This window comes from Motacilla alba, chromosome 1, assembly GCF_015832195.1.
Source record: "Motacilla alba alba isolate MOTALB_02 chromosome 1, Motacilla_alba_V1.0_pri, whole genome shotgun sequence".
Classification (NCBI taxonomy): domain Eukaryota; kingdom Metazoa; phylum Chordata; class Aves; order Passeriformes; family Motacillidae; genus Motacilla; species Motacilla alba.
The window spans coordinates 90849983-90922071 of NC_052016.1; the positions used below are offsets into that span (position 1 = coordinate 90849983).

The 72089-nt window shown below is 42.7% G+C and overlaps 1 protein-coding gene across 1 annotated transcript; it reads right to left on the reverse strand.

Annotated features, from left to right (window-relative positions):
- Nucleotides 1-22793: 22793 nt before the first annotated feature.
- Nucleotides 22794-35035, reverse strand: SHOX (short stature homeobox). The gene is made up of 6 exons (XM_038154377.1): nucleotides 34793-35035; nucleotides 33326-33692; nucleotides 29891-30099; nucleotides 25359-25416; nucleotides 25180-25268; nucleotides 22794-23740 (listed from the first exon to the last, which is right to left on the reverse strand). Exons 2-6 carry the CDS (start codon nucleotides 33597-33599, stop codon nucleotides 23495-23497), a joined length of 876 nt encoding a protein of 291 aa, XP_038010305.1. The 5' UTR covers nucleotides 33600-33692; nucleotides 34793-35035; the 3' UTR covers nucleotides 22794-23494.
- Nucleotides 35036-72089: the final 37054 nt, after the last annotated feature.

The window sequence follows — 72089 nt, forward strand, 5'->3', positions numbered from 1 at the left end:
AAAAAAAAAGGGGAAAATTACTTAGGTTACCGCTTATCTTGCCTTTTCTTTCTGAAAGATTTTGAATATGTTGTACACCTCAGTGATATGCAGGTAAAAATGAAAGATCCATATGAACATCCATATCTGCAAATTTATAAAATGTCTGAGGCTGCTTCAAGAGCTGGCACAGTGAGTAGCCCTGCAAATTTTTGTCTTTTTGTCTCCCAACCACATAAATGAATTTGTTTCTATATAATTACTGAGAAAGATGCATCTTCAGCCCATGAGCTCCTGCCAGGAGGAGGGTTGTACCAGATTTTGTTAAGGCACTTAACAAACCAAAGCTGAATTTAAAGTTAGCTGACAATAACACCTCTGTGAAAAGACTCAGTGATTCATACCATCATAATCACTTTCTCCAGGTTCTCATGACAGCTGATCATGACTAAAATCTTTACAACCAATCAGAAACATACTCCAGGACAGTGGAGAAATTTATACAAAAATTTTCATCTCATGCATTCACAACTCAAATGCTTTATTAGTAGCCGCTACTACAGTTTTGTTCTACCCACTGTAAATTCAGAAGGATTTACACATAAGGGCTGGCCTCTCATCTGTTTATGGAATATTCACATCTTTCAGGGAAATTAACTACCAGACTTAGCCAAATTTTCTTTCTCCAAATTCCATGTTCTCATAATCCCTGCAGAGCTACAGATTCCAAGAGAAGTGCTGCTATTATGGACCAATGTGAGGCCATCCTTCACTCAGATTTAGGACTCTGGAAGCACTTTTCTTAATCCAAAACAAGAAGTCAGATTAAATTTTTCCTTCCAACCCTGAGCAAATCCATCACTTTAAACCCTCACAGCTTAAGAGTATTAAAGTTTTGAATTTGTCAGTGTTCTCCTGAGTGAGTGAGACAGCTGATTATTTCAGGTTGGAACTGCATACACTTTTGTGTCCTTAACAAAATCAAAAGAGAGTGGTTTTACTGACATCATTCAAGGTACATTGTGGTTATGCTGGCTGGTGATATAGCCATATATTTAGTACCATTTCAAGTCATAAAAACTTGCCCACAATTTTTTTTTTTTACTTAACTTGAAAAGTTTACTGGCTGGTCACACGCACACAACTGCAAAATGACTAAATGAATCTTCCAAATGTCATTGTTAGTTCCAAACCATATTTGTCATTAAACTGAGATGGCACATGATCACTTTTACTGCCAATGGACCATTTTAGAAACTGAGTGAAAACAGGATTACTACAGAGATTTTTCTCATCTACTATAAGCAGTTTAAATGCCAGGATAATTTGTATTCCTTCTTAATTATAAAAAAAAAAAAAATCTGAAAAGTCTTCATCAAAAGGCTAGAGACACCTAAAAGGAAGTTTAGAGCTTTGTCAATTGCTTTTACTATGAAATATTTTTCAGAGTTTGCCTTTAGAAGAAGTTTTTAAAAAGTAGACATTGTGTTACATGGTATGGAAACCCCTATATATACTCTGTTGGGGAAAGGGAAGCACAGGCCTACCAGTCCTACTATTACCATCTAACTCCTAGCTTCATAAGAGAATAACACTTAAGGAAGTATTCAAAAAAACCCAAAACACTGTACGATCTGATCCTTTCTTCTCCATAATGCAATATCCTTAACCAGAGAGTTTTGGGGTCCAATTTTCCCAAAATGCATAGAAGTTGCAAATTATTCCTGACTGTCGAAGCTGGTAATTGTAATATATAGACAGCACTGACTAACTAAAAGTCCTGTGACCAACCTCATATACAGAGAGAACTGCCTGTGCAGCATAGGCCTTGGCTCATTCAACAATCCCCTCTGAGAGGAACCTGGATTCATGGGGCTGGTTTTGATCAACACCAAACTTCTTCTCCACCCTTGCTGGGTTTCTTACAGAAAAAAAAATACCATATCTCCCTATAGGTTTTACTCATGAAAGGATTTAAAGGATTAAGAGTTCCAAAGAAATTTCTAATTAAATACAATAGATGTAGAGGTCTAAGACACTGAAGCTTCATTTGCCCATCCATCAACATTTCATAACCTTAAGCACATTATCTTGACCAGCAATGTGAAATGTGAATGAACTAGAACACTGACAAGGTTGAGCCCCAAGAGACAGAGAAAAACAAGAGGTGATGGGAAAAGAGCTTGCTGAAAAGAGATCTAAAAGAAGAAATAGAATTACGCTTTCTAATGTTGGCAAATAAGATAAATGGACATCAGCATTGCAAGTTTTATTATCTTTGAGGTTTGAAAAGCAGAATTTTTACCAGGAGGGAAGAACTGTCTTTATTGTTCTCAGATAATCATATGTTAAAATACAAAATACATGACATAATAAGGGAAATTAAATGACCTTCCAGTGCTGAAACTATGCCTGAAAAATTACTTATATCTCTGTTCTACCCTTAAGGTAATTTTTCTGAACATCATGATCATAAGTGGTAGCTCCAGGAAGGGAAATAAAGTTAGTTCTAATGAGGCTGGAGCAATGGGCCATGCCATGTATGCCAGAGAGAGAGAATGGTATGGCAAACCTGAGGAAAACAGGTGGATTTTTGCTTTCACTGACTAAATTGTCTCTTCTTAAGTCATGTCATATTCCTACTCCAGTCAGTAAATAGCTAAAATCCAGCCCTAAGGCAGGGTGCAAGGCAATGGGTTTTGTTAATAAATATGTGGATGATCTGCAGCTGGCAATCTGACCTGGAAAAGAAGACTTCAGTCAAAATAGTCAAAATCTCTCCTTCCATCCATAAGTGCTTCAGAAATTTCCAGCTGAGCCTTGGTTTATTAAAAGTATACCCAGCTCAACCGTCTTGCTCGACAATTCATACAGTTTGCTCACCTAATCCTTTAGAAGTGAACCGGGAATGGTCTTCAGGCAACAAGATAGTTAAAAGCAATAGGCTTTTTTTTTTAATCATGGCAGTCTGCCCTCACTCACCTACTTTTCTGGATGCCTCTGAAGCATGTAAGGTTTTCCCTGAGTCATACATGAGTTTAGCAGAGTCCTAGCCAGCCCAACATTCTGGGAAGCATCAGCCCAGGACCCTTGTGTAGTAAAGCCAATATTACAAGCAGTAACAATTCCAGTGCTCCTACAGAGTGGATCCCATTATGGAGGGAGACAGGATGCAGCCTGCGGTCTCTTCTGCCACTAGGAAAAGCTACTTAGCTCATCTGACCAATGGAGTAAAGCAATATTGGTTTAGGACATATGGAAAAAAGTAAAGGCAGGAAAAGTATGATTTAATAAAAAGTGATTTCTAGAGTGCCTGCTACAGATGCACTCAGCTGTACTGCATAAAATGTAAGGAAAGGTTCCAGATTTTTGTGCTTTATTGCATTTTAGGTGTTTTCTCAGCCAGCTGGATTTCTCAGTTCAGGTTTCTGTTGCTTTAGAGACTCAAAATTGTGCTTCAATTTTTTTCTTTCTTATATGAATTCCTACAAATGAAAAAAAAATTTGTAACAGTGTTCTTTCTACAGTCACTATTTTATTATATTCATCTGGAGTATGACAGACTCTTCATTACTAGCCTCATCAGCTTGAGGAGGTGAGATTTTCCCCATCAGAGGTTTACGTCTACTAATACAAAAGATTTAAGGCTTGTGTTCTACAGAAACAAGTCTGGCATTTATGTCATTTCCAGGAATCAAATCATATTTCAGCCACATATATGTTGATCTTTTGACCTTGAGGCTTTATTTACAAAAATCAATGGTTTGTTTATGACTTTCAGGCATATGCTTTCCCTCAGAGGAGGCTGATGTGGTGATCAGCCAATGTTTTGTCAGTGTCCTGAAAAAACACTGGCTACCTACTATCCCACCCATCCACCAGTGCAACACAGCAGGTGCCTGTAGCTGTGTCACCAACCATTCCCAAGGTGGGCATACTGTGTTATCTGCGGTAAACAGATATTTTGATAACCCTAGCAATTGCCTTATAGCTCTTATACATTTCCATATTGCCTGGGAGCATGCTTAGTGGCCTGAAGCAGACTGAGCATTTCATGTGCTCTCTCAGGATGCTATTTTGTCTCTGTCTCAGTTTCCCCACCTGTAATATGTATTATATTTTCTACTGAAGGATATGCTTGTCATTAATTTTAAATGTGTGTGACACACTTTGAAGTTGAAAGGTTTGAAATAGCAGGTTTTTTCTCAAGTTTAGCTTAAGCAAAATTGAGAGTGTGGAGAAGGTGTGTTTTAGCTCCAAGCAGCAGATAAGAATCAATACAGCAGTTGTGAAAAGAGGCAAGGTTGTATAATGAAAAATCAGGTCCCTGAACACTGATTCAAGTAACAGCTGAAATTATATTTTCATGATATTTGGAACCACTTTGGTGCATTGAATGCAAATATTCATACTTTAAGTAAGAGTTGGTTTGTTTTTTTAAAAAAAACACTAATATAAACATCCGAGGAACAAATTATAATCCATATTCACAAGATAAGCTTTTTGCACTGTTTATTAAAGTTTCTACAGCTTTGATAAACACCACTTACAAAATCAGAAGTAATACCACTGAATGTTTTTGACTAATCCTATATCATAAGTCATAGTCAACATTATCAAATTCCAGGAATTAGTCATGGCACACTGACTCTGGAGTGGAGATTTTGATGAAGATTCAGATGCCTAAACTTAGTGGTTAATGTCATGGATGGCTACAAAAGATAGAGGTGTCAATCTGGTCACTGGAGAGACCTGTGGCAAAATAGCTGCCACTTCTGATGCTCTGGTGTATCCTGTAAGGTGCCAGATATCCTGCCAGAAGTTCTTTCGTGTGTCTTACATCAAAACTCCCTTGCAGGTCTCAGGTACCCTATAACATCTCCCTTTGTAAGTGAGTCAATCCCCAGGTATCTGTTCTAGACTCTGTTGAGTGAATGAACTCATGTGAGCATTGGGCTGACACAGAAATATAAAATATACACTGTCAACATCTACGTGGAGGCCAGGCTGTATCCCACTGCAAGCTGTAGCCAATCTCTGGGGTTCAACTATGTTATTGTTTACATAAACCAGCTTTCCCAAACTATGATTATTTGGCCTTTGTTAAAAAATTAATAGAGTATTCATATTAGCACAGTTCCTGGGAACAACAAACCATTCAATTTATTTTTAAAATCAAATCTTTTAACCAATTCCTCTCAAGAATACTTTTGATATTGCTAGAGGAACTGTGGGAGGCTGGGAGAGTACAGGGGACCCAGTAGGCAGTACTGGGAACTGCTCCTCAGTATCTTCCTCTGGAAAAAATGGCTCTCCTCCAGAGGAAAAGGAGGTTCAGTTCTTCCTTCCCATTTCAATGAGAAAGGGTCCTTCCTGTAATCACAGCAGAGGGAAAAAAAGAGCTTCCAGTCATTCTTCCGGCTGTATAGCAAGAAAAGGAACCTCATTCCTTTGAAACTTCCAACAGGGAGGCAGATCATAGCGTAGGTGGAGTTAAAAACCAGAATGAAAGGTTTTTGTTGTATGACACTGTCTCTTAACTGCTGTCACAGACATTGTTAGTACAAGGCGGAGAGAGTTATTTTGTATCCTTTTGGAAAATCTTTATAAATTTCTCTTGTAGTAAAGATCTGGTTTAGGCAAGGGGAGGTCAGCTTTTAGAGTTCTGAGTGACAGGCACCTAACAAGTTCTTTAAGAGGTGTTGCTCTTCTAGTACTGTGTCACTGGCTCCAGGACAGCAGGATAAAGTTTCAGAAACAAAGCACAAGAAACCTGCCCCTCGAGCCCTAGGTATTCACCCAGTCCCACCCAGCAGTGAATTATGACACCCATCTCCTACTATTCTGCATCAAGACACCTTATTTTGGACAAAAAATGTGCTTGTTAGATGTCTAGTGATACCTGAAAGTAACCGTAACTGAGATGAACAGATCTTCTCCACCAGTAGAAAAGAAGGAAGTGTGAGAAAATGAGTGGAAACTAGAAAGAATGAGAAAAATCAGTGGAAAGTATTAATTTCTACTCAAACTTGTGCTCACTTGTGTCATATTATTCAAGCCAACAGGAAAACCTGGAGAAAAACTGTCGGAAAGAAAGATCATAGACATGCGCTGTGCAAGGAGAGGTGATGACTTTTGCCCCCCAGGTAACTTTTTCTAGATACACAAACACCCCAAACCAAATCACTGAACTACTTTCCCACCCACAATGAAATCCTGGGTCTTATGTCCAGTCTAACCCGCTTTTCCTCTAAATGTCAAAAATGCCATATTTTGTAGATGGGTCACAGAGAATGGAAAAAAACATGAAAATACTTGTGCAGCCAGACAGTTCCTGACCGTGTACCTGTCTGAAGAGACTCTAGAATGAGACCCAACCAAGGAAGTGCTATAAGAAAAAAAACCATTTGTTACATTTCCCTGATATGTCATAATGTGATTAATTAAAATAACAAAGTAAGATCACCCTTTATTTCTACCTCATCTGTTTTGGGGGAGGCATTGTTAGGGCAAGCATTAGACCTAGGATGACTCTCAGCCTATCACACATTTTAGTAGGATGTCAGAAATCTCCAAGAACAACAGCATTGCACAGGAGCTGCTGATAGCTCCTCAAATGCATAGATTATTCTATTTTTGATGATATGCGTGTGTCAATCTCAGAGCAAAATTGAGCCCTTAGGGCAAAATTCTTCTCTCAGATCCACACATCAATGGGAGTTCCCCTCATCCAGGAAGAACAGACTATTGGAGGTGTGAGCTGCTGTGTAGGTCAGGATAGGGAATTTTGTCTGTAGTGTTTATTTCTGAAATAGTAAATTTCAAATATAAATGTAATTTTCTGTAATAGAAAAACATTTGAAAACATTTAAAAACATTTGAAAACATTGAATAGAAGAACAAAATCTAGATCTGCCCTACCAGCACCACAGAAAAACATACCACATCCACAAACAAACAAATATTTAGCTCAAGGGTTTGGAGTAAAAGAGAAGGTAGAAATATGTCTTTAAAAAATCTGAATATATCAAATTCTTCCTCTAAATGGTGAATTTCTTCAGAATGAAAACACTCTTTGTTATAACAGACTCACTGGGGACAAGGTGTTTGAAGATTTCTGTAATCCTTCACAAGGTGAGAAATCACATACCTAGTGCCTTCAGGCCTTACAGGCTATCTGGGCACGTATGTAAAGGAGAAAAGCCTCATTCCACCACGCTCACCATGAAGCATGCCCAGCATATAAAATGGAATTCCTTTGTCCAGAGGGGTTGATGAAGAAGAAGGATCACTAATCTAGAGTAGCCACTCAAGAGCTCTAGTGCCACACTCCCAGGTCTCTACAAGCCAACACCGCATGTAAATTTTAGGTTAAACATACTAAAATATACAGGTACAAGGAAAGCAGCCTGTCAAGGACTTAGGTTTGGAATTGCTGCCAAAGTGTGTATCTGAGCCAGGTCTATGTTCACTTTACACATGCCTATCCTTGCATGTTTCTTTAATGATAAAATTAATCCCTTCACAGTGAAATGGTACAGAACCTATACCGCCGTTTAATTCCTAATTCTCTATGATTTCAAATTTGAACTCTAACAGCTATTAAAATAGTGTTTAAAAGAGTGAATTGGGGCATATATCCTGCAGTGACTCCCTGAACTGGTGTGAATTTCACCTGAAAATTCCAGGCTGCTGGTGCCAGGTTTTGATGCTGGTGGTCTGATTTAGTCTTTCTCGCTTCTGCTATTTCATCTCTTTCAACATCCTCCTGCTTGAAAACTTCACTACTCATTAGTCACTATTGAGACCATTAGCATGCAGCCTTGGCTCTCCACAACTACTATAAACAAAGATATAAAGTGCTTTCTCATGTTTCTTGCTGCGGTTTTGGAAGCAGTGTATATTGCAACAGGGTGAAGGGACCTGCAGCTTCAGACAGATACAGTACAAGCAAAACAGCAGCCAGGGACAACACCTAAGGCTTTGGAAAGATGTCATTATTTTCAATTATTAACAAGAAACAATCTATGTTAGAAACTCCACTAATGTGCCTGTAGGAACCACATATCCCTAACACAAATGTTTATGAATTAGGTAAGCTTTTAAGTACTAGTTAAATAAATACTCAGCTGTAACTCATTCTGCCTGTGGACATGTAGCTAGAAATCTTTGTTTTCCTGCTAGAGACACCATGGATATAAAATGGTAACAAGGACAGCTATAAAAAGTTTGTATTCTATTTCCACTTGAGAAATGTCAAACTTTATTTTTGTTAGTGTCTCTCTGGAAAATATTTCTCTGGCAGTTTTTTCACCATAACCTGAGAAGAATATTTAATTGCAGGAATAATCGCTGTTGAGTATCAAAATTAACTTAATACTCATTAGTTTGACTGTGGCAGTACTTTTTAACTTGACTTGTAAAATTTGTGCAATGAATTATTGAAAAGCCATTATTGAAATAACCTCTTATTTTCTAACATGGCTGCTTGTATTTCCCCATTGAAACACAGCATGCATCTGTTGCCATGGATACCATTATTTTCTGAAATAAACATTACTTTTTTCCTCATTCCTACATCCACATAAAAAAAAAAGCTAAACTATGACACCTTTTCCAGTCATATGTATTGTGGACACAATAGTGTATTTAAACAATAATCTTACTAGGGATAAAAACCTATCTTACCTCAACATGCAGACATTTAAGTGACATGAAAGACAATAATTCTCAAAGTTTATTAAACCCAACATGGCATGCACATTTATAGTCTTTAAAGGAGTGACCTTTTTGGGACTCTGTCATTGTGCAAAATATGAGACAGAGGAGTTTCACTAAAAAGATTTGGGGGGACAGGGAAAGATTTATATGTAATGCAAGTTTCCCACTGTGTGCTTCTTTTACCACTGGTGTTCTAATCCTGTGGTCTCTGAACACTTGGAAAGGAACCTTCTATTCCATGTCTGGGTTGAATGTGGTGTAATTTAATTTGATTAACTGGGCAGCCCTTTATAAAGTTGTTCTCCTGCAGCACAGTGAGTTTGGGTAATTTTCAAAAGTCTCGTGTACGATTTCCAAAAATAGCACTCAGTTCAAGGACTTTAGAAAACTGTCCACAGGGACAAATCTTGTCATGTCTGTGCTACAGTAGCCTCATGCACTAGTTCTGAAGGAAACACACTGTCGCAAAGAAAATATCTCCTACTTCTAGCAGTAGGGAGGAAACTAAATTTCTAGAGATTGCTCCTCTGTAAACTATTATACATGCAAAGTAGGTGAAAAGAGGACAAAATAAAATAACACCACAGAAAATAAAACACAAATATTCATACAAGTGAGTAGAAAAAGCATCATACAGGTTTCATCCTGGTCCACTCCTGACCATGATCAGGCAGGTATGCAAAGATAACAAATGCCTATAACTGAGACAAAAAAAACCAGCCTGGAATGTAGAGGACGGAAGTCAGCAGTTTTCTTGCATCTTCAGTAGAACCACTCTGAAGTATGCAAGCAGCACTCAGCCTTCATAGTGTTGTAAAAGACATGTGGATATTGTAAACATTTATTCTGCTTTTTAAGAACCCTTCCTCAAAGTGCAAGCAACAAAGAGGAAAAGCAGGCCAAATCAATCCTCAAATACCAAAGCAGAGATGTGCCTTGCAGCATACCTCAAAGGACAAGGGAACTATCTTGAACCACTTTAGGAAGTAGGTCCCAAAGGGATCACCTTGACAGCAGCCATCTTTCTACGCTGGAAAGTTTTTAGGGTAATCAATCTTTACTGACCAATGGAAACATCAAGAGAGACTTAGACTTTTATGTAGGTGAGTTTGGAGACACGTAAGGCTTTAAATACCGAAACCAACTCATCAACAGAAAACAAGCAAACAGTTATTGCTGAGAACAGGATGGCTACCAGCAAGAGACTCTAACATCTGGGTCAGCCTAAAATGTAAATCTATTTGCAATACATTACAGTGTTGTATAATAGTTTACAGATCCTAGGTAGCAATACTCTCCCTTCACATAGGAATAAAGACACCTAGATCAAGGAGTTATATCTTGCTAGGCCCTATAAACTCCAGAGATTACAGCCCAAGTGAAAGGCTGAGACTAGACTAGCTTGTGACCTAGATGTGCTGTGGTGCATGATAGCAGTTACGGCTGTTACTTTTCCAAAATTCAGTGTTGCTCTGGCAGTGAGGGATTTCCAGCACAATTTTTGAGGAAACTGTGAAAACTAATGCAATCTGGCTTTATCTTATTTATAAAAAGACCACTACAGATTACAGTTACCAAACAAAATTGGATATAGAGCAAGTATTCCTATAAAAGGAATAAAGCAACACCAAGTAACTCACTCTGTCACCCAGAGAGACATTGATAGGCTGGAAAGGTTGGCCCATGCAAACCTGATGAACAAGGAAAAGGACAAGGTGTTGCACCTGGGCTGGAGCTATCCCAAACACAACAGATGGCTGGAGAATGGATTGAGGGTATCCCTGAGGAGATGGACTTGGGAGATGTTCATTGGTGAGAAACTCAACACGACAGATAATGCAAGCTTGAAGCCCAGACAGCCAAACACAGCCTGGGCTGCTTCAAAGGCCAGCAAGTCAAGGGGGGAAATTGTCCCAGTCTGCTCTGGTGAGACCTCACTGGGAGTGCTGCATCCAGGTCTGGGGCCCCCAACGAATAAAGGATGTGGGCCTGTTGGAGCAAATGCAGAGAAGAGCTTCAAGAATAATCAGGGACCTGGAACATCTCTGCTAACATGACAGGCTGAGAGACTTGGAGTTGTTCAGTCTGGAGAAGAGAAGGTTCCAGAGAGACCTTATAGACCTTCCCAGTACCTAAAAAGGGCCAACAAGAGAGCTGGAGAGGGACATTTTACAAGGGCATGTAGTGGAAGGACAAGATGTAACAGGTCTACACTGAAGTCATTTAGATAGTAGAAGAAAATTCTCCTCTGTGAGGTTGATGAGGCACTTCAGCAGATTGCCCAGAGAAGATATGGATGCCCCATGCCTGGAAGTGTTCAAAGCCAGGTTGGATGAGGCTTGTAACAACCTTGTCCAGTAGAAAATGTTGCTGCTTATGTCAGGGAGGTTGGAACTAGATATCTTGAAGGTCCCTTCCAACCCAAACCATTATATGATTCTGTGACTTGGTGAACTAGGAATGCAGATAAATTAGAGCTATTAAAAGAATTGTCAAGAAGAAACTTGTCAAGAAGAGTTAAAGGCATAGACTCCAAGGTAAAGTGAATGAGGCCCAGAAAAAGACATTTACAGTATCAGGCCTAAGAACCTGCTTTTTCTCAGTTCTTCAGATGAATATAATTTTGACAAAGAATTAATATTTGCACACTTAAAGGAGATAAGTGATTTGAACTCAACAGCATCTTCTCCCTTATTTTCCATTATTCTTGTTCAACAAATTTCTCAAGATCTCACATTATCTTCTAGAGTATAATTTATTCAGGGAAATATTAATGGTAAAAAAATCTCTTCCCTCTTCTTCTCTGTGAATAAAATGCTGAATCCTTCTCAAACAAAATATATTAGACAACATTAAAGGCCCAGACATGACTTGTTTATAGTAGCAATAAGGATGAAGGGACAAAAAACGGCAAGGCATTGATACATGAATCATGTGCCTCTCCGATAAACAGAAGGGCTCCCATGAGTGCAACATCCTGGTTCAAGCCCTGGCTCCCACAGCTTCTCCAAGCTGGACTTGCAAAGGCATGGACATCTATCTAAAGCAGCAAACATGCCTGCCCATCACTAGCCGATGAAAGCTATGCACCCCTGTAGAAGTGAAAGTTTCAAATGGTAAAGGAAAAATACCAGGGTCCCAGGAATAAACATTCCCCAAAAATCAGACTCTATCCTAATTCTACCATACTGAGAAATACTTTATGAACACTACGACCTTCCTTTTACAGCAAAGACAGCAACTAAAGAAGGAGCAATAGCAACCTCTCTATGAATAATGGCTGGCATCTTCTGTAAACTTTTTGTCATGAACAATAGTCCTAAGGCTCAGATGTACAGAAAAGTCTATTCTTCCACAAATACCCATACACATTAAAAGTCCTTGGCAAACGTGGTCTAAAATAAATTAAATTAGCCCTTCAAGAAAGCCCTTATTTGTCAACTACTGGCAAAACATTCATTCATTTCACCCTCTAATGCCAGGTTAGAGCTTGCACATCTAATGAAACCACTTTAGATTGGTGCAGCTTCTGTATCTCCCAGATGTTCCCCTTGCTTTGAGCTAGTTTAGCTTCTTCTTGCAGCCTAGAGTTTTCTACCTCCTGAACATTTATATATTCAGCACTAGATCACAAGTGATTATGGAGAACATTTCACAACATATGGGTCACACTGGGATACATCTGGATGTGCTAAAAACAAAAGGGGACTGGGACTAATTTTCCCAAGCAAAAACACAAATTTGTCTAAGGTGAATGCAGTTTTTTGGCCCCAATTATTATCTGTGAGCCTTTTGTATCCGTTAACATTGCACACAGACTCAGGTTACATTAGAGTTTATGTGAGGTGGGAACCTGCCTCTTAACTGATGTCTAATCAGAAGAGGCTGTAGAGCTGTTACCCTCAACCTTCCCTCACAGCAGTGGGCTCAAATCCCCATAAAATGGAATCTTCTGTACATTTGGTGTCAGTGAGTCCAAGACCCGTCATACATCCCGTTTGTCCAAGTCCTGTGTAAGCCTCAGACACCGTAACCATCTTTCTCCTCTTATGAGCATAGGTTCTTTTGTGACTCAAGTGACCTCTGGACTTCAGAAGAGAGTCCATTGTCCCAGTATTAATGGTTCTAAAGTGTATGCTGTCCAGCTTTTTAGTTTTGATTTGAAAAGGGATAACTATTGACATTGTATGTGTAAACATTGAAGGAAAATGTTCTTAAAGCTGAAAAAAAAATTAGCATTCATTAATTCATTAAACAGCCAAAAGTCAGGAAGTGCCACTACTGGCTTTTACAGCGCAATCAGATTCTACTCTCATGTGTGTACACATTATGATACATTCTGTAATTATATAATTCTTTTTTTTCCACAGGACCCCAGCTTTATTCAGTGCACAGTGTTCAGTGAATACAGCAGTTGCCCAATATTTCTCTTTATCCTCATGCTTTATTTACTGCACATCCTCTGAACATTGCATTGAATATAGAGTTACTCGTTGCCTCATGGGTTTTGTGCTGATGCTCCCAAAACTAGTATATCAGTGTACTATAAGGATTAATGAATTTATGGTCACAATCCTCTCATGTATACACTAAGAGAGTGTCATTAAACCTATTTTATCGGCTGAAGCAGAAAGACACAATGATCTGCCTGATGTAAGACAGTAAGTCAGGGGTTTATTGCATGAATCTACACTGCCATGTAATGCTGGCCTCTCCCCTGAAGTCCCAACCCTACATCGCTTGTGTTAGTTAGAGTCACAACAATCAACACTGAGCACTTCTGTAAATCATACTTCTGGTCCTGTGACCTTAACATCCAGAAAGCCACACATTCAGTGATATCCCAGAAATGTCTGGCTGCCTTCAGTGTATCAGCTTGGAAGTCTGCAGCAGGCTGGATCCACCTCTCCTGCATGATCACTAATCGTGCAGATGATAAAGTTAATTTACACCTACTGCCATTTTCCTTCATTGTCTACATACAAGCACCTTTCTGACATCTCAGGCAAGTGAAGAATACTCCTGGAAGATGTCTTCCCTCTCTGCACCTCCCAGTTCATTCCTTGAGCACAGTTTACCTCATGCAGAAGCTGAAGCAGGGGTCCTGTGACAAGAACACACATGGTAGGTGGAACCGTAAGAGATTGCTTCATTAAAGAGTCTAAGGCTATGTATGCGGCAATTAAAATTCTGTCAAGTTTTGAGGGATTTGGTTTTAAATTTTTCTTGTATGAGTGCATCTAAATCCTTCATCTGAAGAGGTCTTTTTGTAACCAGAAAGAGAGGAAAATTGGAAACTTCATGAAGTCTAGGAATTCTATTGTACAAAGCTGATATATTTAGGAAATATTCAAATACCATATTGAGTCCCACCTACGGAAAATAAAATAATTCTTTTCCCAAAAGAAATTGTAGAAAAGCAATTTGCAATTTAGTGCACTATAATATCAGACATCCCAGTAAGGAAACCAGCTAGATTGAAAACCATCGCGGAAAGGTCATTTGCCTGCTGTGCCTCAAAGTGGCATCAGCTACAGTCTTGGGCTACCCTTATGCACCAGTAATCCATGTCTACCCTGTTCTGCAAAGTATTTCCCCAGGATCAAGAGCTCTAATTTTTCAGCAACTCCATCTGTTCTGATAAAGTCAGGAAAACACAGACTGTAGAGTTCTGTGCTAATATATTAGTCACTGAGACATTGTAAAAGGAAACCTTCCCCTCTGAAGAAAACAAAGCAGTGGATCCGCTGTCCTTTGTGCAGAGGAGGACACACAAAGGAAGCGTGTGGAAGAGACTTGTCATGCAATTGGACATGTCTGCCGAAAGAGAGATGTCTACAGAGACGGTGCCTACACCTGAGCTAGTCTTCTAAGGCACACCTTAATATACTCACCAGAGGTCTATTTGCTTAAAGTATCTGCTTGCTTCCACTGACAAGTTCTGATGTGGCTGGCTGAATTGGAAATATCTGAAGATAAGCAAAATGAAACAGATGCCTAATTTCTGTAATTCAATCAGGCTAGGAAGGGAGCAAGCAAGCCTCCCAGCCACAGAGATCTGTCAGGTGCCAGGCACACACACAAGTAGAACACGAGGCACATGGAGAAATTAAATTGTGTGGAAACAGAGGACCTGTAGCCCTCAGGCTTTAGCAGAGTTTGAGATGTAGCCAAGAGTCCTGTGTTAAGGTTTTGGAACTAAGTGCTTAAATTCCTCTGAAGTCTAACTTTAGAGTGAGGCATTAAGTCCCTTTTTTGGGTACAATTTTCTGACCTGGTATTTTTATAGCCTCTTGGTAGCAATTATAAACCAGCAATTAAATGTAAGAGTAGGATCATTACCCTTAATCATACTGGTAATGAAGTCTGAGTATTTGATTCAGGGAAATGAAATTACATACATTTCCTTTTGTTCTGTTATCCAATCTCTAGTAATTTACATGTGGTCCTTGAATGTAGCTCTGTCTTTCTGTGGTTGCTCCTGCAGACTTGAGTATACGGATTTCTCTCTAACTTTAACTGGACTTTTGGATATGCAGGCAATATTGGACTGAACCACACATACTGGTAAAACTTCCAGAGTTCAAGGGTATTCATGCCAGCAGATACTCAACCCTGTTTCCTATGCAGCTCCTCGTAATTTTCTTTTCAGATGTTTCAGTTCAAAAAATAAGAGTCTGAGAAAAGCTACTCAAGAAAGAAAGGAAATTTTACTGACAATCTGTGAGGAATTCGTTACTGTGTTTATTTTTATCCAATTAAATTTAGAGTGATCTAGAGACTGTAGCCAAAAATGCCAGTGGCTATAGGGTCAACGTATAATTTTTTTTTTAATTAAAAATAAATTTTCCTGCAAAGAAGAAGAAAAATATACCCAAAGACAAGAGAGAGGAAACTTCCCTGAGAATTGTCAATGATTTCAGAAAGCAATACAACAAGTAGCCACTGGAAAAAAACATGCTAATTAATGAAAAAGCAGAGGAAAAAAATTCTCTTCTTAACACCCAAATTGTCAAAAGAACTTTTTGCTCTTTTCAATATGCAAACTGAATACGAATAGACAAAACATAAAAGAATTAAAGCATATTTGTTCATAAATGGCTAGTGGACAGTCTTCTGGTGAAGCTAATCTTTCAACACACACTGTTACGCTTTGTATTTTTTTCTGATAACTCTTACAATATGTACTACTGACAACCATATATCTTTGCCCATGTATCTTTGAGCTACAAAAAGGAAGGATTAATTTTCTTATAATAGCCTGTCTCTTAAGTAGTTATTGACAGGAAAAACAGGATGTCAGTTTGTGGTGCTGGCTTAGAGAAAAACAGTAATCACAATGTGGGAATATTTCACCAACTGCTTTCCAGTTATGTTCCATGTCAGAACTCCAATAAATGCAAATACTTTCAGAAAATGCAAGGCTGGAAAAGGTATGTACAGGTTCTGACTTCAGCATACACAGCCAGCTGCAGACAAGAAAGAATAAAGAGATTCTGGGAGAACTTGTGGGAAGGGCTGGGATATGAAACCACCCTTTATCACAAGGCTGATGAAGTTTAAATGCCATTTATGTGTCAGATAAACTGACTTTCAAATAAGACAACTGACTTTCTAACTAGTCACTCTTGTGACTAGTTTAGAAGTTTAGAACCTAATTCACAGACCTAACAAAAACTTCAAACCAACACAGTTTGTTTTGCTGCTGCTGATGAAACAAATGGCACAGGAGAGCAAGAGGATTCCCTAAATATACTTTTCAAGATCAGAATGCTGGATTAAAACTATAAAGAATAAAACTATAGGAGAAAATTACATCTAATATACCAACAAGCAGGGACATGGAAAACACTCCCTAATCACCCAAAAAATAAAAGCCTGATGTAGTGCCTTTCCTATTGATTTGAACAGACAACAGATCAGAGCCATCACATATAATCCCTAGGCAAACGTGGGATTGTTCCACTATGAAGGCTCCTTTATTCCTCCTGACATCAGGGAAAAATTATTATCCCTTTAAAAAAATAGGATAGCAAACAAAACAAAACCAAAAAAATACATATTATTATTAGATGGGTACAAAAGTAACTTCTAATTAACCATCACTAAGCTACAACTTGCTGTGTACAATTTGCATAAAAGCCAATGATAGACATGTAAGTGAAATAAAATGACTACAGAATAAGATGTACAGCTTTGATTCCTTGCAAGGAGAAAGTGAATAAGGTGCTTGAAAAAGTATTAAATACAGAAGAAAAAGCTCTGTTTTAACAAGGGGAAATACCTTGTTATTCACATTCCCTTTGGTAGTAGTTATTCTGAGTATCCGTTAACACGTGACTACAAATATTTATAAGTTTATTCATATCTCACTTTTACAAGATGTACATTCATATCATGTGATTCAACATAATACACTCCAAAAAATGGAACTCAACATGTCTGGTGAATTCATGTAGGAGCATGCTGGCATAATCAAGACCTAAAAAAAGGTTGTTTGCTCGTTTCTTTTTCTCTTCCACAACAGCAAAGGGGTACAACCTTTTAAGATGAGTTAGGTTTGAAGGTTTTTTGTTTGTTTGTTTCATTTTAGCAATCCCTGAAATGTCTGTAAATCAGACACACTGTGAGTACATAACCAAAATAATGCTATGGTACTGCAAATCACACTGGCTGCTCATACTTCTGCAAAAGCAACAGGGTTTTAAAATATAAAAATAAATGCAAAGCATTGTCAAATTTACACTCAACATAATTAAAATAATACACATTTAGAATTTTCAAACAAAAAATAAATAAAACATCCACATACATTAATACAAAGAAACAGAGATATTTGCCTGTCTTTGATGTAATTAATACATACCATAAGCCTAGATTCATGAAAGTATTGTCTTTCAATAAATATCTTCAGCTTCAAAATCTGATATTTTCTACATTCTTCAACTGATTTTAGTTATTGTGACAACAAGTTATATATCAATTTTCAATATAAGGTGTATGTACTACATTATGTTTCAATTATTTATTAGAAATCAGCAAATTTACTAAAATTAGGAACCAACTTTTAGCATCAAATCTGTCTAACAGAAAGAATTTGAGGGATATCTGGCATCATACCCCTTTTGAAAATGCCTCAAGCACCAAAGCCTATGGCCTTCCACTGGCTCGACTAGAAAAGCCAGCCAGCAAAAAATAACCAATACCAAATTAGCCACAGCATTCCATTGACAGGGCCCATGTTGTACCTTTTAAAGAAGTGACTTAGAGATGCCATTTTACAAGCACGAGGTGTAAAGCAGAGGGCTTTATTCGCCTCTGAAGGAGGAGAGATCACACTCCGTAGCACATCGCACTTATTTTATTTTTTGTTTTAGTTTCCAAGCAATACCAGGCCTTCTCCAGCCCTATCACATCTAGCTGCAATCAGCATAGATTTTCAAAGGACCAAATGAGAACCTGTTGCCATGTTATCCACAGCTGGTTGAAAACTTTTTTGCCGTGAAAATGCTGTCACATCAGGGAAAGAAAACAACATAATGGAGTGAAAAGGTTGCTTACAGATGAAAAGTGGGGCACTTCAACCATCCTTTTTAAACGGGAACACAAAAAATTTCCAACCATATTGGCTGTGTGCACTTCATAGAGTTGTGTAAAATTAGCAGTAACAAGGACACCCCCTGGATCATTAGATATTAGGTATTATAAAAATAAACACATTTCTAAGAAAGATGTATCATCTCTTTTTTCCTATATTTTACAAGTTTTCCTCAAACTGAAGGGGGAAAAAAGCCTGCCATCTCCAAAGCAATAATGCTTCCAAAAACTAAAATTATCTGTTAAAAAAAAAATTACTTTGCCTAGCACATTTAAACAAGCAGAAAACATGCGTATTTTTCATCACAAAAAAAAAAAAATCCATAACCTGGGCTTGCCTTAGGGACCTGGATTTCTGTACTACTACATGTCTATTTGATTTGAGTCAACAGTCCCAATGTGTCAATGTTATGTCAATTCAAAATCATGTCTTATTACTATTTTATAGGCAAACATAGGACTAAAAGACATAGCAGATAAAGCATGCAAAGAATTGACATCTGTACACTTGGTCTGTGTGAAAAATTTATAGGAGGGGAAGTTGGAAATCAGAGTTTCCTAGCAATTTGTGCATGCTGTTGGGAACTTGGAAATTTGGTTTTGTCTTAGCACTGACACAACTCGGCCCATTGAGTCATAAACAATATTCCCACTGACATACAGGGTCAGAGAACTGGGCAGTAACTTCATGTTCTGTGGAAATAACTTACAGGCACATTCTGACACTCCAAAACACATTCAATGTGCCCTTTAAAACTTTTGCTGAAGTCAGATACAGAGTTTAAATTTGAAGGAGCCCTGGCTATGTAAAAGGTTGTCTACCACCACAAAGCTCATGTCAGATTATGATCTGGGGGAAGCTGCTACATTACAAAAACAAAAGTAATCATACTCAGTGCTGGCAATGGGTGATGGAACCTGGCCCTTCATTTATATGCTTTAATTTCTACAAAAATGGGGACAATAATCTTGCCTAGTTCATAATGGGTGAGGATTAAATAATAGACATTTATACAGTGCTTTGTAATTGAACATTATATAAGGGCTAAGTATTATGATATTAACCAAAATGTCACTACATCTATATGACCCTACAAAGCAAAAAAACTTTCAGTAGAATTTTTTTTTCACATATTTCCAAGTCAATAAAAATGAGCCACAGAGTCAATTGGCTATTTTGGTACAAATGAATGAAGCATTTTAACTTATTTGACAGTTTAAAAAAACCAGAATCTATTCTTAATCTATTCTTTCCATTATAAAGGGGCCCATTTAAGGCATGATGCCTTTTTTATAGTCTTGCCTTATAAACATCATTATTCATTTGGCATTCATTCAAGTTATTTTCCAAATACCACACAAATCTTCTGTAAGTAAGATTCTTTAGCAATCCACATATGCTAAATGGAGGCCTCCTCCAAGGAAATTCTGCTCAGTGGCTGCTGTTTTATAAGATTTTGGAAATCTCACACTTCTCAAATCAAAGATTACACAAAGATCAGGCTGGATTATGGTGGACAGTAAATGAGGCATGGCATGCCTGAGATTCTTAAACATTTATGACACTTTTAAACTTTAATAAGCACCTCAGAACCATGACTATGTTATCTTTAACCTCCAACCTACTTAAGAAAACAATTAAAAACAAAAACAAAACAAACAAACAAACAAAAAGAGACCACACATTAACAGAGATGGAGTAGATGCTTTGGTCCAAATCCCAACTTGTATGGATCACTGGAGCTCCACAAGATGAATGGAGCCACAGTGACTTACACTTAGAGAAAAGTACAGTCCAATACATGGTAGGCCAGGTAGGATGCCTCATTTCTTCTCAATGATGTAAAGACGACAAGAAGAGGAGGTCACCTGTGCGTATCATCCAAAACAAGGCAAAGCTTTCACACCCCCAGCAATGCAATTGGCCCATTCAAGAAAACAAAGCAGAACCAGTTTTGGCAACAACCCCTACACAGTGCAGCTTTTCATTTCCTTTCATGCTAAATGAAAAGCAAGAGCAGCATGAATCACCTTGGTAGACTCCCAGCAGCACCCTGCCCCTCTCCCCAGGCTGAGCTGTGGTACCTCCTTCAAAGCATCCTAAGTTGGTAAATCTTTCCATCTTCTTCCCTTCTGTGGTAGAGAGCGAGACTGTCCTTGAGATATCCGTTGAAAGCACTCAGAAAAAAAAGTAAGAATATTTCATTCTGGAAAGATGTGTGCTGCACGACCAGCCTTGTTTCATCTTAGCAGGGAATTGTATTTATGTTGCCGCTGTGTTTTGAATACCATAAAGAAGTAAAATTTCTGAGAGAAATGTACGGGCATTTTTTGCTGTGTTTGTATCTAGTAGAACAAGAAAGGCAGAAGGTTATTCCTTCCTATACAATGTGGATGCATACTGTATGTGTGTCCTGTAACACTTTGAGATTGGTAGCACTTCTCAGCATCTCGCTTGAATGTCTGAGAAAATTCGTGTCCCAACCCTACAACTTCAACAAGTTCACTCTATGGAATTATTTGAGGGTAAAAATCACTCCTTTCTGAAAGTCCTGCATTGTTTTGCAGGACTGCAAATCGAAGATGTAAGCCTCTCTCAAATCCTCAGAAGAGGATTTGAAAAGCTAACAGTTAGATTAGAGGTACAAATAACAAGCAGTCCCCATTCAGTCAATTGCTCTATGACTTTGGTCTTCAACACCGTGTATCTAATTCTCCTTTGATGGCTGTGGGTGTCCAGTACAAGTTATTTATTTTAGCCTAAACCATCTTTGTACTAATATTCATTATTTTTCAGATCTGCATTTTAGAAGTGCTAGAACCACTCCAAATATTTCTAATTCTAGCTAGAATTTCAAACATCATCATGAATAACAATTTACTTTCCAGACAATGTTTTGTTTCAGTAAAAAATCGTTAGTTGCCTGAGATTTAGTCTGTATTTCTCAGCAACAAGGATTCATATTCTACTTTCATATTTTGGCCTTGCTTTAAAAAGGTACTAGACTTTCACAGAGAGGTAAAAAAGGCAGGCAAATTTTATCAGCCCCAGCAAGTCCAAGACATTAACTACTTCTCACATAATAAATAGAAGGAAAATGGCACAATTTGGATGTCCCAGAAATGTTGTTTGCTAGAAAATATCAAAATTTGAAGGATAAAAAAAAAACACAAAAAAGAAGAAAAGTCTCTAAAAATTATCCTAAGCATGAATTTTTGTCCTGCAGTAATATTTGGATTTGATAAATATCAGCAAAAGCCAAAACTAGTAATGGATTGCTAAATGAGACATAAAAAGCAGGCCTAATAATGGTGCTATTCAGAGGATAACCTTCCATCAACATAGACCTTGGTAGTAAAGGCAACAAATAACTATCTTGTTAGATGAAGACAAGACCACTATTTGTACCTTCCTCTCTCCTCCCCAGCAGATTTTTTTTAAAAAAACCCAAACCCAATTAGAAGTGAATAACAGAAAAAAGTAAAACTGGGGAGGAGGGTCAGTAAACCCAGACACTTTGGTAATTTAATTTAAAGGACTTCCCTGCTCTCCATCCTTGCTGGATTTGTAGTAGTTTCTTTGCTTAAGCATTAGCTTAATACTTGGAGTCCAAATCACAGGCAAAAATTAAAATGGTCAAATATTGAACTTATCCCATTCTACAGAACACTTCTACAGGTTGTTTTAACTGGTTTGGGTTTGTTGTTGTTTTGCTTTTTTACCTAAAATCATGTGAAAGTGTCATACAGATTTTTCAGCTTGCTTCTGAGAAATATGGCACATTAAGTTGACTAGAAATCATAGTATCTACCCTTTCCCATATGTGATACATATAATTTTATCCATTCCTAGAAGACTCGGACTGTCATTTTGGCCAGGAGCTGCAATGCACCAGTCTGAGCATAAAGGATTTAAGTTATGGATCTTGCAGAATTGGTTAATAACGGAATAAGTACGGCTATTTTTTTAATCTATAATATTTACAGTATTGCACTTTACTGCACTTAATTGCATTTCACTAAAATTAATGCTGCATCAGTATTATGCCTTAAAACCATATGTCCATCTTTGTTGTATAATTCATTCTTTATACGTCCTGTAAAACAGTGAGATTCTGATTCAAAGATCTAGGCATTTGGAGGGAAAAAATGAAAAACTGACCTGTTTCTATGGCACAATACATCTCTTTGAGTTCACGTAATTCTGGCAAACAGGTGCATTTCTTATTGTTCCCATCTTTCAAGTTATCGCTAACAATTAGTAAATTCTAGTCTCTTTTTTTCTCCTTTCAAAGGACATAGCCATTTGAGACACACACTTTTTTGTTATTGCTGCTCTTTTTTTTTAGGAAAGAAAAGAAGGAAAATAAAAATCTGCCTTGCCTCAGATCTGAAATTCCACATTTAAATTCAAACCAGTTCTGCAGCAGCAGCAGCTCCTCAGTGATGGAAGAGATTCATGGCAGTGAAATAATACTGTTGGCAACAAAGAAATGTCATCTTTAATGGAGACCAGCCCCAAGGATTTATTATTTATTATTATTACTATTTGTTTTGTTTAGTTTTGTTCTAATATATTTCTGATCTTCAAAACGTGTTTAGTTTGACACATGCACAAGGTAGCAAAACTGACAGCAGCAGATGACGTTATGCCGGAGCGATCACTTTTGCCAGGGTCAAAAATCCAAAGTGTCCCCAATGTTCACAGATTAACATAATTTAGAGATCGTTTCCTTTTTTCTTTTTTTTTTTTTTCTCTTTTTGTGTGTGTTATTTTTTTTAACTCTCTTTTCTCTCTCCTCCCACCTACTTTGTCCTCCGAGGAGTCTCTGACTGGCGGGTGCGTGTTTGCTGCTCGCGTGTGTCGTGTCCGGGGGCCCGCGGCGGGCGGAGCGTCCCCACCGCGCCACGCGGCACCTCCCGGCCGCCGAGTCCCTGGGGCCGAGCGGGCGAGCACAGCGGCGCTCGCAGACCTCGGGGGAGGGGAAAGAAATAAAAACAAAACAAAAAACAACCAAAATAAAATAAAAAAGAGATAAGGCGGCAGGGCGGCCGGAGCGCTCGCTGCTCGCCCTGCGGCCAGGGAGGAGGAGGATGAGGAGGAGCGGAGGGGCAGAGCGGCGGTCCGTGCGGGTCACACGCCCGCCCGCCGCGGGCACCCGGGGCGGGGTGTGATGGGGGGCCCGGGGGAAGCGTGTCAGAGCCCCAGGGCCTCGGCGTGCTTCCGGGCCTTCAGCCGCAGGTCGGCGATGCTGGAGTTCTTGCTGTTGCTCTTGGCGGCGGCGGCCACCACGGCGGCGGCGGAGGCGGACTCCGCCAGGGAGGCGATGGGCAGCCCGAAGGGCGGCGGCGGGAACATCAGGTAGGGCGCGTGGGCCGCCAGGTGCGGGTGCAGGTGCGGGTGCGCGTGGGCCACGCCCTCCAGCTGCAGCTGCGCCTGGACCTGGGCGGCGGGGCAGAGACACGGCGTCAGCCCCGAGCCCCCCAGCCCACGCAGCCCCAGCCCCGACCCTTCCCGGGAGCCCGGCGGACGGAAAGACCGACTTGTGAGCGGAGTTTCCCCCGCAATCGGGGCGGCAAACCTGCGCTCCTTGCTCAACCGAGGGCACAAGGACACGCTTAACCCTCCTCCTGGTGGTTTTAAATAAATAAATAGATAAATAAATAAATAAATAAATGCGGCCCAACGCACGGGCGCCAACAAGTGCTAAATAGCTAATTTTTCTTTTTTTTTTTTTTTTTTTTCAGGGATGTTTATTTATACCTTGCTAAAAACTCTTTGGCCGTGGGTCCCTTCTATACCCGGTTAGTGTTTGCTTTGGAGCTTTCTAGACCTACACAAACACATTGGGTTGACTGAGAGATTTCAGCTTCGGGTAGGTTCGGGGAGGAGTGGGGGAGAGTTTATTTATGTATTTAATTATTTTGGTCCAAATATGTCTTTTAAAAATCAATACAATTAATCTGTCAGCTCCACGTGTCTCCGAGATGGAGAAGGTGGTGGAGGGTCCCTTTGGGCTGGAAAAAAAATCAATTCCCCGATTAATTGACAAAAAAAAAAAAAAAAAAAAAAAAAAAAAAGAAAAAGAAAATACCGAGGGAGGGAGGAAGAGTTACAACCGGCTAGAAGCGGGGATGGAATTTCATTGCCCTCGTCCCGGTTTTCCCCAGCGGCCTTCCCCGGGTGGTTCCCCTCGCTGGGGCACGGACCTGGCCCCCGCAGTGGCGTCAGTGTCCGCGCTCCGCCACTGCTCCTGTCCTGGCTGACCATCAGGGTGGCAGAGCATTTGGGAGCAGGCTCTCCACCTCCGGGGTGGTCGCATCCATCGGAAAAGGACAGGTCTCAACAGCCCGTCCGGGAATGAGGAGCTGAACTACAGCGCAAGGGTCCGCATAGTTTTTCCCCCTCGTGGTTTCTCCCAGCGGGTGGAAGAGCCTCCTCCCGCCGTGCTCTCCGGCGCCAGGAGGAGACCAAAGCCCCCTGGACTGCTCGGGACCGAGCCGCTCCGTCCCCGCGGAGGGCGGGCGGGCTCGTCCGGGCACTGCCGGGCCCGCCCCGCCCGGGGAAGGCGATGCGGCCCCGGGAGGCCGGTCGGGCCTGCGGGCGGCCCCGGGGCCGTGTGCCAGCCCCTCGCACGGCGGCCCTGGCGCCCTTAGCCCCGCCGGCGCCTCCCGGGGCCGCGGGACCCCCCGCTCGTCCCGAGGAGCGCTGAGCTCCCGAAAGCCGGGCGGGGGCTCCTTCACGAAGTTTTACAGCCTGTTTTTAACACGTGCCAACTTCTATATAAATGGCACTTGTAAACGTGTCCGGCTTCCTCCCGTGCAAACGAATGGGGGTCGGAGCTTACTGGGGGAAAGTAAAATAAAACCGGAGCTAACTACCTGTTGGAAAGGCATCCTCAGGGCTCCCATATTCACATAGGGGGCTACTCTGCAGGCGTCTAAATGGCTGGCGGTTCCCAGGATCACACCTGCGGAGAGAGACAGGGCCGGGTGAGCGGCGAAGGCGCCCCGGGGCTCCGAGGCCGCCAGCCCCCGGCCGGTCCGCACCCCTAACCCACCTTTGTGCATCTGGTTTTCCTGCTTTCGGCACTTTGCTCTCCTGTTCTGGAACCAGACCTGTGAAAAGAAAAAGCAAACAAAAACAAAACAACAACAAAACAATGGAGGTGGCCTAGGCAGCTGCTAAGGGAGCATTATCTCAGGATGGAGGGGTGAGGCGAGTGACTGCACAGCTTTGCTGACGTCTCCCCGCAGGAGCAGTCGAGGGGATGAGCTCGACCCCAGTCGGAGTGAGCCCCTCTCTGTGCTGCTGAGGGGCTGTTCGAGGGGAGGTCCTGCTCCGTGTTGTGGTCCCTCACTTGAACCCAGGAGCTGGGAAGTTCTCTCGCAGAGGGAGAGACCGGGAGCCTGCCGCTTAGCACCGGTCCCGGAGGGCCCCGTGTCCCCTGGGCAGGCAGTGGCAGTCTGAGCCACTGTAAGAGCGACACTTACAGTAAGACCACCCGCAGGACGGATAGGACCCTCGTACCCTTCCTAGTCATCTTGAGCAGCCCCGGAAGAGCCACCGTGGGCCAGGTCAGACTCCGGGGTCTGGCCCCCAAGAGGCTGGAGCTCCTGCCCTCTCTCCCGAGCTGGGCTTAAAATCGATGATCTCTGACAAGATGCGAGACACTCAACTTTCGCGAAAGGATCTGAATTGTTCCCCGTTCCTTTAATGCTAAAGAAAACAAAATCCGCTTCTGCAGACCTCTGGCCAGACAAAAGCAGCATCTTTTGCAGGCTGGGATGTAAAGAAGTGCTCTTGCCCCTATCCCGAGGAACTCCTGTAATCTGATAATGCTTCCCCAATTCCGGCCGTTCTCACTCAAGCAATCGAAGAATTTTGCAGTTGCCACTGCACTTCCCGTGCCTCTTTTCCAGGGGCATTTCAGACTTTCATTACTATTCCCCTTCTGCCGTGCTCGACTAACAGCTTGCCCCAAAACATCATCAGAAACGCGGACCAAAATATTTTGCGGATCCTTATCTTTACACCAAAACCTACCGAATATGGACAAACATTGACTTTCACCGCTGATAAAATCTTGTGGCTAAGTAAACACCTACAACCTTTGATGTTCTTGCACTTGCCAAGAGATCATACGGTTAATTAATACTAACTGCACTTCCTACATCAAATTTTCCCTTCAAGCTTTCTTCAATTGCCTTAATGATGGTCATTTACAACGGAGTAATTAGTGCAAAGAAAGGCTTCCGAAGGCATTAATTACCTCGGGTACCTCAGTGATTTTCTTAAGTAGGAATTGGCCTTCTCTGATTTAGCGCACCATTTTTCCTGCCTAGGGTGTCTGGGGGGAAAGCGAGCAGCGGGCGACTGCGGAGCGCAGCGGGTGCGGACAGACCGACGGACGGACGGACGGACGGACGGACGGACAGAAAGACAGACAGACCGACAGACCGACCCACCCACCCACCCATCAGTTCTGGTTCCTGTCCCTGACGGCTGTGGCCAGCGGAACCCTCCCGGTGCTAGGCGGGCATCGCTGCCGCCCCGCTGCCCTGCAGAGCACAGCGCGGCACAAGCCTGTTTTTCCCTACCAGCAATACGCAAATATTAGCAACATGCATCGCTTCTCCTTTTAACTGGACCGTTAGGGATTTATACACGGTGTACAGATGTATCTAAATGTGAGCATGCAAAATATTATCGAGCTGTAGCGATAATAATACATCTTTTTTTTTACTGTGGTAAATCCTTGCAGGAAATCTCCTTATATGTATTCCCCATTCCCCCCCCACCCCCCGCCTCGACAAAGCAGTGTAAATTGTCAGAAGAAATTTAAGCAGCGTTTAAACAACTTCTCTTGCAAATCAGAACATCCTTCAAACCGAAATTATATTTAAATCTGGAAAACGAAGTGGCCTTTCCCTTTAGCTACGAAAAAATAAGGTTATGAGGAATAAAAGTGATGAATTAGCCACTGCATTAAGCGATAATAAATCAGGCTTGGTGTGATTCGCGATCAATTCCAATTAGTCATGAATATGCTAAGTAAAGCACAGTACACTGTTTTAGACAGTTATTTCTTCATTAAGGATCACTCAGTGATTTCTTTCACAAATGCTCTAATCTGATTTCCTTTTGATTTCCATTAGAGACAGTGAATAATGACATTTAATTTAGCCCTGCACCATAAACCCAAAGATATTTGTTGTAATTGAATTACTGCCTGCTCCTCACTATGGTCTCATAACTTTCAATTATAACCCTGACAGCTGGGTGATATGAGTTTCCAGTACAACACTAAAAATAAAAGGTTAATAAGGACTAGCTACCATAGGAGCTTCAATTTATTTACAGCAAATTTCCACGCTAAATTGAAACTATATCCTTTAACAGCAAGGGACAAGAGGTTCAGATAAGAATTAGAGAACAATTCTGAAGGTATTTGAGGAAAAAAAAAACCAAAAAAACCCAACCAAACCTTTCCCTTTTCTTCCTATTCTTTTTTTTCCCTGCTTCTACTTATTGATGGATATTAACTCTCTGCTTATTTCCTAATTAATTATCCATTTTCCCTCTTTCTCCTCTTTATACTTTTTTTTGTATATGGATTTTTTAATCCACACAAACCTCTTTTATAAAATTAATAAATACATTTTTTTAACCTCGGTCATAATCTCCTCCTGATTTTCTGGGGGGCTTCTTTTTTTTTTTTTTCTTCTTTTTTTTTTTTTTTTTTATTCTGTGTGTGTGTGCTGTTTTAAGTTCTGTAAGCACTTGAAGCACCAATTTTCCTGTAACTATGAACATCCTGTTAAGGTGCTCCTCAGTAATAAAGTACTTGAAAGAAAGAGTGCAGAATTCAATTACAAGTAATTTATTTTTATAGAAACAGTACATCAAGGCCTTGGAAAGATATTACAGAGCCCAAGTAAGAAGATCTGGGAAGATGACATAAGAGTTGATGTCCCCTTCAGCAAAAGTTTAATCTTTTCATTAATTTATATGGTGTGGTTAGATCAATCTTCCAGGAGAAAGTAGGCCAGCAGCACTCTGAACCCCTGCAATATTCCCTGCAAGCTGCCATTCCTCAGGCATATGCCCGGCATCATCCCTTGCCCTGCTCAGTTTGTACTGAGAGTCAGAGGAACTCAGGGGAGAATAAAACCTTGAAACCTTGAAAGAAGACCAAAAAAAAAAAAAAAATAGGAACGAAAGCAACTTAGGTACTCCATTTATTTCAGGATTTACCTCCAGGAGACAGTTGTTTAAAGCGAGGTAGTGGCTTGCTCAGGCAAAAGCTGGCTGAGCAGTGTGCTGTCAGCTTGCCTTCCACGCTTAAGGAGGGGCTCAAACAGACCCCTCTCCCCACTCCAGCTCGGAGCCATATTTCTCCACTTCCCGCTGTGCCCCGGGAGTGAGGTCAAGGCATGGAGGTCTCCATCCCTGCCCACAGAGCCATACCCATGCCGAGGTGTAGCTACCTGCACACTCCTACAGGCGGGTATACATACACATGGGCATCTCTTATCTCCAGGGTGTGAGGGCGTTTTGTTCAGTGGAGGGGTTGCCTTGGTGACTTTTTCTTCTTGAGTTTTAGTTTGGTTTGTTTCTGTTAGGCCAAGTGTAGAATTTTAATCCAAGAAGGGATTTTCTTCAGGTTTCTCCTGCTCTGGGCTTGCTCAGAGAGCCACAGGTTGATCTTATTTTTTCTAGGTAGATTTTTGTTAATTACTATTTCTGTGTTAGGGATTTTTGTTTGGTTGAGGGTTTTTGTTTCTTTTAATATGACATCTGTTTTGTGGAAGCATTCCCTAGTTGGCTTGGGGGAAGAGGGAGTATTTTTCCTCTGCATCAAACTGAAAATCAAATTTTAAAATAATCAATGTGGAGCCACCCAAACAGACAGCTCTGGTGGCCCCAGGACTACAGCAACCCGGATCTATTTTCAAGATTTCGAAGTCTAATTGGCATTTAGCTGTCTCTGAAGTGGGATGGGAGGGACGGGGGGAACCTCCACCAGATGGGGTGGCATGCATTCATACGCTTGCTGTGCGAATCAGAGCCGGCACCTTTCCCCCGGCTCTGGCTAATCCTGTCCCTCAGCACCCAAACTGTCTAGCCTTATTCAGGCGATTGTTTTCTGGCCTTTTTCTCTTTTTTTCACCCGTAATGGCCCCATAATAGAAAAAGCGGGAAGAAAATAAGGATTAAGGGAGAGTAAATGGCACTTTTGCAAGGGGGGGGGGGGGAAGAAATTTAAAAAAAAAAGGCAGAAAAAGCAGTTGTTCAGTTATTAGAGACTTGTCAACACTATCACCACCTAACCACCCTACCCCACACACATAACAAAAAAAATAGTTTTGAACCGCCTTCCTAGGAAACGCTAGACACGGGCAGATATTCCCAGAGCAGAATAACTGTTTGGCAGGACAGGTACAGCAGACTTGCAAACAGCTTTCCCATCACACGTGTCACCTCTGCCTTCACCTCCCTGTTCTGCATGAAACGGGGCGCTGTGCTAGGATCCGCTAGCAGTTAGGAAGGGAGGTGAGCACGTTTCCAGGAACAGAGCCTTTCTCTTACCTGAACCCTAGCTTCAGATAGTCCCAGCCTCTGGCTTAGTTCCTCCCTCATGAAGGCATCCGGATAGTGAGTCTCATCAAAAAGTCTTTCCAGCTCGTTCAGCTGCTCTAGTGTGAAATTGGTTCTGCTTCTCCTTTGTTTAAGCTTGGTCTGTCCGTCTTCATCTTCTGACTTCACATCTTCCCTCTTCTCTTTGCATTCGTAGATCCCTGCCGGGAGGGGGAAGAAGAAAACGACGCTGAGCCTCCCCTCGCACCTCTTCGAAATTCTCTCACACAGGGGTCTCCCTCCTCCCCTCTCCGTCCCCAAACTCAGCACAACTTGCGGGTGCAGCTGGCGGGGGAAGAGGGGCAATGCAGGGGCGGGGGGGAGGGCAGGAGGTCCCCGGGCAGGTCCCGGAGGGGCGAGAGGGGCTGAGCTCCGCTACAGGGCAGGGGGCAGCTGGCCCGAGGGCCGGAGGGAGGAAGGGAGCCGCGCTGCCTTGCCTGTCTGATGCCCTGTCAGAAAAACTCTACAGATGCATAGAATTTTATTTTCTTTCCAGGGTTAGGAGGAAGCCGTGCCGCTGGTACGGGCACTTCGGGGAAGGGGGTGGTAGGAAAACCGCCGGCCCCCCGATACCTCCAGGCAGCGGGAAGAGGTGGGGGAAGGGGGTTTCTCCGGCGGCGTTTTCTCCCAAAGAGGGTTACGCAAGAAGCTCCCTACCGCTGTCATGGTGAAGTCACGATGATAGTATTTGTCTCGTAAAAGAAACTTTCCCTGGGCATGAGACAGAGACCGCCCGTCTCTCTCCTCTTTAACACCCCTCTTTCCCCCAAAAAACCTGCCAGCGGGTCGAAACCCCGGGGGAGGCGGTCCCGCGCGGCCCTGTGCGGGACAGCGGGCTCCAGGGCCATGGGTCACTCCCAGCCCCTCCGGAACAGCGGGAACCCTCCCAACCTTCAGGGACTTCAACAGGGCTCGTGGAGAGCTTGCGACCAGAGGCAGCCGCTGAGAATGCTTGTCCCGGGCAGAGGGGAGGCTGTGGGAGCAGCGGTAAAACAGTTCCCCTTTTCTGTCTTGGATAGGGAGACTTCTTTTGTTTTGGCATATTATTTCCTACGTTTTTATTATCATAATTTCCCCCCCTTTTTCTTAATGTCGGGAGGCCTAAGGCACTGTCCTTCTTTCAAATCCAGCTAACGAAAAGAGGAAGAGATGCTGGAGCGAGGGACACCACTCTAGGCTGAACCGGTTTCCCGGGATCCCCTGCCTGCCTGGGGCGCCCCGCCGGGTGCGCATCCAGCGCGGGCACCAGCGGAGTCCCGGAACGAGCCTGCCCTGACTGCCTCCTTTGTCGTGCCTCACCTTCTGGGTGGTGTGGATTTCGGGGGAGTCGCATCTGCGGATGATCCCGAATTAATTCTCTTTTTCCTCACCAAGTACACGGGTATTATATACATATATACGTATGTATACACACACAGAGAAATGTGCTCATGAGCATATATTAACCCCTATACTTAGGAGCATCCCAAAATGCAAATTATAAACTGCAAATCATAAGTTAATTAAACGTAATAAAGCGTCTTGAACTTCATCTGGGCTTAAGTCAGGCCGGACCCAAGCCGAAGCATTCGTTTTCACTTCCAAAATGAAAACTGTCACTGGCCGTGATTGTTCCCCCGAGCTCTGGGCTGATACCGGCTGCATAAAACTTTGGGAAGGGTCTGGCCTCCGGATGGGATATTCGCTGGTTGGTTTTAATGGCGTTTTGTTCTCATTTTTCCTGCAGAGGGAATCCCTATGAAAAGACGAGGGTGCTAACCCAGCAAATGCCTAGGGAAAAGCAGGCGCGTTCAAAAGCTGTCTCTTTTCCGAGGCTACAACATGTCCGTGATAGGTATAAAATATTAACTAGCATATCGGTGGGACTGAAATCACACGCCGGAATCAGTTGAAATTAGACTGAAACCTGGCATGAATTTAAACTGTCACAAGCATCTCAGCTCTTTCCAACTCCTCCCTTCCATCCCCACCCCCAACCCCTCTCCGTAGATTAGATTAGCTAAACATACAAGCCAGAATTTCGATTCACGGTCAAAAAGGAAAGTAGTAGAGGGTTTTTTTTTTTTTCGTTCCTTCTCATTCTATTTTTAATTCCTGAAGCATGCCCTGCTTTCATTTTTTTTTTTTAATCATCTCCTGCATCGAATGATTCCCTTAAACTGAATCTCGTTTTCCAATCTCTCCACCAGAGAAGGAAAATAAGCAGAGCTGAGTGGTACTAGCTTGTGCAGAAAAAATGGGTACCCGAATACGGGATTATACCTCGTTCTTCTGTTTGGGGAGCCGGTAGAAAAGAGAAGGATATTAAATAAAAGTTTGGGCTGTAAATTAAATCTCCCAGTGTTATATTAAACAAGATCAAACAGTAGGAAACAGCTGAAAGGCTGGTTGTTGTTCCCCAACCTATTAACCGGTTTTTATTACCCCAAGCTAGCCAGTAGCTCCCCAGGCAGGTCCACCTGTCTAACTTGCCTAGAGACACTTTCTCAACTTTCTAATCCCCCCGTCCTCTTAATTCTCTCCTTCCCCTGTGAGCCTGTATGGGATTTCTAGTTGTCTTGGTTTAATATATATATTTTTGTTTTGTTTTGTTTAAATTGTCGTTGTCGTTGCTGTTGCTTCGAGAAGGGATGGGGTTTTCCCCTCGGTCGGCGGGGTGCCGTGCTGCCCTGGCCCAGGTGAGAGGACTGGCAGGGGATCGAGGGACCAGTCGGCCGGTGACTCTCGCCGCAGCGAGCTTCTGTCTCGCCGGCTCCGGGCAGAGACAGAAGGTGCCCCACAGCCAGGCTCCTCTCCTGCTTCTCGTCCCCGCCGGTCGAAGCCTCCGAGTAGAACAGGCTGACCGACCCAAGACCGACCCAAGACAAAATGTCCAGAGAGAGCCCTCTCCACCTCCCGCTTTCTCCCAGAGCAAGCAGCAGCATCCTGACGGCCCGGAAGCAGGAAGAACAGGTCTCCTAAGACATTAAAACTCCTCGGACAAGGTTTCCTCGTACAAAAATACACAGATAGAGACAAAAACGTCTGACGTGCTGCGCTGCCCCCTTCCCCCAGGCGAGAGAACGCCTAACGCACCGGATCGATTTCGGATGCGAACGGGGGCTGGCGGGGGGGCAGGACCGAAGTTGTGACTTGTTTTTCGCGGCTACGCTCACGTTATGCATGCAGGAGTACGTGCTCCTGAGCCTATGTTCCCGCCGCCGCGGGAGGGAGGTGGCCGCCGGGGGAAGCGGGATGAGGGAGGCGATCCCGCTCGCCCCGCCGGGGCCGGAACCGGGGCCGCGGTGACCAAGTCGCCCCCGCTGCGGAGAGCCAGGGCCGGCCGCGGAGGGGACCGGGGCTGCCGGCGAGAAGCGCGGGGCGAAGGGCTTCCAGCCCTGCTCTTACCTTCCGCTGTCCTGCCCGTGTTGAACTCCTTCAGTTTGTCCTTGTCGCTCTCTACGTGGTCTTTGAAAAGATGCACCGGGCAATGGTTGCTGCTCTCGGTCATGTCCTGCAGGTTAGAATCAGAGTTTCCAAGCTCCCTAGAGCGAGCCAACCCACTCTCCAAAACTTCCCTGTACGTGATCGTCTCCTTCTTGTTGCCGCTGCCACTGCCGCTGCTGCTCTCTTTGCTTTTCTGGTCAAAAGATTTGGATACAAAAGCCGTAAGTTCTTCCATGGCTGCCCGGTGATCTTATCCACAGAGATCCACTTGTTTTCAATCGGAGATGTGGCCGTCCTCCGCACGCTGTTTTTGCACGTAGAAGATGGGCTGTATAGGGTTAGATCACTCCTGCTGTTATTTATGCCTTTCAATTTGAGATCACACTATTTATACATGGCTACCTCAGCCCAACCCCCAGCTCTCCCTGTCTCCAGCAATTACTGACTGCTCCATAGTCGCAGGCGGACTCCGAGCAGCTATCTCCCCCACCTCAGTCCAGCAATTGGCTTTCTTTTCATTTCATCACTCTTTGGCATCTTTGCACCTTGATTTAGGGAGGGAAAGAGGCAACAGCGAAAAAGAGGGGGGGAGAGGGAGACAGAGAGAGGGAGAGGGAGAGGGAGAGAGAGAGAGGAATAAAAGGGAGGGAGGGGGGAAGAGGAAAACATGAAAATAGGCATCTACATTCTGTAAATGGGTTGCAGAAATGAGAGTCGAGGAAGACTTAATTGATTTTAAGGACATCCTGTGCGTGGCAACACTGTGAGTAAAAGCGGACCCACAGCTAACCAAATAACTGAGCTCCTGCAATTAAATGTATCGCTGTCAAGAGGAAAGGAAAATGAGTGTTCAATAAAAAGGTAATGAATAAAAAGCCGGAGATGTGCATTTTTTGTAATCATTGGAAATTCTACCTGATGTGCTATTTAGCTAATTTCTCTTAATTAAACGGTCAAAATAATCGGCGAAACAAAAATGCTGTTTTAAAAGTGTTGCCTGTTCTGTCTGGCGGTGGGTGGGTGGGTGCACGGAGGGGGACGTGTGCTGCAGCTAAACAAGTTGCGAGGTGCCTCGGAGGTCCGTGTCGGTGTGTTCGGAGGATTTGGAGTGGGTTGTTTGGCTGTGGGGTAGCCATAGGTAGGGAGTCTCCCCAGATGTATGCGAACATCGCAGGATCTGTCTCCTTGTTTATTGTTATTATGTTGTCTGAAGGTACTGTAGGGGGAAATCAAAATCTAAAATGTTTCTCTGGATATCTAGCTAATCTGCTGCATGCAGCAGAGGGATAATTTGTTAACACGGGAGTGTGTACAAGACAAATAGAGCACTAAACCTTTTTCCTTTTTTTTTTTTTTTTTTTTTTTTTTTTTTTCCCAACGAAACATATCCTGCTGGATTTAGCATAGAACTCGCAATAATTTCCCCACCTTGATCTTGGTAGGCTGCAGTTATTTTTGTTGTACTCCTGGAATAATTATTATTCAGTGCGCTTGAATAGCTGCCTGAAATTCGTCTCCAGATAACAGCGCCGGCATTTCCAGCGCCTCTCCGCACCGCTTGATCCCCATGCGGAGCCGACTTCCCAGCTATTTATTTCTGTTTCTTCTCGTCGGGCTTTAACGCGAAGGGTTATTCGGTATTTGGAGGAATTTTGTCTTCTGGTCGTTTGGCTTTTTACGTCCTTCTCGTTCCCCCGCCTCGAGTTTGAGATAATCAGAGCTCATCATCACGCCACCCTCTGCTCTGAATCGCAACCAAAGCAAGCTCCTTGTTGGAGCAAGGGGCCATTGTTTCTTTTCCGGGGGAGTGTGGGACTGTTCTGACAATTAGCAGAACATTAAAACACTAAAAATACGTTTAATTAATCCAAAGGTGCCCCCAGCACCAGAGTTAACACTTCCACAGGAGGAGGGGGTAAAAATAATAATCGAGGAAGCAATTAATAAAGGGCTTAAAAAAATCAATCTCCCCCTGTGCGAATTTAAAATGATTATCTAGCGGACAAGGATTGATCATTTGATCTCGGCACTGCGGATATCCCTGACATTTATTATATTGTCGTGTCTCGGTGGCATCCTTCCTCCGGAGTTCGTTTAACAAGTGAGGGAGCGGAGGAAGCCTTACAACTTAACAAACAGGTCTTGTCATCGCAAACGCCAATCAAATCCGAGGCTCTAATGTATATCACACGGCACCACATAAATAATAAAGGCAAACGATAGACGGGGAAGTAACGTATGGCTGAGGAAAGATCCCGGCACGACACGCTGCTTGTGCCTCTCCCATGCAGTCTGCGCGTGTAAGGGCTCGTAGAGGATTTGTTGTGCGGGCTGGTGCGTGGTGCGAGGGTGTCACGGACACGCGGGGCCACCGGCACTCACTGCCCCGTGGGAGAGGCTCCGTACCGGGGCTGGCCCCCCGCCGCGGAAACTTTCCCCATCCCTCGGCTCGAACGGCACCGATCCCCACCGTGCCCGGTCTCCCTCTGCCTCCCTCGCAGCAAGCAGCAATTCAAGGATAAATATTTACTGACTCCGCGTCCCCAGCGCTGGAGAGGCACGGTGCGCGTCGGCTTCCCCGAGCTGCCGGAGTTTGCACCAAGTCCGCCGGATCCCCTCTTTCCTCCCTCTCGCCCCCGTCCCGCTCTCCTCCCCGCAGCTCCCCCCTGCGCCCAGCCCCACGCCTGCAGCCCCCGCCGGCGCGGGCCACGCTCCTCCCGGAGCCCCGGGCGCCTCCCGCCACCGCCGTTTTCCTGCCCCCGAGGACAGGGGCAAATCCAAGCCTCCTCAGATAGAGGGGGGCAAAAAGCTCTCTTGCCTGTTCCACATTCCTCCCTCCCTGCTTCCCAGCAGCGCCCGGTGGGAAGGTTGGTCGCCCCCCGCTTCCCGCAAGGCGCGGGGCGCAGTTGGGCGCGGGGCAGCCGCCGGGCGCGCAAGTGGCGCGGCAGCCCGCGGGCCACCGCCACCGGGCGGCCTCGACCGCAGCAGGGAGACCGCCCCGGGGGAGCCTTGCAGCCGGGGGGAACTTGCCTCAGACTCGCTCCGAAAGAGAAAAGCGAAACAAAGCATCGGAAAGGGAAAGGGAGAAAAACGGGGAAATAATAAAAACAAACAAACAAACAAAAAAAGGACCAGTGCAAAGCTCAGCTCTCCCGGGGATCCGGCCTCCACCCCGCGCCGCGGACCCTCGCGGGGGCAGGCGGCGGAGGGCGCAGAACCGCGGGCATCCCCGAGGGCGCGCACGGCCCCTGCGCGCAACGCGGAGCTCTGCGAGGGATGCTCGGCCCGGCCCGGCCCGTCCCAGCGGCGCGGCAGGGAGCGACGGGAGGCGGGGAGCGCCCTCGGGCCCCCCCTCTTTGCGCAGCCCGCGGCTTTGCGGGGACTTAGGGCAAGGTGGTGCAGGTGGGAACAAAACTGGGGGGCAATTTTTTCCCCACTACAAACTTTGACGGCGGGTTCAGAGAGGAATTACCTTTATTGCTGCTCCTGATAAATGGGCTGGGGGGAGGGATGCAGGGAGGGATAAAGAGAAAGAGAAAAGAGAGAGAGAGAGAGAGAGAGAGAGAGAGAGAAAGGAACTGCCGCCCAAATACCATGCTCTTGCAGGAACGGAACTCCTGGGACCCTGTCGCAAACCTAAAAAGTCACCAGCGCTCCTCAGAACTTCCCTCTGCCCCCGGCTCACCGCGGCACCCTGGGTACCTCTGTGCGGTGCCACAAGCCACCCCGCTATCCCCGGTCCCCCCTTGCGGGACCGGCCGCCAGCGGCGCATTGAGGGCTGTCCCGACTGCCCGGCCTGCCGGCTCACCTGAGGGCACCATGCCCCCAAATCCTCCTCCTCTTCCTTCTCTACTGCCCTGGGGCAACGGACAGGAGCCCTCTGCCCGTCTGGGGGTGCTGAGTGGACAAAAGGGGTGGCCCGTTTATTCTACCCCTCTTCCTTTCCCCACCGCCGCCCCATCGGGGCTGATTCCTCCCCACGGAGCCGAGCCCGCCCCCTGGCTGCCCCCTCCCCAAAGCGAGAGAGGACATCTGCGAGCAGGGCAGGCAGCCTGTGCGGATCTTGGGCTGCAGAGGAGCGTTTATTTAGCGTGGTATCAATCCATGTGTCATTTTTAAAATTCCTTTTTCAAAGGAAGCTCTTGACCATTGTGGTTTTTCTCCGAGTTAAACGAGAGGAATAATCATGAATGAGTTTAGACGTTGCATTAGCTTTAAGCATTTCCGAGGCAAAGCATTGAATTTCATATTTATAGGAGGAATTTACGTTTGTACATTTACTCGTGGTATGACGTAGGGCGAAACTGATTTCCTCCCACCCTCCCCCCTTCAGCTTATTTTGGTCGAAATGGGGCAAATAAGCAAACAGAAAAATCATCGGTTTAATCCACGTTTTAATAAGCACTGACCCGAAGAGCAAGATTTTGTTGAGTAGATAACTGAGTCCTCTCCCTCTCCGTCTCGCTCCCTCCTTCCCTCTCTCTCTCTCGTGATTAATTCAGGGACTGTAATCATGGACATTGTACATCAAACCTTTCTGCTCACGCTACAGACTCCTGCAGATCTTTATTGGTTTACATGAAAGCGAGTAAACATATTTCAGAGGATGCCCTTTCAATCTGGCTCCATTTCCACAGCACATAATTCCAAGGACAATTTGTTTTAATAATAAGAATGGATGCAGTGTTAATGGTTTTCAATTTGTGTTAAAAAAAAAATTAAATATTTATAAGTATCGATCGAGGGTTTCAGGATTTTACAGACGTCTTAACACATTTCATAGATGGGTTTTTTTTTTAATTTAGAAACCTGCGTCGCATTCTCTTTTATGCTGTTCATTGATTTAAGCAGCATCCGTGTCTCAAGCGAGAGACTAATAGATTTTCATTAAAATAGGCTCTCTTAATCCTGATTGTGAATGGATATGATTGATCCATCCAGCACACTACACATCTATAATATTAATAAAGGACATTATCATGGCAGGATTTGCTTTTCCGTCATCAGGGCACTTTTGTTTTTTCCCCTTCCTTGCAACCTTAAAGATTTATTTGGGAGCTGTGAAATAGCCCACAGGAGGGAGACGCTTTGGGACGAATACATTTTTATATTAGATTTTTTTTGGTGGTGGTGGTTTTACTGGAAAGATTTTTTTTTTTTTTTAATTTACAAACTGCTGTGGCAACATATGGTGAAAATTAAACTGTTTGCCCCGCGAATCTAATCTTAAAACATTTATGTTGAGTTTTATTTTTAGAAAAACATTTTTAAAGGAGAGGAAAACAATCTTGTATGAAAAGTAAAATAAAGAACATTTGAAAGGCTATAGTTTAAACTAACAATAGCCTACTTCACCGGCTGACGCTGCTGGACTGGTATCGTACCTGATGAATATGTTACGAAGTGGTCGGGACAGCAGCGGCTACAGTAATTAATGGAGTGTGACAGAAATGCTAAGGGCTTAATTGTCTTTATTCCGACTTGTAGTAACGCAACCAAAGGGATACATTAATTCAGTACAAAACCGCATAAATGCTCTCCTCTCTCCTAGACCAAGGTACAAGCAAACACACGCGCTCACACACGCACGTCTCTTCTACATCACATAATTATTTTTTTAATATATATAAAGCTGTATCTTTCCAGCAACATTAATTACTCATATATTCATTACAGGGAGCCTAGACGTGTTCAAATCCTCATCTACTTTTACTTCTGCAAAATTAAAACATTCACGAGGTGAATTACAATAAGCAATTGCCTTTGTGTGTAATTAATTACGATGCAGTGGGCCAGCATAATGGGCGAGTAGTTCCCTTGCTTTCAGTTGCCCTGGATAACTCGAGCAGAATAGGAAGAGTCTGTGAGGGGAAGGGAAAAAAAAAAAAAAAGGAAAAAAGTTTAGAGCTGTAAAGTTTGTACTGAATTTAGCAACACGAAATACACACTGAGAGAATTGTTTGCCTTCTCTAGTAATGTGCGAGAGACGCTGCAATTTTGAACTCTGTAATAATGATTAATAAGTCAAAAGGGCATATTTTTCTTTTATGGTATGCAGCGCTCAAGGGAATATTCCATGTATGTCTTTAAAACGAAGTAGGAATATTTACACACATGCACAGAGTTAGCAACAGCACCAGAGAAAGAAAAAAAACCACGAATATTTCAGTGAACTATTACATTTTTTCAATTATTTCCCAATGAGTATTTCAATGAACTGTTACATTTTCCCAATTCACAAGGAAGATTTATGGGATTATTAAGATTTCTAGTGGAAATATTATACAGTGGAAGTTTATCGTCTCTCAGGGATTGTACACCATTTGATATCAATTTCCAGATGTTATGATCTTTTTTCAGAAAATAATTGAGTATATTAACTTCTTCTCTACAGAAGACTATTTAGGGCTTTATTTATTTATTTACTTATTTACTTATTCTGTTAAGGGCACAACTACTTTCCTCCCACCCCTCCCTTACAGAACTAAATTGTTGAAACATCGGAGTAAACTTCAATCAGATAACAATTTAATACTCAAGGGAAGGAATAATTTATTTGCCACTTTATTGCGAGCAGAATCCCGTGAATTTAGCAATGTTTTAAAATAGAAATAAGGTACGTCCGAGAGCTCCGGCCTGCCGATTTCGCTGACCCTCGCCGTGGGCAGGGCGGGAGGCCCTGCCCTCTCTCTCTCGGTGGGCGCCGGAGCCTCCGCGGGGTCGCGGGGCCGCGCCGGGGACCCGAGCTCCGCCAGGGCCGCACGGGCAGGGCAGGGCAGGGCAGGGCAGGGAGGCCACGCGTGTTTCGGAGCGCCACGCGTGCTGGGCTGGCCCGGCGGCTGCCCGGGTAAGCCCCGCGGGGCGGGCAGCGCGCACACGCGCGGGCTCCTGGCGCACGCACCGCGCACGGGCGGGCCGGACAGACAGACACCCGCCGGACAGACAGGCACCCGCCACTCCTGCGGCCCCACTCCGCGGCCCGACGGGGCTCGGCGACAGCAGCGGGACGTCCCTCCCACTCCCTCGCCCGCCGCTCCGGCCGAGGCTCCGCCGGTCCCCGCTGCCCCTGCGCCAGGCGAGGCGGGATTCCGCCCTGCCCGCGGCGGCTCCCGAGCGCGGCCCGTCGGGGAAGCGGAGCAGGAGGCAGAGGCTTGGCGGCTGTGCCCAGGAGAGGCGCGGGACAGACGCTGCCCTCGTGCCCTGTCCCCAGTTTTACAGCCTGATGCTGGCCGGGGTGTCCCTTCCCCTGAGCTCTCCCTGGAGCCCCGGCAGGGAATCGGTGGGTGGTGCCGTGGCGTGTCCCTCGAGGAAGGGTCGATCTGGGTTTCCCCGGTCCCCGCCGAGCTGGTTCCGGCCCCGGCTGTCGCCCCCGGCAGATGCGGCCCTCGACGGACAGAGGACCCCCCTGTCCGGCCGCCGTTGGAAGAAATGGGGCCGGCCAGAGCGAGATTTTACCCCTCAAAAAGAAACTAAGGTCTGTGTCGAGCTTCAATGCCCCTACAATGCGAGGTGGGGAGCGAGGGGGCTAACATTTCACAGGTTACCTCACCTCGCGTTTATCGGGGTAGTTAAAGGGAATAAAAGAAGTGAGGGAGAAGGAGAGAGAAAGAAAATCAACTTTAAGAGACTCTGGGTTTAAATAGCAGCCTTTGATATTTTGACAGTAAAATGGAAAACACTTAACAGGAGTCAAGTTTTGATGTCTGAGGCTGGCAGCGCCCCCTAAAATTATATTGTCCTGCCTGCTGCTTCAAATTGGACCCAGGACCTTATAACGTCTCTCCAGGTCTTTATCTGCAGCCTTTCTGATTGCAAAACCATAACTGTATCGTTTTACACCAGTCAACTAAGCAAGTGCCAGTGGAATAAAATCCACAAAGTGCACACACATACCAGCTCTACAGCTAAAGCAGTCTGTTCTTTGCAAGTTGTAAAGGCCTGCAAATTAAATACCAATTACTGGAACCAATAAAATGTTTTTTATTGCACGAAATCTACTTAAAACAGAAAAGAATAGTCGTTTTATTTTGAGGAGGGGGACGGGGGGGCAGCTCATGAAGACATATATTGGCAGAGAGAGATTATATACAGCGCCTGCATGAGGCCACAATGGAGACATTCTATGGCCAGCAGCAGGCAGGGCTTCTCCCAGCAGTGTACAGAGAGGGGGTTCTGCAGAGGTGCTTATGATAGGGATTATTGTAGGTGAGACTTGGGGAGGTGGGAAGCCGGGGAACAGTAGCTCTGGGTGGGAGCAAGTGGTGCAAACAAGTTATATGACAGGAATCCGATGTGCTTTTGAGGTCCTTTTTGAATGAGGTACTAAGGGGTTGGTGATGAAAACTACCTGATGTCTCCTCCTTCCCCTGCCCATTTTCCTTCCTCTCTTTGGGGAGGAATGGGTTACTGGCTTTCTGTCTTGTGAGCATGGAAGGAAAAGGCTCCCAATCTCCTACTGAGCTCTCTGGTGGGGGATCTCCTACTGCCTCTCTCTGAGAGGCAGCAAGGAAGGGCGCAGCTCCCTGGAGTTACCAGCTTCACAGCAAGACTGCAATTTTCCCACAAATATCCTCAACTTTCTGCAGAGCAAGATGATGTCAGCAAACCTGCCAGTGGGAGGGAGGTTTACACAGACGAGACACCTTCAGCTTTGCCTGAGTTCAGGTCATTCACCACAACACAATCCCATGTCTAGCGCAAGGAAAGAAGAGTGGAAGTAGCCAAGAAGCCATACTCTGGCAGAGGAAAAATAGTGTGATAAGTGATATTACAAACCTCATTTAATATGCTCATCCCTTGAACTGCATATCGAAACCTCTCTCCAATACATGCATCCCACTCCTAATTTCCCTACAGTTTCACTACTCCCAGAATATCCCATCCTCATGGTTCACCCTTACGTTGTGCCTGTGCTTCACCTTTGGCTTCTCTTTATGCCAGGAACTGCTTGTGAATGGGACAGGACAGCCCTTGGGATCACCTACCACGCATGGTGGGTCAGGACAGTTATGCTGATGGGGGTTTGCATGGTACTGCTTTAAACAGGCTTTGAATGAGCGAGGTTTATTTTCTTTTTCCAATGACAAAAGCAATTTGAGGATTGCAAGCTTGTTTCTTAACATGACCTCATTCTGAGTGAACTAGACTCTCCCACTAACCAGAGTGTATCATACACAGCCAGGCTATGGCAAGATCTTCCAAGCTAATTACCCACAAGCGTGCAGGCTTTCTGTGGATGAATTTGCTTTAGAAATGCTTGAAGACTAGATTTGACTAGACTTAGAAACACAGGGAAAGCTGAAATTCTGCCATGTGGTTTACAATCACTTCAAAGCTTCCTCACGCTTGCCATGTGAAATCTACAAGTTTTGAAATTAAGGTTTTAAGTGCTCCGCTGCTGCTTGTGCTGTAAGGAGAGCAAAGGTGCAGGCAGGCGCTTGGCCTGGCCTGTAGCAGCCATCACCACAAGAACTTGGGTGATGGAAAGGACCCTGGAATGGTGCTTATTTCCAAGGAGCCCCCAGAGATGGTGGTCCTAGGTAATTGGGAAGTGGTGGGATCTACCTACAGCACCAGTGGAAAGAGTGATGCTGCTGGGCCTGCTGGCACCAGTACAGCAAAGTGAAATATTTTCTTTCCTCTGTTCAAAATGGGGAAGCCTTGGGTCTTATTTTCCCAGATGATAGTCTTTTTTTGTCAGTTGAACTTTCCCTTCACCCCTGAAGCAGGAAGTGCCCTGCCAGTGGTTGCCCAGGGCTCACTCACAAAGGCTCAGTGGCTCAACAGTAAAGATGTGGTTTTCAGATCCAGTTGAGTCTCCTGATATCAGCCCCAAGGAAATGGAGGCCCAGGGCTGACATCTACAGATCCCTCTGCTGCACTGGGTCCTCATTTAATGCTGAGTGAGAAAAAACCGTGGGGAGCGAAAGGTTTAACAGCATAGTAATGCTGCTCTGTTTGGGGCAGGGGGGTGAGAGTCACTGTTAGATACAAGAGTATTTATTCTTTTTTTTTTTTCTTTGAAGAGAGGAATTCTGTCCTCGGCATTGCTGTGTAAGTAGGACTTAGGCTACTGCACACCGAAATTGCAGCGTGCGCTCCCATTTACACTCCTTGCTACATGTCCACACACACAAATATTCACCCATTGACAAGGCTGTGGAGGTTTCTGGTTTTGTTTAAAAATTGGCTGCCTGCAGCCTCCCCTTAGTTCCTCTGGGTATGCATGAGCAGCTGTGGAGAGCTGCAAGGCTAGCCAACAGACCTTGTAGCCCCTACAGATGTCAATTAGTTTCTCTCGGGCTTCCTTTGGATACGCTCGGGTCTTGAGACCTCCATGTGCTGACTTATTTGTAAAGCATGAGTTATTCACTAACTCCGTGTTACTAATTAGAAGATTATCAGCTCTTGGTGGTTCGCTTGCCTGCTGCAGGGAGGTTCCAAGGAAACCCTTGTACAGACCACGCTGGAGGAAAGCTTCGATTGATTACTGTGGTGGAACACTCCTGCTTTACGCATTAAGGAGCAACTGGAGGGATATGAAAGGTTTTGGAGACCCTGAGTGCCTTTCCAGGCTTGGGTAACCCAGAAAGCAGCTTGCTGCAGCTGCACCACGCTGGATTGGTGAGAGCTGGCTGGCTGCTGGTGGAGTCCAGCCCAGGTACGGGGGCCAAAGATTTTGGGAAAACATGCAACAAGCCTGTGTTGGGCTGTAGGGGGGGAGGGGGGGAAGCCTGCATAAGTCCTTCTGGCAGCTAGGAAAAGACAAGGAGTTGGGTCCTAAAAGTGCAAGAAGGAAGAGAACAGTTAAATACATTGCCTCTAGACACTGCAGCTTTTTAAACTAGTTAAACTGACTGCGCTCCTCTGGGAATCCGTTTCAGAGGAGGCAAAATTGAGTGCATCTTTAATTTGCCTAATTTTCCTCATCCTATGTATTTTTGGATCCTCCCTGTGCTAATGAATCCTTGCTGCGTTCACGGGGAGTGAAACTTGTTAATATTAGCAGAGGTCACCACGGCCTTTCTGCGAGCCATCACTGTCCTTCCCGTGACTCGACCAAGCATTCGCGAGGGTCACGCCGGGGAAGGAGGAGGGTCAGCTCAACCCGCCTGAAGTTTAACCACTTGCCTTTGATAGAAGGCACACTTTGATCTAAGGTGTGGCATGGATGCAATATATAGTTAATATTTATAAGCTTATGTTCAGAAAAAAAAAGAAATAAGGAGGCAATAACAGGAAAGTCTTGGTGCAGATAAAAACTATGAGTGTAAACTAGGAGGCAAATCTGGGAACAAAAGAGGGTTTGGTGATGCTGCTGCTGATGTTCTGGAATATCTGGGGTTTGTGAACTGTGGCCATGCCAGGGATTTCTTGTGGGCAGTTAAGTCACTTCTTCATCTTTGTCTGCCTCAGTTTCCCACTAGCAGTGCAGGAATTAAATAGAACATTTTGTCTTTTCCTAATTTGTCTGCATTATCTACACAATCTAAAAAGTTTAGGGCATTGCTTCTATTTTTGTTATGTCTACTGCTCAACAGTTTCACGTTCCTTGGGACCCTTAGGCATTTTCCACAACATAGATAATAAGTTTAACAGGTTTCTCTCTCTCTCTCTCTCTCTCTCTCTCTCTCTCTTTTTTTTTCATGCCTTTGGCCACAGAGCTCTCATCGTATCTTGTTCTCATAAGCCAAATGCAGGAAAGTATCTTCAGAGCATCTCTGTGGGATCTCTGCTCCTCACTGAACAAGGTCCTGCCAGATTACAAGGAAATGATGCTTAGTAATTGCAGCTGTCCAATAGACTGATCCATCACATCTGTTCTGCTTGCCAGATGAGTCCAGACCACCAGTGACCCAAAAATAGCTGCTCTTCTTAAGACCGCTCTGAAAAGCAGAGGGGTTCCTGTGATTTTTAAAGGGATGAATCACAAATTGTGGACCCATGTGGGATGTAAACTCCATACTTGCACGATAAAGATGCACAAATCCTTCAGTGGGGTGGCTGGGAAGAGCAAAGCCCTTTTAAAAGTGGCTTAGTCATTTATGTGTCTCCATTCCCTCTCTGATTTGAGACAACATGTTCAGATTTCAAACTGTGGTGTGTGTAGTCAATTCTTCTTGTCTTCAACCCTAATAAGTTAAATACCGTGCTCTTCAAAAAATCATGTCCCTCATATCTCATAAATCACCAAAAGGTGAGTCACCTCAAATTAGACAGTACATTCAAGAGGGTAGGTTTAAGTAATTAGCTGGGGTTTTTTTCCCCATTACAGGATATGATCAGATTAAATCTGGCAGACCTAGCTGGAACCGTTTTAAAAGTTACCATCACCAGCTGCTTATTGCTGTTCCTCTGCCAGAGGTTACCTCCATCCCCCACATGCAGAAAGAGCAGTGGGAGCATAGACCTCAGCCACTGATATGCAGGAGTGAACACCTTAAAACAGTCTTGCTTTCCCTTCTTGTGCCTGCATCGCAGGGTATGCAGGGAATAAGTGTTGAGGACTACTATATGCGTAATTTGGGCCTTCAAATGCATGTGTAAATGTTTGGGACTACTGGTTCCTACTTTTATGAATAGGTGAATAAAATTCATTGGAGTGTTCTGAATAATTTTCCCTATTTAAGTTTTGATATAATAGCTTTTTCCAGAAGCCCACAGATGCAATTAATTTTAAATTTAACTTACTAGTAATAACAGCAAACATGGTTGTGTTTTTTGTCCCTTACTTTCTAAAATATTTTAAAGTATTTTTTTATTATTGTTGTTTTGTTTTCTCATGGCAAGTATTCAGGCTCTGTGGACACAGATTTCATGCTGCTTGAGGGAGGAGATATAAAAATGATACTTTCCTTTAGAGAATTATAATGTGAATGACAGAGAAGAAAAATCCCTTTGTGGTCTATTTGTGCATTACCAGGCAACATTTTTCTATGCTTTAAGATACTTCATGTTCAGATGCATCATTCTTTTATAATAGATTGGATGAAATGCCAAATACAATTGAGAACAATTCTTATTACTTCTGAAGTGATTATAATATAAAATAGGCCCAATGGGAGAAAATAGTGTATATTTGCTAATCCCATATTATAGTTAAAGAAAGTTTTTGGCAGGGGTTATTGAACAGGTATTTCCTAATATTGCTTTGTTGATGAGGTTTTTTTTTTTTTTTAGACAATTGATCAGTAACAAGGCTGAACAGTAGCAGGTTTTTTCTCCAAGGTAGATGTGTGATACAAACTGGGGACTTTGTGTGATTTTCCTATTGCCAAGGTGAAGACATTAGAGTCAGGTCTGCTACTGAGAGCCATTTTCATCGCAAAGAATGACAAAAGCAATGACTTTTCAAAATTATTATCAAAAATCCCAAAACTTGTTTTCCAATGAAAACTATTTAGAGGACAATAGCAATGCTTTCTCAGTTTATTAAGATTACACTTTTACAAACAATACGTGATATAGCCTCCTTCAACTATACCTGGGCTTTTCTTAATCAAAGTATATAGTACAGGGGGAAAAAAATCAACACTCATAGGAATTGCATGACATATACAGTTGTAAATGCAAGTAGATAAGTTTCAGAGCTGACTCCATTTAAAGCAGGACTGGGTGGCATACTGAGGTCCCTTTCTACCTGAATTATCCTATGACCCTAGAAATCACAGCTCAAAATCATGCTTCTGACACACATGTGGGCCATAAATTCCCAATGTAAAATTTGAAAGCCTAGTGTTACTAGTGCCTTCATCCTAGAGCAGCAGACTACACTCTGTCCTGGAGTGAGGCACTCCTGGTGTCAGTGGGAAATGAATTTAGATGCATCACCACACATGAAATACTCAGTAATTGCCTGCCTTCTTCACTAGGTGTTTTCAAAGGCCTGACCTTGGGAGTTAATTTCCTGGGTTCACATACTAATCTCCCCGTTTACATTTAGGAGTCCAAGCTCACAGTCTGGACAGGCATCCACACTGCTGCTTGTACCCCCACACTTAAATCTGTCATTTTTTGAGACTGGTATCACTGCCTCACTCCCATGCCCAGGGGTAGGAGAAGGTCCCTCAAAGGGTTGATTCAAAGTATCTAATTAAGGGTCTTTTCTGAATCTCTCCCTAACAGACAACATCTTCATGCAGAAAGGCTACAGCTCTCAGCCTTCTAATGTCAGTACTTAAATTAGGTATCTACTATAGCCCATACAAACAGCTCCACCCCCTCCAGTCATAATCCCTCTCCCCTCCTCCTCCTGCTCTCTGGTCCCAAAGACGAGGATGCTGTATCCAGGAACTGCCAGACTTTTGTGCAGACCAGTGCTAATCGTATAAATCTGATGACTACGGGGCACCACTGGAATCTTTGCACCAGGAGCTGACTTGGTGCACAGCAGTGTGATTACACATAGACCAAAGTAAAGTCCTCAGAATGCAGATGATGTGGGTGTTGGGTTCCCAACACTATTTTGTTCCCAACACTATTTAGTTTTATCCCAACATCTCCTCCTGGGATGGGCTACTTGCCAGCATGGACATCACCAGGATACTCTTCCCTGTTGTGCTAATACAGCTCCCTCTGTCATTTCCCTGGAAGCAGACAAAAATGAAATGCTTCCCCAGAGTTTCTGCATGAAGTACTGAAGACTGGATCCTTATTCCTCATAAAACTGAAGAAATAGAATTTTTAATTCAGACATTCTGCTCCCTATAACCACACTTGCCCTGGCTTTCAATGAATCCAATGAGCAGTGTTATCTTGTGCTAAAGGCAATTGATAACAACCAATAGTGGTCCATAGTATAAAAATGAACTAATTCTCCACTACGTGAAGTAGACAGAGGATGCCAGACAGAAGCAAAACTTTCTTACCCCAAAGCAAGGTAGAGTGTTACTTTGAACTCTTTAAAAGCTTGTGGAGAGATATCATACATAGAAACAGCTAACAAATGAGAATTTAGATAACAATAAATTAATGACATTTATTCTTTGCCAATACAACATCCACACAAAAGTGGCAATTGCACTAATAATTGCTTTCTTTGATAGTATCAAGGTGGTGACTCTATGGACAAGAGTTAATAAAAGATATCACGAGCAGGTTGTCTAGGCTAAACACACTCAGAGCACTTCCACTGATGACAAATACTTGTTATATTTAAGTTTCCTTTTTGTAAAGAGACAAAGAGACCATCAAGGACATTCAGTCACTCTCTAACCATGTGAAAATAAGCCAGCCTCATTATTGATAGGGCTGCAAACCCTCATTCAAAAGCCTTCAGTAGTCAAGGCAAGAGCAAAGGAACAAGCAGACAGACTGGAGCAGATTCACTGATTGTCAGATAACTGCTCCCAGCACAATCAACAGTGAGATATGAGAGTTAAAAACTTGGGAGAAGGAATGGATCTCCTATACAAATAATTCCTCGGGACCACCACAGTCTCCTCCTCTGTCATCCTGAACTTTTAGAAATCTATATTAGAAATACTAAAATAAGCGAGAAAGGAGATAATTTAATGTAGGAACACTAGATAAAAGAATATATGGAAAGGACATGTGGCTTTGGCACCTAGACTAACAGGTCATTAAAATTGTGCCAGATCTACATGCAACTTCTCAGTTTCGAAAAATAAGGGAGAGCAAAAAAAGGGCAACAGAATAGGACTGGAGCCTCAAAGCAGTCAGAAGAAGAGCTAAATGTGAGAATAAATCTCATTTATGCCAAAGGTGGGATACAAAGGCAAAAGAGAGGAAAGAGAGTAATCATTGAAAACCCCTAGAAGGGTGTACATGAAAAACCAAAACATTACCACAATTCTAAAACACCAAGAGATGTAAAGAGGAAGGTACCCCTATTGTCTTGTATGTTACAGAATCAGTAATCTGGAAACAATGACTGGGCTGTGTGGACAGGCTCATGGCATGGGAGTGTGTGGGTGTGAGAGCACGGGGCAGACAGACCATTCCACTGTAAAATGAAATTACCTTTCCTTCCTGTAAGAGCTCACACTGAGCTCTGCTGCATTGTTGTTGCAAGGCTGCAATAGTGTACCACCTTAATTAACAGAAAAGGGAGCAAACAGACCCAAATTTGGCACAGGGATTTTAGAGGGAAGTTTTTTGCAGGTTCCTGCATCCCACAGGAAAGTAGCAGCGAAAGGATGGAAGCAACAGCTGTGGTGAAAGCCAAAGCCAAAGCCAAATCAGGCATTTTCTTCACTCCTAGCAGCAACATGCTGCAAAATTAAAAGGCTGATTAATGAAGATGGCATTACAATAGGCAGCCCTTACAACTCCTACATAATTCAGTGGGTATGTTGGGGTACAGGAGTTGATAGCTTAAACACACACTGACGTGGAGAGTGCTGAAGGGATAGTGGAAAGAGGCATTTATAAATGATGGAAACAAACCATTTCAACAGAGCAGCTCTCCACTGGAGGAGAAAATGCAGACCCACAGACAGCCAATGATACACTGGTGCTAAAGGGGATGGGAGCCAGAAGAGACTTAGCTCAGTATCTGAGGAGGCTTTAGGCCATCAGCATGGGTTCAGGCAGCCAGAGCCTCCAGGGCCAGGGGTCAGCACTCAGTGCTCAGTGACCTGCAGATGCTGGCAGTCAGATTTTGAAGCTTCTGCACAATTGGCCTCTGTCAGGGACAAAGAAGGCTATGGACCAGAGGTGTTTCTGGCTCCCACTGCTCTGCTCAGCTCCACAATGCCTTGTTTTTAATGCAGTTTTCCCTGCGTATTCATTTTTTTCACATTTTACCCTAATAGAGATTTGTTTTGACTATTGGGAGATGGGGAGTAAGCTCAAGCAGATGCATGGGGATTAACTGAAGCTTCAATATACTTGGTTATATATAGGTATGTTAGAAAAAAAGGGAAAAAAAGAAAGAAATTGAAAAAAACGCAATATAGTGAATGTTTTAGTCTTTGGCCATATGTCCTTAACAACTCTCTTTTACACAAGTTGTTGGAAGCAGTCTGGACAAAAGAGTTTTAAACTACTGAACCTGATAGTGAAACAAATGAGACCTAGAAATGGAATTAGTACATAAATTTTTAATATTTGTCTGTAGTCTTTTTGTTCTTGTAATTCACCAGTAAGTAATTCTCTTTTTTGTTTTTAAAAAGGTATTTAAATTTTCAACAAAGACCACCTGAAATATGGTTCTGAGATGTTTCATTGGTCTTAGGAACCATTAGATGGCTGATATAAACTATGTGGTTGGAAAGTGTCTGATAATGATTCAAAAGCATAAACAAGGCAAGAGAGTTCGGTTTTGGTGTTTTGTGTGTGTGTGTCCGTTTATTTATTTAGGTCTCTTCTTACAAAACTCACCTTTTCAGTACCCTCTTTTTCTACAGGTTTCCCGTTATTTGAGCCAATGTCATTCGCTTTGCAGCACTTCCCTGTGTGAATGTGTTTTTACAAAGCTTCCAGGGTTCCACACCTTTCCAACTGCTCATTTGGGGGAAATAAAAGCCCTAGCTATTTGAACAATAGCAAAAGCCACAGACTTAAATTTATGTGAGAGAGGTGTGACAAATAAACAAGCAAAACTCCTCTTTTGAGTGCCCAGGAAAAGGTGTAATGAAATTCCACAGAAATAAATGGAATTACTCCACATACAGACTCCTTCAGGAGGCCACAACCTGATCCCCAAATGGTTAGACTAACCCCTGGTTATTCTGGGAACATGCCACCCTGGTATAAAGTCATAATAACGGTGAGTTCAGGAAATCTGTAGCCATTTTTATAGCATGGCCCTTTCCTTCCAACACGTGGCTGATTGATAACACCCAGTGGCAGCAGCAGGGCTGGGCGTGTGGACCGCACACACAGCTCCCACTCCATATTAAGCCAGGACATTTTCCTCAATCCCTGGTTGTTCCCTGAGCATGGAAGAGCTGTGTTTCAGCTCACAGTCCTTGGTTACTGCTGGCTGGCACCTGTCACCTGAATTCAGGGTGCCCAGCAGGCCGGTTGAGCCAAGCACACTGACACAGCATGTCCACTTCTCAGCTATGTACTGTGTGTAAAGTATAAACTATCAAAGTCTCCCATGGGGAAAACCCAAGGAGCTCTGTGCTGCATAATGGAACCAGGAAGAGGAAATTATTACATAAAATGTTAGGCTGTTTATTTTGCCAGAACTGGGTGAAACATAAAGAGTAAATTGAGAATGTAGCTGATGAAAAGCGAAGTTGATTTTAAATTAAATGTATAAATTATTCACATTTTAAAACATAATGTTGAAGGTATTGGGTAATGAGATGTAGAACTGCATTCGCATCACTCAAGTTTACTTATCTAAAAGTTAGGTGGCCATTTAAAGCTGTGGTGTGGGGTTCCTCTCCTATACTGCATAAAGAGGGAAAGGGGGAAATAAGGGGGAAATTTGCTCTGTTTCATTTGTATGTCCTGTCTCAGCCCATGCTGCATACCCCAGAGGGATAGCTCTTTTTCGCCTTCTGAAGGGTTTTCTTTGTCAAGTCCAGAAGAATCCCAAGCAGATCTCTGAGAGTCATGCTTAACTCTAAAACAAGATAAGTCTTACCCTTCCATGCGCTACTATGGACTCAAGAGTTACTGCCTGTCATGTTCATAATATTTTAGAAGTAGCTATAAGACAGTTTTATTCTGGTAAGGATGAGCATAACTGTGGCCCATGCTCTACTGACAATAACATTCCACAGTTTGGAAACAAACCCTTTCAGTTCTTATAATAGGTGTAAAAATACCCATTGCCTTCTACTGAACTGAATAAGACTACTCGTGCACGTATCAGTCTCTATACTTCTAACTGCTTCTGCATTATTCATACACAGCTTACTATCTGTACATGGACATGTTAAAACAAATTATTGCATTTGCATACCTTTCCATTTAAGTGTCTCAGAATGTGAAAAATATAAAGATAACTTGCACAGTATGGACTAGTAGCTTATAATTTGAAGATATCAAAAAAAAAAAAACAGGGTAATTTTTCTTGTGTTTTTAAATAACAGCTGTTTCACTGTCTGTGTGGCTTTATCTACCAACTAGATTGTACTCTCAGATATCACTGAAAGGATATCAGCTTTACTTATGCTGTCTTTTGCTACAGCTATGGTTTATGATAAGGAAAATATTGAGGTGTGTGGCTCATTTAATCAGCAATTTTGCAAGTGTTTTACTTATGTCAACAAAGAACAAATTGTTTTTAGCGTCTGGTATCTAGAATGCGGTATGCAGCATAAATTATTCAAATCAAAGCAACATAAATCTTTGTACAGCAAAGGCGAAGCCTCAGAATTCATTGGCGTGTGTTACAGCTTAGGATAGGACAATGACCTCTAATCAAAACTCCTCAGTACAGTCCCTACACTTAAGATGCCAACTTGCCACTAAGGACCTGATTATCTATAAATTTATGGGAAGCTGCAATAACTGGTGTTTGCCTCCTGATAATGTTTTCTGACACACATCAGGAGATTCAGCTGATCTGTGTTAGAGATTATTGTACAGAATCTGCAGTTTATTCGGGCAATGAGTAGACAGAAGGTCCATTTGAGACCTTTAGCTATAGACAAGCACATAAGGAAAACTGTTTCCATAGAAACATGCCCCACAGCTGTAGTTAGTATAGGAAAAACAGTTTTATGATTGTTTCAATGAAGTTCTACCTTTTGTTTTCAGTGCAAGATGTATACAATGGGCTGTTTCATAGTGTGATCTCACTGTAGCTAAGGTCTTAAATGAGAAATTCACCCTGAAGAGAAAGACACTACCTTTCCTTTATGTGTTCCTAAGAGTTTTATTAGATTGTGTGGACAGTGCACACAGAAGAATGATTTTTATATAAAACAGTATTGCTTTTCAGAATTTATTCTCAGTACAATAAATGCATACTTTTACACGAACTCAAAAAAAATTGTAAATAAAATTCTCAGATTAAAAAAAAAAAAAAAGGACCAGATAAGCATCCAACAAATCCAGAGGAGGGATGTCCAGTAATTCCAGGGAGGAATGAGTCAGGCTGAAAGAGAGCTATAGGAAAACAGAGGATGGGCATGAGTAATCTGCTAACAGGTTTGGCAACGTCTTCTTTCCATTCGGGTATATTCTGATTTAGATGGAAAATTTCCAGACAGTCCCCTGGAAATGACAAGTTTGGTGCATCTCCAAACTAGTTAATCCAAGACACTTTTAAGAGAGCTCTTGGTTCTGCTCTTTGCTTGTTTGCAAAAGCACAAGGCAGAATCCATCTTGTGGTGGTAAGCAGACAGACCTGCACACCTAGTTGAGATTTTTCCGCTTTTCATTTCCAAAGTGTCAACAAGGCTGCAAATTTCCCCTTCCTGCCTGGCAGAAGCATGGACTTTATTAGCTGTTTCTGTGTACATATGCAAAGTGCAGAGTAATGTGACGCTTGGATATTTTCTTAATGAGTTTGAAATTAGCAGAATTGCACCAAGTCACATGACAGGCTGCGAAGGGCATGAGTAGGAGCTGGATTTTGCGCATAAGTGAACGAGCCCAGTAAACAAGAATTCAGCACTGAATGTGTTGAAATCTGTTGCCATGTCAGCTGTGGCACAGTTTTGGTGTGCTTATTGTAATGAGTGGTTATTTTGTTTATTCTGTCAGTTCCAAACAGGATTGAAATCACATCCTCCTGGACAAATTTTGTTTGTGGAATTCATATCCAAGAAAAATCAGAGCAAGTTGAACAGATCTGTCTTAATGTCTTTGAAAGGTATATTTTCCAGGAACCACATTCTGTACAGTGAAGGAAGACAGAGCCAGATGAAAGATATTTAGATATAGGACGTAATAACTTACAGAGCAGGAGGAGAGGTCCTTAAGTTAGATATTATCCCACATACTGCATAAAGGAGCTGTGTTTCAGGTGCTCCATCTGCCCACCAGTGTTCTCATATGATCCTAAGTGTTAAAGTCACAGGCTTAAGTTAGAGCTTAAAAGTAGATGTTGTCTGTGCACATAAATGACTCAGTCCTTCTTTAGAAGTGATGTCTGACAACCCACCAGCTCAATAAAACTTATGTTTATAAATCTCAGGCAACTGATGCAAAAGCTGCTTTAGTGGAACCCATACCATTTCTGCCATTTTAGGCAAGTAACTTCAAAATCTATGTTGACTAATGGTAAGAAGAGGCAGGAGGTGGCTTTATATTTGCTGATTGTACAAGATCCCACAATGGCACTACAGAAAGAGGAAAAAAGAAATAATTGTGTAGCATTTTATGCACTATTTTAGCAATAACATAGTCAAATCACACCAGTATAAATTGGTCTGTCTACAGAGGATTTGAAAAAGTACTTTAATAAAAAATAACTTAATAATCCACAATTCACATATACCAGACAAAAAAAAAAACAAACCAACATATACTCCCATATGCCTCCAAAGTACTTCCAAAGAAAAAATTCTTTCCAAAACAGGAATAACTAGCTTAGTCATTTTCTTTTAAAGTTTGCAATATGAACCATCTTGGCTTCCCAACAACTGCAGCAAGGCTTCAAGAAGATTTTCCTCATAGCATTTAATTTGTTAATAGGATTTGCATGCACCCTTCCAAAGAAGTATCAAAATGCATCATTGTTCATGATGTCCAGACAAGGGGAAGAATATTTGTGTCATACAAAATCTATCCATGTTTTCCCCACTGAGAAATAATTACATGTTCAAAACTTAGAGAGGTGGAAGAGTCAGCTCAGATTCCACCTAACTCTGTAGGATTAATCTCCATGTCAATTCTAATGGTACAAAAGATCTGAGTGTAATTTCCTCTTCTGCCTTGTGGTATACCAGATTGCAGAAGATTGCATGTATTATTTTAAGGTTCTCCAGAGAAAATTTCCCTGGGCTTTCTTACAAGGACTTTCAACCACAGTACAGCTTTTAAGAGGAAAAGCACTGGAAGAAACAGAAACCTAGGAGTCTGGGAAGCAAGTTTCAGGGCAGGCAGAGGTGATAAAAGAGGGAGCAAATTCATGACAGTATCTGAAAATGACAGAGGAAATCTTGGACTGATTAAAGGAAAAAGTAAAATTACCACTGACTATTCCAGGAGAAAAAATTGTGCTGCAAGGGAGAACTGTCAATAAAATCAGGAGTTTGAGTTACATCAGCAAGCTGACTTGCCGCATTTTCATATGAACTTGAGTGCCACAAACTGATACTGGTAGATGCACAGAAGAAGGCAGCTGCAGTGAAAAGGGCAATGTAAACGGCTATTGCTGGTGGCAGAATCACCAAATACAAATATTTTGATAGATGTGAAAACAGAATTAGTTTTAACCTGGAGATTCTGACTGAAGGCAAGGCACAATCTTCAGTCCTCGCTGTAAGCTGACAGGACTGCAGGGTAGGGTTTCAAAGAGACCCACCCTGCTCAGGAGCCTCAGCCATTGGTCTGGGCATGGCTGGACCTTTTGTTCAACACAGTGGAGCCAGACACACAGCTTCAGCCTCTCCAGCCTAAATAACTGCTCTGTCACAACAGAAATATCTTTGGCTGCTTGTTTTGGGAGAGGATCGTGGGGGGACGTTTTGCCTTCTTTGTTTTCAGGAAAAACATGAAGTGTTTTTTCCCTCCCCCCCCCATATTTTACACAAGAAAAAGAAAAGAAATATGAGTTCTGTAAATTGAATCAAAAAGCAATGAGTATTTGTTAAGCTTCTGAAATCAGTTGAAGCATTTGGGCAAAGCTAACACAGCTGGAGGCTTCTTAGCCACAGCAAAAGGGGACTTTACCCCCATCAAGGCATGTGACAGTCCTCCACCATGGGGAGAGATGGGAAACAGCCAACAAGTTCCATGGTTCTTTCACCAAGCTTACCCCTTGATTTCTATTTTGACTGTATTGCAGGGGTCCATTTTAACACGCTGGTTTTACTGTTTTGTTTTGGTTTTTTATTTGGACTGCTCTCCCGTTTGCTGAAGAGAGAGAGACTTAAGAAAGGCAAATCCTTTTTGCATCAATAACAAAACATCACATTTCTAAGAGAAGAAAAATAACTGCCTTTTAAAAACAAGGCTCTACTTGCTTATCTGTTGGTTCATACAGAACAGTTATCAAGCCAAAGGAGTCCTGGTGATAGTGTTTTGCCAGCACAGAGAGAACAAAGGATTATTAAAAATAATATAAACTGATGACATATGTTACCAGTATTAAAATTGATGCACATTCCTGTGTAGCTTAGGGGGAGCCAGGAACTGGATTTTATCTTTAACAAAGTCAGAAAATAAAAGCAAACCATTTCAGTCTTATAACAGGGAGGTATTTCTTTCTGTCTGCTTGGAGAGGAGAGGTTGGGGGAAGCAAGGTTTGGTTTGGATAAAACTCAGACAATCCACTCAGATCCAGTTTGACACAGGTACTTCTGTGAATATTTTCCCCACTAAAAGGTTATGAACTAAAGCCAGGAGCAACCAGGCATCTGTCAAAAAGTAGCAAGATCAGACCTACTATTTTCAGACACAAAACCACATTTCATAAAACATTTGAAGATCAAGTATTAAAATCTTTCAATAGTGGTGGCATTTAGATGTTGCAGCCAGAAATTAGAATCTTTTTGTCCCAGTCATAAGAAAAAAAGATACTAAAAGCCACCCCTGCTTCAGAAAGCTCTCCCACGTGGCCTTTGACTTTTGTACCACCACAAGCAGTTCAAAACTGTTCACTGAGGTCTTTCCTCACGTTGCCCCTTAACTCACCCTCACCTGGTCTTTTTCTTGGTCTGGGAATCTTCAAATGAGCCCAGGTTTGCAGTTTTGCTCTACTCCTGACCTGACTGTTCCCACAAAGCAAAGGAACTTGTTTGTAATGCTCACACATTATGCTGGGATGGTGCCCTGTCAACACATGCAGCGTTATGGACTGGAAAATCCAAATACAGTCTGCAAAGCCATTGGAGGTTTTCCACACAGTACTTGCTAGGGCCTCTCCTAATTGAATTTGCCAAAATTCACATGAACTCAGATTTAATCCAATCAGTTCTACATCACATGTCTTTCAACATTGACAAAATATTTTTTTCTAATTGCAAGTCTCTTATGGAACCAAATTAATCAGAAAGGGATTTAAATGAAAACCAGTCCAGATTGTTCTACACTTTAACCTTACATCTGTGCTTAATTAGGATGCTCAATTTCCCTAAACTCAAGTCATAAAATGGAAGTAATCTGTGGCCTGTTTGTCAGTCATTATAGGGCAGCAGACCTGCAAATCAGGGCAGGCTCAAATGCACAGGATCCTGTTCAACGTGGCCATTGAAGGAAACACGGGAGATGTTATCGTGCAGCAGGCTGGAAGGAAGTCAGGAGAAAAGTTCGCTGAGACAGACATTTGTGAATTACCCGTGTGCTGAGAATGCAGCTGAATCTTAAAAGATGGGAGCAAATGAATGCGCAAAACGTGTGATTGTTTAAGCTCCCCCATTCTGGCCACATGAGGCTCTTATGGAAGGTCTGATAATAGCTGGTGCTGGACAGTATCTTCAGCCACAAAAAAGGCAGCAGCCTCTTCTTCACATCTAAACTCCTCTTTTAAAGGTGTCAGCACCTTTGGCTGGTATAACCTTTGAGGGTGTAATTTTGAGATGTTACAAAGTCCTCAGTGGCTGCACCACTACCCGAGCCCTGCTCTCTGGTCCTGGTCCTGCACACCACATGGGCCACCCAACTTTCCTGCCTTGTGCAGTCATGTGAGAGGCTGTCTCATAGAGCTGAGCAAGTAAAACTCCCCATAACCTTTGCCAAGGGATTTTCTAAGGACCAGGATTATTTCCCTGGCTCGGTCTTGCAGTCCACTCCCACATACTGAAACACCAGCTGAGACTGCAGCAAAAAGTCGGCATGTCCTGGAAAGGCTTTGTCACCAGCGGTCTTGCTGCAAAGCAAAGTCCTTGAACACCTTGGCTCCTTGCAGGCTGCAAAAGTAGCTGCAATTAACCCTCATCCTTAAAAGTGGGAGAAAGGCTTCTCATCTAGAGTTGTTAAAGATGCACTATCCAGGGCTGTGGCAAATCACTGGAGGAACAATAAAACCCTACCTCACACACCAAGGTCTGTCATCATTCATTTCAAACATGCACTTCAGAGTGTTGCTGTTATGTTGTTTGTTTTGACATCTTGAGATCTGCATGAGCAATCCCTGTGGACGTGCTGTAAATCCATATCTACAGCAGTAAGTTTTCATTGCATCAGTGTTATTAAATATATATATGCACTTATATATATATTATTTGGCGATGCTGAATGAACAATTGGCCTTTAACTCCTCCTAGACTATTAGGTCGTACTATAGGTCAGTGAAAAAGTAATTTTCCCTAGATTTGTAATAAGGTCTGGGATTTGACCTCTGACCCCAATGTCACAAGGTATTCATTATCTCCACACAGATGATATACAGGCAAAGAAACATATATTTTTTATAGAACTGGAAGAATTGTATTTGATGGATATATTTTATTAGATGGATTTTATTACCTGGATAAACTCAATTAGCAGACCTCATTAATTTTGAAAATGTAACTTATTTACATTGAGTTATTCTTCTTGTGGCCATTAGCATTCAAAACATATAAACTGGAGCTCAGAGCACAGCTGAGTTTTTTTGGTTCAGTGGCCAAATGAAAAAAAAAAACATGAGGGAAGAAAAAATCTCCTAACAAGAACAGAAAGACTATTTGTGTAAATGCAGAATGTTTAATTTAACATAATATTAAACCTTTTTTTCCTGGTTCTTACAGTAATATTTTCTCTTTCATTTAAAAAAAAATTAGCTAACATTCAAAATATCATCTTCTAATGAGAAGTTGAAATGTTTTGCTTCCCAAGCAAGAGAAACTAGCACTTTTGGGGTTTGGAGGTTGTTTGCTTTATCCTTATTTAGTAAATAGTTTCAATCTCCTACCTGTGGACTCAGGAAACAATTTCACTAGTCCATGAAAAGCTTCCACCCACACTGAATACCCCTCTTTGCAGAAAAATAGTAATGACATGTAGTAAGTAGAATGTAAAAGGCTAAAGACATAATTGAAAGACATCTGCATAAAATACACCCATACCAAAACAGACAGGCTGCAGGAGTTTTTGAGAGGTAAAGCCTGAGTCTGTGGACCCCTTGGTCATATAGTATTGTCCCTCAGCTCATTCACAGGTGCAATTTTGCCAGAGCCACAAAAATCCACCCTCTGTATGGCAGATGCCTCTGCCTCTCTCCCTACCAAAGGAGAGAGGAGGGAGAGAGCATCAGCAGATTATGAGATTCATTTTCTAATCTAAGGCTTCTTAATTGGGTGTCTGGATTGAGCCATGATTGGAGAGAGATAAAACTCCACCTGAGACCAGGACACCACACATGGCAGTGTGAGAGTTGGAGGGGGCTGGAGAGGGTGACCCCCATGCTGGGATCCCTGCTGCTGCTCCCGATGCAGGGGGAGTCCAGGCAATGTGCCCAGGCCAGGTGTCTTACATGCATGTGGTTAGAGTCAGCTGAGGTGAATCCCACCCACCTGCACCCTGGAAAGGCAGCAGTGATCGTGTTGGCACAGAGGTCAATATCCAGATGAAGCTCCCCTGAGCTCACCTCTGCCAGTTCCTGTACCCCAGAGCTGCTGTGAGCAGCAAGGTGGGAGACCCTCAGCACAGGGAAAGCTCCCAGGTGTGTACAAGTTCTGATTGTGGCTATATTAGGAAAAAAGGGACATAGGACAATGGTATTCCTGCTGTATTCTGCTGCAGAGCACCTCCTCTGAGAGTTTTTCTAGACAACTGTAGTTAAAAACAGGCATTAGTGGCCACTGGCTTGGTTGAGAACTGGCAGTGGGATGACAACACAGCAGGAATAACCAACCTTCTGATGCTGACGATCCAACCCCCAGAGCAAGGTCCACTACTCTATTGTCAGCATCATAAAGCAGCTTTTATTTTGAGACTGAACTACTTGTGTGTCCATCCCCTGAATTTCTGCTAAAGGACTAAACCTTCTTGGGGATAAAAATCCATTACAAGTGAGAAGCAATTTACAGTAGAGAATTGACCTATAAAACCAATGCATTTCCATTGCACTAATCCAAAACATATTTCAGGTCTGCAGTCTGAAAAAAGTCTTGTTAAAATGATCGGGCTGTTAAAATTATGGTTTTAGTGCAGCAAGCCTGTATATTTTAACTGAATTTTCCTGTTTTGGGCTGTAGTCCTAGGAAATTTTCTAATACAGTGACCTCACTCCTCAAAAAACAGTGGGAGGTTTAAAAGTGAGGAACACCCCTGGGACTTCAGAGTAAGTAGCTTACAAGTCTCTCTGCCTTTCAGATTTCTCCCCCTCCTGCTCATTTCTGCATCGTCTCTCATACTGTCCTTTACACCTGGAACATTTTGGCCTCTTTTTATCTGCCAAATATTTTCCTTCTCAATTTCAAATTCCTCCCTAACTCACTAACTCACTTCCTTCTGACTTCTTGGATCTGGGGCCCCATTTTCCCACACTGAAGCTCACTCACTCAGAGGGAGAGAGACAGACAGCCAGTGCATGTGGTCTGCAGTCGCCTCTGAAAGTTCAGGATATGTGCACACATGCACGGTGACTTGGAAAGATGACTCCCAGCAATCAGGACAGGAGCATTTCATGTTCTCCTGAAAAAAAAGAGTTTAATAATCTGGGATGAGTCCAGAGCATTTGAGCTAGGATCATCCAGTACTCGTGTAGAAGTCAGAGGTTCAGAGAAGGGGAGAGCAGCATCCAACTTTTTAGGAAAGCCAACTTCAGTTCCTGAGGGTTCCAGGCCCTGCTCCAGAGTCCACTGAGCTCTGTGAGAGGAATTCAGTGGGCTTTTGGGCACTATGGCATCTCAGCACAGAATCACCCAGAAACAATAAATTCCTGTCATGCAAAAGAGCTCTTCCCTGATAAACTATTTCAGTGGAAAATATCTCCATGAGCTGGACACATTCTCAGTGACCCCTGTGTGTTTGTGCCTTTTTTATTCAACCAATATAGAAATGCAACTTCAATTTAAATCCACTCCTCTTATTAAGCATGTTAACAGAATGAGAACTGGAGTAAAAATAAAGCTAACAAATCATTAATTTTTTCCTCTTCCTATCCTCTTGCTTCAAGAGGTTGCAGTCATCAGTACTTCAGACATTATAAAAGGTGGTAAACATGGAAGATTTTATAATAAAACAAATCATGAGTGTGACAAAATACTTCATAGCAATCTATTTTATTAGCATACAGATTATAGCACAAGAGTAAGATTCAGCAAAGAGGCAAAGTCACCTATGTCAGCCTTGTCTGTCCACTGTCACTAATTCACTCTTCTACCACTTAAGTAGTAGTGATTAATTCACACTAACCACTCTGCAATAGGCAAACATTTTCCTTGTTCAACATTTTGCTCCCAGTGTGTCTGGAGAGATCCTCTCTATTTTCCATGATGTCACTTGGAAGCATTATCTCTAGGTAAGGCTGGGTTTTCCTGACACCATCTCTACCTGTTTCAACATTCCTCTGCTCTAGTGCATCCCTGCTTCCACCTCCTGTATGGTGCCTTTTTGCATTGGAGGTCCACCAGAAGCACCCTGCTTACTCAAAGGAGCCTTCTGATGTCTGCCTGTCTCAGTAAGTACCACAATAAACTGTTCTTTTGCTTGGAGAATGCTTGAGAGCATGTGTCCTTGAAAGCATGTCAGCTTCTCTGAACTGCTCTGCCTTTCAGAGCTGTGTCCACTGGGATTCCACTTACCAGTTTTCTAAATAAGCTGAAATCTGCTCTCCCACAGTCCAGCTTCCACTCTCTGTTACTCTCCTTCCTCACCCCACCAGTTGCTGGTTCACACATCCCCAGCCCCTTCTCCCGTGTCATTGAATAGCAGTGGTAGTCATCCCCAGCTCGTCCTCCTTGTGCTTATTTCAAGAAGTTATCCCTGATGCCCTCCAGAAACCTCCTGTACTGCTGGTGTTCCACAATTCCCTTCCAGTAGATGTCAGGAAGGTTAAACTCTTCTGTGAGAAGCAGGGTCTGTTCTTCACGCCTCTCCCCCAAACCACAGGCTCTTCACTATCCATCAAGAGATCTATAAGCATCACTGAAGAGATCCTTATACCCAGGCTAATCCTTGACTGTGACAGCAAGCCCCTTACATCCTCATCTTCCCGGCAGTCTCTCCTGGAGAGCCAATAGCAGCCCAAGACAGCCACCCTTGGTGTGCAGGCTGATGCACCACTTCTCAATTATTCCAACAACATTGCAGTTAAGTGGGGGGAAAAAAAAAGTCTTCTAGTTTTCAATCTTGTTGCAGTATCTTGGTTCATTTTTAGGTCTGTACCTGCAGACGGAGGCTCAGGAAACAGAAGTTCCTGTGTGCTTTGGCTACAGCAGGAGGTCCCAGCCCCAACCACAGCTCCTGTGGCCAACAAGTGCCCTCTGCCTTGAAGAAAGCACAGACCACCAGGCACTGGCAGCAGCAGGGTTAGTTCATGGACAGTGGCATTCTGCAGGGGTCTGTACCTGTTCCCCTTGCATCTTCCCCACAGTTCCTTCATGGCTTTGCTCCTCTCAAGGGGGATAAGGTTGGCACCAGGATGTGTAAAGCTGGAGAGGTCCAGGAATGTTCAGAGGCAGCTGGAGAGGTTGTTTGCTGTATGATGAGAATCTGGGACTGAGTAATTCCAAGCTGACCAGTCTGCTGGAATCAGGAGAAGCACGGGCTGTACTATCAACCACTGTTTCCTCCACACTCCAAAGCATGCAGTACGCCTTTCTGTCAAAGAGCTCTGAATGTCTCATCCTCACAAATGGCTAACAAATGTGTTTGATTATGTAGCAAAGCAGATTTTCAGATGTTGACAAAGCCTTGTTAATCAGGAGAGCAGAGCTCTATCTACAGAGATACACCATGTACAAGGAAAAATTTCAGCACCTCATTTGAAAAATAAATTATTGTCTTCTCTGAGCTTGTGGCATGGGGCAAAACATATCCTCATATGGTATAAACACTTGGTGAGATGAGCGTCATAGCTTTACCATGATTTCACCCCACAAGAGTAAAATGGCCATTCCAAACTGACACAAATCAAAATTTTACGCTATCCTAGGGCATGTTCTGCCTCCCCTTCTTCTTGTGATGATCTCCATCAACCATCAGATCATATAATTTAACATAACACAAAATATGAACCTCTTGACACAGATCTCCTCCTGTACCCGAGGAGGGACAGTTCTAATCTATACCAGATTGCTTCAGACTACAAGAAACACCATTTCAGCAGAGAGCTAGCCAAGCACAGGTGTGCCTCACACTGTCCAAAAATGCCTGTTCCTATTCTCCTTCTTTCCACCCAAATGGCAGAAGATGTGGGAGGCAGCTGGCAGCACCTCTCTGCACCAACTGAGAATGATGCCAAGCCCCAGTTAACACACTCAAGGGTCACATCCAAGATGTTCTGTACAGAGGTGAAAGGAAAAAGAATCTGCTGTTTTACTTTAAGAAAGAGTTACACGTCAGCAGGGAAAAAAAAAGAAGAAAACTTCAGAATTAATGCATGAGAATGTTTAATATATTGCCAGAATGTCAACGAAAATTAAGCAAATTCCAAAGAATCTAGAGAAAATGATCCCTTTGAGTGAAACATTAATGAAAGTCTGCAGTGATATAGGAATGATCTCATGCTGATGGTTATTTCCCACTTGCAATTTTTTTCTTGGTACAGTTTTGTGGGGATTTTTTTTAACTCCCAGATGTTGTAAAGTTAATTACACAATCGCTTGTGTATTACAAAAAAAAAAAGCATAAATAATACTGGATACATGAGTCATTACAGTGCAGCAGAGAATGAAGGAAAATGATTGTCAGAAAAAGGCAATTTAATACATAGTTTTAGTGCTGAAATTCTTCAGTATTCTTCAGGCAGATCCTGCTTTTTGCAAGGAAGAAATTTTCAGCTCAGTTTGAAAATTGCTGGGACTCTCCTCTGTGCACAATCTGGAAGAGCAGCAGAGCCCCACCTGGAAAGTAATGCTTGCCAGTGAAGGGCAGTATAAATGCAAACACATCTAGAGGATAGTCATTTGCAGATCAGTACATCATAAACCCTCTGCTCACAGTGCAAGGCAAGGTGTTAGAAGCTTTGTCTTTTAAGAGCCGGTTGTTTTGGGAAGCACATTCACTTGAGTACCACTGGCATTCATAAAATGCATAACTGTGCCACCAGTCTGGTGCTGGGGATGTATCAAGTGACTCAGCATGACTTCAAATTTCCAGGACTTGAGTATATAAAAATGTGTTCACAGGTTCACAGTAATGTTTGGAAAGTATAAATGTTCCTCCCCTTTTTAAAGAAGGGATGCATTAAAAGTTACTTTAAAAATACATACAGCTAGCTTCAAAACAGGTTGGTTCTTCAGCCTCCTTCCTTCTTCAAAAATATTCATGTTCACTTCCTCAGTGGAAAGAGTATACCTGTCAACACAAACCAAAGAGATCAGCCACCAACTTATTAACTTTAAATTAAACACTCTTCTTGCTGAAAGACAACCAGCCATCCGGGTTTGGGCTGTGTTGTACATTGGGTTTTGGGCTGTAGCGTATGACTGAGCCTCTTCCATAAGGATCTCAACCAGGCAAGTCGCTAAATACCAGTCACAGTACACAGGGAATGTGGTGTCACCTGCCACTGACGGAGAGGTGTTTGTGTGTAAATAGCAAAAGAGAGGACAGATTTCATGTTAGTCAAATTCTGAATGCAGATAATAGGGATCCAATGGTAGCATCTGGCCTTTGGTGATAGCATGAAAATTAGGAGATAGTTTGTCTAATAAGTACTGGTGAAAGCAAAGAGATTTCTAGGAAGTAATAATTCATAGATTCAGAGAACTGGAGGCAGAGTTGTCATTTCATTTCTTAACAGCCATTTTCTCAGGTTTTCCTGTCTTTTTTCTGAAGGCTAATGGGTCATATTTTGGTACAGAGGATGACAGTTCTCTACCTCTGACTATTTGTAGTTAACTCTTTGACTTTGCCATAAGGTCTTGGGGGATTACTTTGTAAAACAGTTTTTAAAAAATATTTCCTACTACATTTGTCAGGTGATGAGACATTTTATTAACTTTCTTGCTATGAATTTTTATCAGGCCAATGAGGAATATTCATTCCTAAGGGGTTTAAACTAATAAAATTGTAAAATGAAAAACTGTAACAAGTGCTTCATCTCTTGATCACTATGTTTTTCAAACTGAATCTCATCTTGTAACTAATCCCAACTATTTCTGCTTTTGAAAATACTTAGGTTTGCTTCATTGCACTATGTATTTTAAAGTCGTGACACCTGAAATACTGTGAATATGTAGAAAACAAAGTTTCATCTCAAAACCAAAATGAAATTCTCCAAGTGTTAAACAAAGAGACATATAAATCCATTATTGATGTAGATTCCTAAACTGATCAGTCTTAGAGCTAAGAGGAATTGTTGTGATTGTCTCACTACTTTTCATATAATTGAGCCTCTAGAACTTTCCTATATTAATTTGTGCTTCTAGATTAAAAGCTGTAATTGCAGCAGAGTGGCTCTTTAAAAGAAATGTTTCATTTTGATTATAAAATCTCCTTTAATGAAGAATCCAGCACAATTCTTTGTAAATCATTCCAAATGATTAATTATCCCTGCTGTTAAGAATATGCACCTTCTTTTTTTGGCCTGAATTTGCCTCACATCAGTTTCCAGCCACTGGTCTTATTAGTCACTGTACCTTTGTCTGCCAGACTAAAAAGCCCTGTATTACCTACATCTTTTCCTTGTGGAGGTACTTACAGGCCATGATCAAGCCACTGCTAACCTTCCCTCTTGGAAGCTGCTTTCTCTATTAGCTATCCTTTAATTACTCTCAGAGTTCTTCTCTAAACTCACACCAATTTTTTTTTACAAACTTCTTGAATTTTGAGCACTGGATCTGGACATAAGACCCCAACGAGCACAGCCCCAGCACCAAGAACAGCAGCAATAGCCCACTCCCTATTTTAAATACAAATACCACTTCCAAAATTTTCTACTTCAAGCAGAGCTCTTCTGGAAGTGCAAACTGTATGCTCTGTTCCCAGACTGGACATTCCACATTCAGTCATCCCAAAACACTTCTGCTTCGACCAGGTTCAGGATTTTCTCTCTCTATCAGTGGCTCTTTCTCTAAATCATTGTCTCAGCTGCTAGGAACTCCATCCTTGATCCTCAAATTATTGATAAAAATGGGAAACAGCAGGAAAGAGGAAAAGAAAACCAACCAGGGAATGCACCTTCTTGACGGAAACTACCTGTTTACAATCGGATTTGGACACACCATTGAATTCACTTCCAGTCTATTTATTATATGACATTGAATTTATAACATTCTGATTTGTTATTCAAGATATGTAGTCCTATATGCAATAATGCTGGAATTTTATTACACTGCAAATGCTATTGCTTCTATAAACCAAAGTTGTAATCACATTAAAATTTATCCTGAGCTAGTCTGACAAGATTTTTCTATAAATAATTATTAATGACATTTTCTTCCTTTAAATGATTATTAATCTGGTCCCATATATGATCTTCCATTACTTTGTCAAGGAATGCTATCCAGCAGTTTTGATTACCTGAGGTACCTCTTCTGCTTTTTCTAAATATGAGTGCATCTGCTTTTTTTCTGAAATCTTTCCATTTCCCCGAATTTGCTGAAGCTCAGCATTAATGATCCATCATGCTTCTTAGCTCACAGCCTGAAACTCTGGGACACAATAATATGAAAAGTACTATTTTGGTAACTGTAATTTAACACCGTCTATAGACACTGTGAGAGAGAGACTTATTTTATTATTATTGCATGACTTGAGTACACTATCTGTTTTCTTCTCTCCTCCTGCAGTCAGGATATAGAAAGGTTTATTGAATATTTCAGTTTGTTAATGACAGCTCTGCCATATCTAAGTCATTAGTGAAACAACACATTTATTGAGATTCCTTTTGCTCTACAGATACTCAAAAACTCCTTCTACTGCCTTTTATTCTGCTGGCTATAACTTTCCCTTTGCATCCTTTTTCTTTTCTCATCAGTTTCCCTAATTTAATAATTATCCTGACTGCTATTCACTTTTCTTTTTTCCATATACTGATTTTAATTGCTATGAATGCTTTCTCTTCCCTTATGTGCTTGGCTGCTTTTAAACCTCCTTTATTGACCTTATGTTTTTAGCACTCAGGTAATTTATTAAAATTATAAAATAATTCAGTCTTTCATATTTTACCTTTTCATATCTTCTAAGCTGACTCATTTTTAACTATACTTATTTTGTGGAATGGGACACTTAGAAACTCTAAGTAAATTTATTGCTAATATGAACTTTATGCTGTTTGCATAAATAGATGTAGTAAATCCAAGTCTGAACAGCTGCTGACTTCTCAGCCAGCTTTGGTCTGTTAGGATGAGGTCAGATCCCATTGGCCTCAACAAATGATTGACAACAAATTGTCCTGTGTTGGTTTTCACCCTTTCTGAGCTGGAATATTGTCACCTATAATTTTGCAGTATTTCAAGGGTATTTCAGTACTTGGCAGCATGAGGTTTCCAACATGTGTTGTTCAGACTGAAATCCTCCACAATAGCATTGTTTTTCTTTTCCTACACCTGATAGAAGGATGTTTAGGCAGCCAGTCGTCCTGCTCTCTAGTGTGATTTGGCAGTCAGCAACAGGCACCAGCAGTTCCCCGTCTTCTGCTTTATGTTTTCGAACAACAGCCCATAAGCATTTAAGAGTACTTGGCAGTGATTCAGAGGCAGCTGTTGCTATTTTCAATGTAGACTGCCTTTCTCTGTTCTTTTATGCAAATTCCATCAGTCCTTGAATAAAAGTTTCATACCACTGATTTTAACATTCCAGTCATGTCAACTTTCCTTCCGGTGGCTTATAATACCAAGTGGAGTGTGTGTGCACTAATCAGTGAGCAAGTCCCTTTCCTTTTGCTTATTACTGGGATCCTTGCAATCCTGGAAGCAATTAGAGACTTTTCTTCAGGTCTCTGGCACCTTGATTAATTTTGTTCTAGGTATCTTGATTTTTCTGCTTTCTCTTTCCTCCACAAGCTTGTCCTTTTGTTGATATTTAGTTTAATACCTTTCAGACCAGCCTAAGCAGCCCATATCTCAAAAAAACTACTTTCCATCCACGCTGATTACTTCTGAGACTAGTTAACCAGCCTTTCCTCTCCACAAGAGAGACAAAAATTCCCTTAAACAAAAACAGTCTGCCCAATGCCGTTTACCTCAACAGCAGCTCACTTCTGGACAGCATCTGGGTGCGTCTTCACTCTGTCTGTGGTCTCTGGAGCCATGCAGTCCTGGGTCTTAAATGCTAGGCATGGCAGAAGCAAGTGGACAGAGGGGATTAGGGCCTTCCCTGGCCCTACATTCTCAGAGCCTTCTCTGGCACTACATTCTCCTCTGCTAACAATAAGTACACCCAGACCCATTCTAGAATGGCTTTTTTTAAAGGAGCATGTAACTTTGCACCTTCTGATTTCATAAAAAGTATAAGATTTCATGCTTTGGTCATGAAGAACTTCTGCCATTTTGGGTTTCCTCTTACATCACTTATTGGACTGGATCGGGGGCAATCACCGCTCAGCTGATACAGATGGGCATCAGACTTCTCAGAGCCCTCAGAGAGCAGATAAGGGATCGCAAGTTCATTCCTTGGCAAACACGCTCCCCATCCGGTTGCTTGCCAGCAGGATCTCTGGTTCCTCAGTGGGGGTCTTTGGGAACATCGCATGCTGAGGGGCTGGGTTGCCCTGTGGGATTTAGGCTGTTCAAGTCTTCCATAAACATATGGTTTAATTTCAGACAAACATAGTTAGGAAATAGGCTCAATTCCCTTACTTTCCTCCCAGGTTGTAGAAAAGATCGATTCAGCAGAAAGATGAAGTTTCACGGATATCCAGGCAGCTTTATGGCTCAGCTTCTGCAGGATTAAAGGTTGGAATCATGCTGCTTTTGCAGTTGGACAGGTCACACTGGAGCAATGGCCATTCCTTGGCAAGTAGGTGTGGAGCACAGCAGGTCCATGTGAGACCTTCCTTAGGGTGTAGGAAGTTTTCTTCCTTCTTTGTTCACCTACACAACACCCAGCCTGTACCACAAGATAATTATTTCACTTTTATGTTTTTCCTTTCTGCTATATATACATTTAGCATCATGCCATACAACCTTCTGTGTGCTGCACTGAGAATCATTGGGCTTTGCTGCTCATCACTGACTTTCCTGCCAAGTACAGTTAAATCCCAAATTCTTTTTGCCCTCTCTGTTTTGTTATTTTATTTTTTTCAGACATTGATTATATCAGTAGAGTGAAGGAAAGTATTACAGGGAGAGACAGTGTGGTAAGCGAGGCATCGGAAGAGAAGTCAGCATATATTTGTGCTGTCAGTTTTAATGCATCATTTGTTGACTCTGTATATTTTATGTGGTTCAGAAATAGTTTTTGCATATCTTGTCCATCTTCTGTTTTATCCTGAATTGAGATGTTACAGTTTCATGTTCCTTATTGAGCTTAGACTCCTTTTTTTGATCCTTGGGATGGATACTAGTTTCCCAGGTCTGACATTTGCAGGGGGTCTGTGGAATGGCTAATTCTTCCTTACAACAGGACCTTTTCTATGGTATTTGATGAGATGATGTCATGGTTTCACCCAAGCTGTCAACCAAGCATCATGCATCAACCTTTTGCTTCAAATGTCCTCCTTCTTCCCCTTCTTTTGCCCCTAATCAGCCTCTGAAGATGTCCTCAAAAATTGCCAATGCTGACTACATTGCAAGTTGTCATGAGTATTGGAAAAAGTTTAAAATCTGGGTATTCCCAGGTACACCCATGGCCCCATACTAGCCACTGCAAAGGAAACCAGCTCCAGCCAAAACCAGTGCAGATGATCATAATAATGTTGCTTCACCTTTAAAATTATGTTTAGTAATATCTTTCCAGAAACTGCACAGCGCAGCCAGCTCTTGAGCAGAGAATAGGTGATTTTGCAGTCTAAAGGCTGACAAACCCTACTTGTCACACACATAGACAGATCCCTTTAATCATTAAAAACTGCTGCACTGTCTCTTTTTAAATAGGGAATAAGGACTGGGACAAGGTTAGATTTCAGGATGTGAACTATGGAAGCAAAGTGATTTTTCCCCAAGTAATGTTAAACCCTCAGCAAAAAGGTATTGGAGGGTGGGGAGAAGAAAGAGGAAGCAAAACAGCTTTTCCTCTTTCAGTTCTTTGGAGAGTAACCAAAACTCCTGCTGGGGGAAAAGCCATCACAGTGTATCCTGTTGACCACTGCTAGCGATGTCAAATATTGTCTGCGTGACCCTCAGTCTGTGCCAGCAGACAGAGCCAACACTGAGCTGCTGGCACTGTGTGCTATAGAGCCAGCCTGCACCAGCTGATGGCCAGCAGGGCTTAGAGTCCCTCACACAGAGATAAACAGCAATGCTGCGTCCTATGTGCATTTTCAAGATGTTCTAGTCAGGGTTTTAACATAATCATTTTACAGAAGGAGAAACCGACGTAAGAAGATACAGAGTTTTCTGCACTTTATGCAATGGAGCCAAAAATATCCCTTTAATTTCCCAAGTTCCCTAAAGGATGATTAAATTACACTCATTAATGTTTGTACTATTGAAATACCAAAACACAGTCATCTCTGCATAGGGGCAATGGGACAGAGCTGCACAGGCCAGCTTAGAAGCAGCAGATCAGATTACCTGCTAATGTCTGTTTTGCCAACAGTCACGATGCTTTGACATGAGCACCAAGACCAGTCCAGGCATTCTAGCTCCTGGAAAACAAGGCAAGCATTTTGAAAACAAATGGTGGGACAAATTATGTTGAACTGATACCTATAAGGGTATCATTGAATTTTTTTTTTTAATTACCATGAGACAGAAGTTCAGAAGGCTGCTTCTACTGTACTTACAGTGCCCAAGTGGAGAGCTGTTAACTGGGGTAACAAAGCTTAACAGACATCATATAAAAAACTGGTTTCTAAGTCATCATAGACAGAGGAAATATATTTTTTCCCTTTCAGGAAAGGGCTAGTAGGAGAGGAACAATGATTTTCCTTTGCATTTCAGACCAACTACTTGGATCATGCAAGCACTGCTATGCAGATTCTGTTGGCTGAATCCTGCATAAACACAAACAATCCTGCACAAACACAAACACACAAACACAAACAATCCTGCACAAACACATGAAGCTTCCTGCAGGATAGATATCTAGGTGACAGAGAAGAATTTCAGAAATTTATTTTGGTTTGTCTTGATTTCTAACAGGAAGATTTTGAGAAGATACCTTGAAATACTCATTGGCTGAAACGGGAAAGAGCAGGGAAGTGTGTAGCATTTATGCCTGAAAAGGCAAAGCAAGAGAATTCTGGCTGTCAGCTGTGGACACTGTGGACTACCTTTTGTTATTTTTTGGAATACATGAGCAGCTGCTACATGTATGCACATCCAGGTAATCCAAGAAGAGAAGCAAACTGCAGGAACTGAATGAACACAGTAGAAACCCATCTCCAGCAGAAGCTGGAGTAAAAGAGCTGGAGACAAGACAACCAGTCCCTAATTCCTCCTCTCCTTCTAATGCACTGTCTGATCTTGTAGAGGTTAATAGCAGAACTCC

Excerpts from the sequence above, each read along its gene's own strand:
- SHOX (XM_038154377.1), bottom strand. The coding sequence starts at position 33,599 with ATGGAAGAACTTACGGCTTTTGTATCCAAATCTTTTGACCAGAAAAGC. Across the intron at positions 30,100-33,325 it reads CACGGGCAGGACAGCGGAAG|GGATCTACGAATGCAAAGAG; the intron begins GTAAGAGCAGGG and ends CCCTCCCGGCAG. Across the intron at positions 25,417-29,890 it reads TATCTGAAGCTAGGGTTCAG|GTCTGGTTCCAGAACAGGAG; the intron begins GTAAGAGAAAGG and ends TTCTTTTCACAG.